Raw genomic sequence first — 72,089 nt, 5'->3', positions numbered from 1 at the left:
GTGAGGGCTGTGATACAGGGTACATAATTCAAACTGTTCCATGGGTTAAGTAATGCACATATATTGAAGTGATGCAATAGATAACCCAGCAATATGCACATACTGCTTTGCTAAGAGCATGGATTGGCCACTAAATAAAATTGCTTGTGAATTATCTGTAGGTAGTATGGTCCAGGGTTAATCTTATCTGACACCAGGAAAGTTCAGTTCTAGGATCCTTATAGAGTTATCACAACATGATAATAAGAGAGGTTAAATGCTGCCTTATGCTGTTCATATTTATTCAAGCATGGAAGTGTACAGTATAGTAACCAAAAATTACTCAAATAAATATGTCATGTCCCTCAGAGACACTTTTTTGTTAAAAGTTGTCCTGATAGCAGCACTTTTCCTTATTTCTGGTTTTTTATTAAATCCTTGCTTACTGATCTCAAAAAAAAGCTCATAAATTCAGTTCCATTTTATTATCTCAGTTGCACAGTAATGAAGCACAGCTGCATGCAACCCTGCTAGTATTTATAACTTCTTGTGCAGCAGTAAATGTGCCATTTTTTTTTATTTCTTTATGAAAGACAAACTTAAGCTTGTAACATACTGTTTGAGGGTCTACTATATTTTTCTTACCATTACTGTTGTGTCCTTGGACTGTTCTACCAAGCCTTACCCATTTTTCCTGTGTGCTGCTCAAGAGCAGACTAGCAGAGGTCAGGTCTCCTAAAGATCTGGGCCTTTTCCAAACTACACAATTGTCTTAGTCTATGTTTATAAAGCAAACTTCAAAATAGCTGGTGTGTACACTGTGTCTTCCCCAAGTCAAGAAGCTAGCCTGTACTATTTCTTTCCTGTGTACAGAAACATAAACATCTTCTGAGAAAACAATTTTAAATGAGAATAAGGTATATGTGTGTCTCTTAAAATGTAATAAATCAAAACATGTCTTGAGGTGATGTCTGAAGAAGTCTGAATGACAGAGAGTATGATATTCTTCCTGTGGTCTTTCCAGAAGAAAGAGTCAGACCAAGATCTTAAATTAATGTCTTTAAATTAGTATGTCTGTGTTTAATAGTGTTTATTTTGTATTTTGTTAGTAATCTTTTAGAAGATAGATTTTATTTTGAAGGAAAAGTGAAAGATGCTTACAAGATTAGAACAAAATTAACATATTTTGTGGTTATCCCTGGAAAGCTGACATCAAACATTGACTTGAATCAAATTAGCATGGGCTTGGTGGCGAAGTAGACAACAATCTTACAACTCCAGATTCAGGCGACAAAATTTAGCACTGTACAAGGTTTCATCTGTACATCCTAATTATTCAGGATACTGATTATTTTCTGTGAAATTTTTACCTCCTTTTGACATTGGAAGTACAATTTAGCTGCCTAATCAAAGTTGTATACATATATATACATATAAATACACACACACACACATATATATATATATATATGTACAACATAACATGTATATAGTATCCTCATCCAGGATTCAATCCTAATTCATCATAGCAATGATAACGTTATGTGTGACTAAGAAGAAGAGGTTAGACCTGGAATACTTTATTTTTGTCCTGCCAAGTCTTTCTTTCTGCAGATGAAATAACAAAGGAAATGATGCAAAGAGCTGGGCTGCTTCATCTACCCTTAGTTCTGTTGGAGGTATGGTCAGAGTTGTTCTCTTTTGTGAATTTTACATCTTCTTTGGAAGATGTAAAAAATGGCTGAATCTCCCAAAGTCGCACTTTTTCCTCCTAACTCTCACTGTTTTGCTTGGCAGATGGACTTTGTTGTTTTTCCTTTTTCCAGAGTGAAGGGCTGCTGCCATTCATCATTCCATTTGTATTGTTTAACTTCTCTCTTCCTTTTTTTTTTTTGATAAACAAATAATCAGCCATTAATGTAGAAAAAAAAGGGTGTTTCAATTTGCTACTATGTGCCTTACTTCTCCTTTTCTAACAATTCAATGAGTTGTCTTGTTTTCTCATTTTCTTGAATATGCATTATAACCAAAATCTTCACATTTGAAAATCTCAATATAGGAGTTGCAGCATCATGATTTTTTAAAAAATCATTCCTATTTATTAATCTTTTAAAAAACATAACATATAATGTACATTCTTCCTCTTTCTATCATTCTGATTTTGAATTTTAGGCAGAAAAATCCCCCCATGTCTCATGTACCTATTATCAAATTAAGGTAGAGGTTGTCTAATTTACTTCTCCTAGTTGCTTTACTAAAAATTTGATGGGGCACGTGATTTACATGATATGTATGATATTCTTTCATACATCTAAGAATTCAGCTTATATGCAGTAAAAGAAAAAAATCTCATTGCCAACTGGGATATACACATGCATGCTTGTATATATATGTACATGAGTGTAGTTATATCTTTTCAGAATTGTTTTGAAGTTTACAGTTCTTATTGTATATTAACTTAAACTTACCCACTTATTCTTACTTTCACATAAGTGACTGTAAGGATGATTGGAAATGCACTGGGATAAAATCAGAGGGACTTGAATGAGAAGGAGTGTCAAGGAGTGTGTAAATTCAGAAACACATCTAGTCTTCACCTGGGGAAAAAAAAATCTGTGATCTCCCTCAACTATTTATTTTCAAACCACTTTTGCTCTAGCCAATAAAATTTTCAGTTATCTATGCATTAAGTTTCTGAACACTTAGATTTTATTAAACATAAACAAACCTGAGATTAATTGAATTCTGACAAACCTTAGGAAATTAGAGCTGTTGCTTATAAAAAGAATAATTCAAATAAACAAATGTTTCTTTTTAGATGGTTTCCAAACTTTAAATCACTTATTTCTCTTTCTGTCTCTCTTTCTTCCTTTCCTCCCACTTTCGTTATTGTCCTCCTCCTTCCTCATTCCCTCTTTCCTTTCTTCATCACTGTTTTTCTTTTTTCTTTTATTTTTATTTCTTTTCTTTCTTTTCTTTCTTTTCTTTATTCTTGGAATGTATTTTATCGTCTGTCAGTTTTGCCCTATGATATGTCCTCTTAAATTGGATCTGTAAGCCCTTCATAAAGTTTAATAAATCTTCAGCATTTCACCCTAAGGAAATTATATTAAAAACCTTCAAATGTGAAGTTGGGCCTGCAAACGCACAGCACTGGGAATTATATCACCATAATCAGCTTGTAATGAAAGCCTCTGTCGCTGTTCTCTCCCAATCATAATCTGCCTGTCTTTATGAAAAAAGGGGGGTTTGTCTGGGTTCATCTGCAAGCTTTAATTGGAAGATGTCTTCATTTCATTCCAGCCTACTGGGATAATAACTCAGCCCCATGTTTAAACACAGGCCCTTGCCGCTGATATTTTTTCATTTAGTAAAGCATGTCTCTTTAAATGATTTAGCAAATCACCATGAATGCCAAGGCGGGATGATTGGCAGCTCATTGCTGGTGCACCATTTGCATGACATTTGTTCTTCAGCCCGGAAAGCTGCAGCAGGTAAACAAGCAGGCCCTGTACCGACTCCCTGTGAGTCCTTCCCTGTTTATTTTCTCATAATCAAATGACATTTATGGAGAGGCAAATGCAGCTGCACATATATGGAGAAAAAATGCAATCAGGCCAAACATGATGACTTCATTCAGGTGATATTTTGATTAGAGAAAGGACAGCTTTATGGCATAGAGTTTCTTGCAAGTGAAGTCAGTCAAATTCCATTTTACAAACTCTATTTTTAATATAAATACTAGGTTCAAATAATTCATGGCATCTGATAACACTGTAAGGGTTACAATGCAATATGTAGATGTGCAAATTTCTTAAAATTCCTGCTTTTAAGAATTCTTTAATTTCCTAAAGTTTTGTTCTGCTCTCTTCTGAGCAGTATTTTTTGTAAGGGTCATATCTGTCTTTCTATATATAAAACTGCTCTGTTGTGTCACTGGAGCTTTTTCCTAAAAAAGATTTCAGAGAGGAAGCTTTTTCTGAAGTTAAATGTTTTAAACCTATTTCCTAGCATATTATGGTGTCAGGAAACTTGGAAGAAAGCAAATTGAAATATATAACATATAATATATATTGCATCATATGGTACCCATACCGCAACTGATAGTATTAGTATTCTTCTAATACATACATTTCACTTCAATTTCAAAGGTCATTTGAGAACAGAAATAAAGAAATGGCAATTACTGAGCAAGGAAGGAGTATGTCCTGTGAGGGGTTTGCAGCTACCTTGAGTGGCTACACTCTGTTTTTCAATTCTTCTTAAGGAAGTACTTTCTCATCTTTTTGCTGAAGGAGACAGCCTTTTTTCATGTTGTTGGAAGATTTTCCATAAGAGAAACCATGAAATTTAAGAGTTTCCAGTAGCTGTGTAAAATGAGAAAGCAGAACTATATATTCCCCACACAGCTTGACCCAGGAAAGTTGAGCAGAAAGGGCAGGATTTTTGCCCACCTGTCATACCAGTCCTTTTTGAAACAACACTCAAATAGTAGAAGGTAGGTAGGTGCACACGGAGGGAAGGGCTACTAGTCTGTATTAATTAGGGTGTTTATTGTTAGAAAAATCTGCTGACAAGGGTCCCACAAAAAGGAGTCTTACAAAGAGGGGGATCAGCATGTTGTGAAAATTCAGCCAAGGAGTAAGAGAAAAAGCTGCTTTGGCAGAGAAGAGAGCAAGTAAATTCTGTGGAGTTGTCATAACCATAACTTTTCCCACTAGAAATTCTATTCTTATATTTTCAAGCTGGGTCTCTCTCCAGTTTTTTGGAAAGATACGCACTTCCGGCTGTGACACAACACAGATGTATTGTTATTTCAAAATGCAGCACTTTGTCTCCCTGAAGAGACCGGTTTTTATTGCATCAGTCTTCAAGCAGGCACTAAGTAATTTGTAGACAGCGTTCAAAATCAGACTTACTAATTGGGCTGATAGGGTTTCTTATTACTGTAAGAGTGTGCTTGGGGTCCTCACACGGAGCAGGGGACAATTGCTTAGATACTTGCTGTATTTTTGAGCATCTCAGCTTTATTTCAGAGCAACTGAGTCTGGTGTGAGAAAACACAATATACAGAGTGCAGCATGAACTCGAAAGGAATCACTAATGTGGCTCAAAAAATTGCTGGACCGGGTAACTGGCAGAAAGGTGAAATAACAATTGTGCAGAGGTAATTGGGCCTGCAATTGGAGCTGAGCTGAGTGAGAGGAACAGGAAATATTGCCTTTCAACTTGGTAGCTCGAAAACTATGAAGGAAAGAGTGAAGGGACATAGAGAGAGGCAGATGTGACAATAAAACGGATGGATCAGGGAGTCATTTGGAGAGTCTGGGTCTGTTGTACCCAGTGCTGAGAAGGTAATTTGGTTTCAGGGTTTTGGAGGAATAAGGGTGATGAGACTCCCTGCTGTGGAGGAGGGAGATGTGGCTTGGGAGACCAAACGTCATGCATCTCCAGTTGTTCCTAAAGGGAGACTACAAAATCAGAGAGCAGGGAAGGTAAGATAAATTAGTTTAGAATTGCTAGTATTTGCTAGCTATAGAAATTTGAAGTCAGTGGAGGCACACTAATGAGTGGGATTCTCAGGAAGCCAGGAAGACAAGGACCTTCTTGCCTGCTTTTATGCATTTATGCACTGAGGTAGGTTGCCATGTTTACAAACGTATTTGAAAAGGTGCACTTTTGAAAATCTCAGTATAGGAGTTGCAGCATCACGATTTTTTAAAAATCATTCCTATTTATTAATAGTTTTAAAAACATAACTAACAATGTATATTCTTCCTCTTTTTATCATTCTGATTTTGAATTTTAGGCAGAAAAATCCCCCCATGTCTCATGTACCTATTATCAAATTAAGGTTGAGGCTGTCTAATTTACTTCTCCTAGTTGCTTTACTAGAAATTTGATGGTGCGCATGATTTTAATTGCTAATACTTTCTTCCTTTTTAATTCATCATTCTAAGCAGAATTATGTGAATAGTTGTGAAAGGAGATTCATCTAAAATAAGGATAAGAGCCTACAAATTACTACTGCTTAAGGATATCTTCAAGCAGTGGAAATCTAAAGGCACTCTGCAACATTGGTAAGTTGAAAGATAAAAATTCCACCCCCACGTCTCTTTATACCACTTCACCCCACACAGGTGTCACAAAAAATAATTTCTGGAAAAATCTCTTTATACAAGAAATCTGTCCAGCAGCTTCTAATGCGACCCTTTATGACTTTGGTACAGGGGTCAAAAGGATACTGCAGAAACTGTTCAAGTTAGTTTTTTTTTTCTATTAGCCTTGACTGTGATGAGCAGAAAAATCTTACAGGCAGCTGAACAAGCATCAACTTGGTATTTGACAAGACTGACAAGATGGTCTCCATGGACCTGTTTTACTCACTATGTGAATTCACTTTGCCTTCTTAGGTTGAACTCAAAGAGCATCAAAAGATTATTATTATCATTGCTTCCTAGGTGAACAAATGCTTTATTCTCACAGATATTTGGAGAATAGCAGCTCCATTCACACATGCACAGGGTTGGCTATTTGCTATTTATTATATATAGCAACTACATCTCTTGGCCAGGAAAGAGAAAAATACTTTTAGCTGTAGGGATATACTTAGTGGTACTAATGTACATACTAAACAGCATGCAAGTACCCCACCGTTTCAGTTCTGTTTGTTCTGACTACACAGCAAAAAGAAATAAAAAAAATTGCTCACTTGCTAAAAGATTGGGGGCTACATGTATGCTGCACAGTGACTGCTGGAAAAGAAATGGCCCTGTCCTATAGGAGGAATGCACACCTTGAGCCACTGCCAAGAAGAAGTGTCTGTAATGTTGATAATGTTGTGTAGGATTGTCCTTGTACAGTTTTGGATTGAATTCATCTTTCCCCAGATATGAGGGATAAATGGATTAGCAAGTGTTTTCAGTTCTGCTTAGATAATCACAGTTACGACCAGACTTGGTCAAAACTTTTCCAGAGCTTGAGGCAGGGGGAAGGGGAGGATGAAAAGAAGGTTAGAGGAAAGGGTTAAAGGTAGAATAAAAAGGAAAGGGGAGAGGGAAAGGGAAAAGGAAAAGGAGGAAGTGGGACAGGAGAAAGAAGGAGAGAAGCAGGAGAGAAAGCAGGAAGAAAGTGGAAATAGGAATGAAAATGGGAAAGGGTAAGAAAAGGGGAAGGAAAAGGGAAAAGCAAAATAATAGATTCATCTTCAAAGACCACTGTTTCCCCCTTGTGTCTAATGAGAACAGGACTGTAGTCTGCCAGTTTTATGGGGAACAGCACAAGCATACACTTCTTTAATCTTTGTGAACTCTTAAGTACAGAAACTTTAAAAAACAACATTGCAAAATTAATTTTAAAGAAGGTTCTTTAAAGACACTGAGCTATGCATAAAGAAGAAACTTCTAAAAATTTTAATATTTTATTTAAAAACCTTATTAATCAAGGTTATTAATTCTTTGCATCTGGACTTATTTTCATTCAAAGGATCCATCTTTCCCCAAAATCTATGTATTTAAATAATTTTCAATGTCTCTATATTTGGTTAAAACAGTGTCATTAGAATTTAGTAGAAGCTGATTTGTATATATTTTCAATGAGTATAGAAAGAAGTGGACAAGTACTAACTGTCTCATAAGCAACTGAGACAATACAAATATATCTCCACTGCTAGACATTATTGCAAAAGTTATTAAAATGGGATTTAACAATCAGAAATCTCTAACTATACAAAATCACAGTAATGCATTTTCTCCTCTCTAGTTTTTTCATAGTAATTTCATTCTCAACATGAAATTTTGCATTCTACAAATCATCTTGGCTTCTAAATATTTTTATATTTAAAAACCAAAGTGATTCAATGTTCACAATTTTTCAAAGCAGTGGATGACCATATGCAAAAAAGAAAGGGATGGTAATAAAAAATTTTAGAAGATTCATGACTTCTTTTGGAGAGATAGTTGAAAATAAAGTGGTTTGACAACATTATCACATAGAAAAATACCCCAGGGTCCAGTTCCAGGTGAAATTCTTTGACTCCTTAAGTTGGGTAAAAATCATATTGAAAGAAAAATATTCATAATCTGCCAACAACTCATATTCTTTTGCTAGAGATACTAGATGTATTTCAGGCGTTTCACAGAGTACAAGGGCATATATTCCTTTTAGAATAATTTGAACACAAGACAGAGCACTGAGGAGATTTGCAGTGACACTGTCTAGTCTGATCTGTTAATAGCAAAGCTGCTCAGCAATGAAATATTTTTTTTAATTGAAAAAAAATTATCAGACAAAAGTTTCATAATTTTTCATGCATTTTTAACCAAACTCTGTCAGAAACATAAAAAATAGACTTTGGCAGGATAATACTTCAAAAGCATATCACAGCATGTCAAGTAATCACATTATCTAAAACATGAAAAATTCTGGTCCCAGTCCCCACATCCGAGACAGATACTTTAAGACATTTCTTCTGAGACATGTTTCTCTCAGTTTCTTATAATCAAACTCTTCTATTTGCCTAACAAACTGAAGATTGAAAGAAGAAGGCATTAGTCCAGTAGCAGATTTTACCTCCTTGCCCCTTCCTGTCCACGCTGATTTTGATTCTGTGATCATTAATTTACACGCATCCAAATGGTTTTAACAGAGAAGACCAAGGCTTCTCTTTTGCCTTCCATGCCTTGTCCGTAGCACCAAGAGATTTGTGTCCACGTCATGCAGCTGTGTTTGGGTAGCTGATACTACAGACTTCTGGTGGTCAGTGGCAAAGCAGAGCCTGGGATCCAAGCCCCAGCAGTGAGCCGTCTGTTGATAGGTGGGCTCACTTGCTCACTCTCTTTCGAACCCTGAAGAGTATGGGTTTCATCAACTAATGAGCAACAAAATGTTTGACACCTCTTCACTGCAGCAGCTTAGTATATGTCAGAATATGTCGGAATCTTTCTCCTCTGTGATATGTGTTTGACCCTCTCTTGTTACATAGAGGGTATGTGAAATGCAGTACATAACCTCTGATCAATCATTTATTTTCTTTTTCACTACGTCTTAAGCCACGGTTGGCCCATACTTTCTATTTTATTAAATCAGTATGAATATTAAGAAAGCACTATATACTTGACTGCAATGTCACTTGCTTTTAATGTTCCTGTTTGAAATCATTATGTAGATGTTATATTCTATATATGTAGAGGGGCAAAATCAAGTAGAGAAGCCTGGGTTTTGTTACCTCCTGACCAAGAAAACTCTGTGAGAATCACATTAAACTCTCCCTGTCTCTCCGTCATTGTAACAAAGTTCAGAAATGGAAGACAAAAGAGAAACAAGGAAACATGGTTTATTGCCAGAAATGTAATAAATAAGAATTAATTCAAAATATGGGCAATAAGGAAACAAAATCGCTCACAAAGCTGTTGTGACCTTTAAACTCTTGGGTAAAAAGTAAGGCGTAAAGACAGAAAGTGCCAAAATAAAAATCTCCAAGAGGCTAGAGGGCAGCTTGTAGAAAACAAGCTGGGCTACCTGCTATATGTAACACTAGACAATTATCTATTAAATATAATAATTGTTCACAACAACTCTCAGGCAAATAGAAGACAAGAGGTTTGTTCCTCACAGAATTAGATCAGCGGCAAAGCATCAAACAACCTTGAAGGAAACAGCACTCTTTTCTATGTGTCTATCTGAAGGATGTTTACCATGTTTCAACACTGTCAAAAGCTCATTTTCTTGTTCAGGTTTGAGGCATTCAGGTCCACCAAAAGAGCTGAGACATGTGAGCACTGCATAGGCAGAATTCACCAACATGACAATTATATGGGCAAATATATTTAAGATTTTGGGAGACAAAACTTACTCCTTTCTTTAAAGTATGGACTGCTAAGAGAGCAATAGCAAATTGAAAAAACAATGATCATGACCATACTAGTAAGTTTTTAATATGATTTTGCATTAATTCTTATTGTAACTCTAAACTGTTTGCTAGTTTGGGGAACAAACTTTTAACTCCTCTGATCATTTCCTAGAAGCATCAGGCCTATATATTGTAGAGTTTTAATTATAAAACAGAACTCATTCACAAAGTGTTCTGTTCACATTGTGAATGAATTGAAGGTTAGGGAGGTTACCAAAATCTGGGCAGGAGTATGTAAGGAGAAAGCATGGGTAAGAGGTAGAGGATGCTGGACTAAGAGGTAGGGAGGGGGATAAAGGATAGGAAGAAAAATTCAGAGAAATATGGAAATGGCAGGTGTACCACCTCATCATGGCTATGTACTGCTATCTGGTAAGTTCACTGCTGTAAATACTGGTGCATTTGCAGTTTCAGTAATAATAAATTGCTCTGTGGTGATTCCTTATTCTTGGGAGTAGCCATAGTATGAAGCAGCTGGTCAGGAGTGGCAGCTTCTGTCCAAAAATAAGCAATTAGTACTGATGAAGATGACCACTGGTCAGAAGTTGTGAACAGCTCCTACATCCCCATAGCTGATGGATAATGACAGCTAGCTCCAAGTAGTAATTAATCACTGCCTTGAGCTAGGCAACACTGATTCCACCCATAGAAATTTGCTCCTAAGAATCAAATACTTCTCCCTGGAGTTTCCTGTAATTCTATGTTTTCCACACACGTGCTCCTTCCTGAGCACCCACCAAATGCCTTGGTAACATGCTGATCCCATTGACTTGCCCAGGCTTTCCGGCTGTCTGGCAGAGCCATTTAAGCTAACCTGTGCTGCTCTGCTGTAAAATGGACTGGAAGCACTCATGCAGATAGTTACTAGGTAACAGCTGTGAGGATGCAAAGGATCAGCTTCCCAAATTGTTTTCATATGCAAGTCTTCTGGGTAAAAGGTTTGGGCCATTCCCAGGAAAGCTGATTTAAGTCTTGAGGTCTGAGTGCTGGGCTGATTTACTTCATCGGTGACCGTAATTACCCTGTTCTCAAGTTCCCAGTTATCATTTTTGTTTCAAGAGCATTTGCTGTGTGGATGCTTAGAGTAGTAAGCCTTAAATTTCAGCTCGCTGACATATTGTCGCCATACAAAAATGACTGTGCATTTGTCCTGAAATTTTCCCTGCTCAGACCAATAATGCCATTTAGTTTCAGCACTTTAATTCAACACTTACAACAGCCCTTCCTAACTGCACTTCAGAGACAAAGTCACTTGCACATACCTTAACTACAAGTCCACACAACAAATCCCTTTCCTTGCAATATTTTTATCCTTATTGTCTTAATGACACAGACCACTGGTTCGTACAGCTTTATGTATTCCAATTCTATGTCATGCTAATTTATTTTAATGGAAAGAAGACATGAATTCTGTTAAATAAAAATTTTATTCTGTAAGCTTACACTTTTCACTCTAACATTCAACTATGCCTAAAGGAAGGAAATGTTTCATTTATTTTATAGGAAAATGACATTAAGCAGCAGAATTTCTCCTGTAGGACAGGAAGAATTTTAAAGTCACATCCCTAGCGTGTTTCTACAATGAAAATATGAGTGGCTGCTTTCAGCCAGAATTTTGATGTTGCTTTCCAATGATAAGAATATAAACCAAAGAGAAACAATTGAAAAACTATGGAATAGACATCTCTCATGCTGTTGATTCCAATCATTATCAGATTATATATAATGGAATACTGATTAATCAATTTGTTTATTAGCGCAGGATGAACTGAAATTATTCAGAATTTGCTAGGTATGCCTTTGTCCTTTTTGAGAGAGAAAAAAAAGAGGTGAGTCAGAGGTGGCCTTATCATTCTCTACAACTTCCTGAAAGGTGGTTGTAATCAGGTGAGGTTTGGTCTCTTTCTCCAGGCAGCAATTGACAGAACCAGAGGATAGTCTTAAATTGTGCCAAGGGAAATTTATGTGGGATATTAGGAAAAAGTTTTTTACTCAAAGAATAATCAAGTATTAGAATGGTCTGCCCAGGGAGGTGGTGGAGTCACCGTCCCTGGATGTCTTTAGAAAAATATTGGATGTGGCACTTGGTGCCGTGGTTTTGTTGAGGTGCTAGGACATGGGTTGGACTTCATGATCTTGAAGGTATATCAAACTATGAGAAATTCTAAGTAATTCAGTCTCCATGCAGTTTTTGTTATTTTCTTTGTTCTTGCCATAGTGCTGACCAGGTGTCTCTTCCAGTATGTTACGCTACATCCTTTTCACATCAGGTTTCTTTCAATGCTGAAAGGAAGTTACTCTGATTTTCAATGTACCAAATATCTATGGAAGAAAAGGGAAATGAAACTTCTGCTTTCCTTTTTGTCTGCCTATGTGACACTTCACCTCTTTTGGTTATGCCCCAGAGAATTGGTGAAGCCTTGCTTGTTCCTGTAGGAGCAATTACAAAGTGGTTGGATTATCCTAGGTATCAAAGGTTCAGGGTAGAAACAGAAACCTACTCCTTATTTCACTGGCATGATATGGTATCATAGAACCATACAGTCTCAGAATGATTTGGGTTGGAAGGGAACTTAAAAGATTCTCTATTTCCAAGCCCCCTGCCATGGGCAGGTACACCTTTCACTAAACCAGGTTGATTAGAGCCCCCTCCAGCCTGGCCTTGAACGAGGGATGAGACATCCACAGATATTCTGGTACCTTCTCACCATCACAGGAAAATATTTCTTTCCAATATGCAATTGAAACCTGCTCTCTTTCAGTCTGAAGCCATGCCTCCTTGTCCTGTCACTACATGCTCTTGTAAAGAGTCTCTCTCCAGAAAGAGACTCCGAGAGTCTCTTTCTTTAGACTACCTTCTGATAGTGGAAGGCTGAGATTAGGTCACGCCAAAGCCTTCTCTTCTTCAGGCTGAACAGTCACAATTCTCTCAGCCTTTCCTCACAGGAGAATTCTTCATTCCTCTAATTAACTTGTGGACCTCCTGTGGATATGCTCCATCAGCTCCATGTCCTTCCTGTGCTGGGACCCCAGAGCTGGATGCAGGGTTCCAGGTGGGGTCCCAGCAGAGCAGAGCAGAGGGGCAGAATCCCCTCCCTGGCCCTGCTGCCCACGCTGCTCTGATGCAGCCCAGGACACGTTTGGCTCTCTGGGCTGGGAGTGCCCATGGCTGGGTCATGTCCAGCCTCTCAATCACCAGTATCCCCCAGCCTTCTTTGGAAGCCTGTATTTGTGCAACATAAGGTGCTGCCATAAGCTTACCTTGACAGAGGTACAGCACTTTGCATTTGGACTTGTTGAACTTCACGACATTCAGGAATGTCAACTCCACCATTCATGTTGACATCATCTGCAAATTTGCTCAGGCTGTGTGCAACCCCTTTGGCTGTGTCACTGATGAAAACGTGGAATAAAACTGATCTAAATATGGACTGCCGAGGCACCCTGATTGTGACTTGATTGATTTCTGTCCAGACATTGATCTCTTGCTCATTACTCTCAGGACATGACCATTCCTTATTTGCTGAACAGTCCACCCACCAAATCCATCTCTTGCCAATTTAGAGAGAGGGAAGTTGTGGTAGATCATGTCCAACTCCTTAAAAAAATCCAGATAAAAAACAACTGTAGCCTTTCACTTGCCCACTGATGGAGTCACTTCATCATAGAGGGCAACTGTGTTGATCAGGTGGGACTTGCCCTTGGTGAAATCAAGCTAAGTGCCCAGAATCATCTCTCTGTCCTCCATGTGCCTTAGCACAGCTTCTAGGCTGACATGTTCCAGGATCTTCTCAGCACAAAGAGAATGCTGACAAGTTTGTAGTTCCCAGTATCCTCCTTTCTATACTTCATAAGGGGGATGCTGTGTTTCCCCCTTTCTAGTCTCTTGGAACTTCACCTGACTGCCATGACTTTTCAAATGTCAGGGAGAATGGCTTGGCAGCTGCCTCAGCCAATTCCCTCAGGACTTTGGGATGCATCTCATTGAATAACTTACACTTTTGTGTATTCAGGTTCCTCAGATGGTCAAGAACCTCATCTTTACTTACAGTTGGAGGGGCTTTGCTTTCCCTGTCCCCATCCTGCTGACCATCTGCTTGAGATGAGTGGGAAGAGAGGTGCTGCAAAAACTGATGCAAAAACATTGTTTCACACTTCAGCCTTCTTGTCTATACTTACTCGTTTTTCACTCATGTTCATCTGTGTGGTTAAGAGTTCTTTGACCTTCTTGTAATAGTTGATAAACCTTTAGAAGCCTTTCTTATTATTCTTTGTTTATCTTGCCAAGTTCCTCTCTATGCTTTGGCCTTCCTCAACACATCCTGACACAAGTGGATTGTGTCCCTACACTCTTCATAGATTATCTACCTGTACATTTGCTTCTTGCCAATAAATTTGACCAGCAGTTCCCTCCTTAGCTATGTTGTCTCTTGTCTTCCTCACCTGATTCCTTATGCCTGGGGATCACAATCTCTTGCACTCTATGGAAAGCATCGTCAAAGATCTTTCCCACTCTCTTGTCCCTGAGGGCTAACAGTAGGGGAATCCTACTGTTTAACTCCTTGAAAAGCTGGAAGATTTCTTTCTTGAAGTTTAGGGTCCAGATTTTATGCTTCTCCTGACTTATATCCCTCAGGACTGTGCACTCCCTCAGTGCATGATCACTGCAGCCTAGGCTGCTTCCAATCTTGACATTCCAGATTGGCTCACCTAGTGATTAGTGACTACTAGATTCAGCAGCACATCCAAATCGGGTCATCTCCAGAGGAGTGTGTTGGCAAATTCCTAAAGCTTCTCCTATTCTGCATCAATTATTTTCTAATCTGCTAGTGCTGGATCAGTGAAAATAGCCTAGTCAAATACTTGATTCAAACAATCGTGCTGAATAACTTTGGCTGTGGTTAGATTAGGATCAAGTGTTTGTGACAATCAACACCGTTCATTAGGCATGGAAGTTTCTCAGTTGCTCTTTAATTTTTAGAGCAATCAAATATATAGACATTTGATTGAGCACTAGGATTTTTTCAGAAAAATAATGCACAGCTTTTGACTTCTTTCTTGCGCAGTATAATGTTCCAATGAGATTTTTTTCCTACTTTTGTTTTCTGCCTTGCTTACTGCCCTTCCTTTCTTATTCTCTCTGCATCTCACTATACTGAAAACAGGACAAAATGCCTTATGATTTAAGAAAAATGCAAACAATTTTGACTGGAGGGAATTTTGGAGGTGTTTGAAGTTAGATGGTAATGCTCACTTTCCAGTGCAACTATCTGCTTTCTGCTTTCAGAGGACCAAGAAAGTTAATGCGCTGTGGTGAACACAATATTTTGCACTGATAAGCCCTACTCTTTGAGAAAAAGGGGTTTGTGGGGGAGAAAGTACCTATGTGGCTCATTAGTACCCCATGAATCAGAAGAATGTCAAGAATTGTGAAGGCATTATGGCACAGAGTTTGGTGTCTCCTTAAGCCAAGCCTGGAGACCTAAGAAGTGTGGTGGATGCCAAGCAAGAAAACTGTTGTTATGTTGACATGAGTATTTATTATACTTAATTCATTATTTATCTGGTCTGAAGAAGTAATCTGTGGCAATGGCTTGGTTAAATATTAGCACATTGTTGAGAGAAATGTACAAAAAGTTCCTAAATTATTAATCTAAATTGGACTGGGTTTGCTATTATGGAGGTAAAGAGCTAGAACGAATTGGGTTGTGAAAACATTCAGGTTGCTTTGTGAGATAGCAGTGGAGGTAGATATGCTACACTACGTCTTAGACAAAATAATCTTAAACTTAGTAAAGCTGCTGATATGTCTAACCTGACTGTAAGACCTCTCAGTGTAAAACAATCCAGCAAAAAATTACTGTTTTATCTACTAATCACAGAAATACTCTCTACACAGACATACTAAAGCATTACAGTTTTCTAGTAGGGCTTCTCTGCACTCATTGGGTGACATCTTACAACGCCAAGTTACCCACATCAGTCTATTTCTCAATGCCTACTAGTATTTGGTATGCTTATGCACTCTTCTGCTCATTCAGCTTTTCTAACTTTTTAGCAGTTAATTCTGAAGACTTTTCAGACTCTATGCTGATTTTGGCTGAGATTGAGCTAATTTTCTTCACAGTGGCTGGTATGAGGCTGAGTTTTGGATTTGTAGTATGCACAGAGTTAATAACACATGATGTCTTTGTTATTCCTGGGCAGGTCTTGCACAGAGAAAAGGCCTTTTCTGCTCTTTGTACTCCATGCCGATGAGGAAGTTGTGGGTGTGTGGGAGGTTGGCAGGAAGTACAGCTGAGATGGGTCACCCCAAAAAACCAAGGGGGCATTCCATATAATACAACACCAGGCGCAGGAGAGAAAGCTGGGGAATGAAGGAGCAAGGGGTAGACTATGCAGTGATGACATTCGTCTTCCCAAGTCACTGTTACATGTGATAGAGCCCTGCTCTCCTGAGCCTGGCTGAATACCTTCCTGCCAGGTAATACCTGCCTTTTTTTTATGTGGGACTTTGGCTTTCCCCAATAAACTGTCTTTATCCCAACCCAGGAGTTTTCAAGTTTTACCTTTCCAGTTCTCTCCCCCGTCATGTTGATGAAGTAGTGAGTGAGAAGCAGCGTGGGGTTTGGTGGCTGGCTGGAGTCAAACCACAACAGTCCTGGTGGGAAATGTCTCCAGGCCTTCCCTTTGGTTTTATAATGTGCCAAATTTTGGTTTTGTTTGTTTGAATTGATTTTAGCTAGGTGACAAGTATTTGCATTCTTGGAGATCACAATAAATGTAGTTTTGAAAGGGAGCTTTTCTTCCAGAAAAAACAGTGGGAAATTTTGAACAATGTTTTTGCCTTTTTCTGGTTAGATATACATGACATTCAATAGGAATGAATGATTAACTGCTGCTAAAAATGGAAAGCTACTCATTGAGACAAGGCTTGATAAACATATAACATTATTATTTTGGCATCTCCTTTGAATCATTAGCTTACCAGAAAAATTTGTAGAGCTCTTTTGAAAATTTTTAAGGTAATTTGGGGGTTTGGATGACTTTAAAATATGAATATTGTATATATGTGAGATTGGATAAAATAACACCTTTCCATAACAGGGGTTTTGAGAACAGAATTTCATATATGACCTAAATGTGACATGACTGCACAAACTACTTGAGTCCCAGAAGCAGGCTAGGGAAACACCATCCCACCAGTGGGGTAGTGTGTTTTTAAAGTAATATTTCTTCAAGTTATTGTTATGTTTTACTCAAAGCCTTTTATGCTTGAAACCTTTCTAGCCTTTATGTTTGCCCCAATGCACCCCACTGTTGTTTTTGCCCAGGGGTGTTTCCTCCCATCTCCCTGTCTGTTACCTCCCACATTCCACCCCTCATTCCAGCTCCTCTTGTGTCTGTCATTGTAACCCTGCCCCTACTGCCTATCAGTCATTGTATTCCCTTACCCTATAAAATTGAGTGAAATACTAAAAAAAACACTAATTAGAATTTGAAAGGTTTTTTACAATATTGCTTATATCACTCTTAGTATGGCTAAGGTAAAAATGCTAGCTAGAACAGGAGTTAATAATTTTCTGAGGTCTCTCTGTGGAATGTTTGTCTTTTGAAATCTGAACTTATACCAAACCTAAATTTTGCTTAAAATATTGTATGCAGTTTTAGCGACATAATTCTTCACAGGAGTGCTGTGAAATTTATCAGTGCTTATGAACTATGAAAAGAAGCCCTGAAAAAATATTTAAGGCTTTATTTTCATTGTTCATACAGGGGGTTTTCTGCCTTTTTAAAGTACTAAGGATGTCACCTGCTGTGCACCTTAAAATAGAAGCTGGCATATTTTCATGTGTTTTGTCTCTTCTTGCATTGTATTCAAACTCATCACATGAATGAGAGCTGTAGTTATGACAGTGGCATGTTCTTTCATGTTTTCCTGCTTCAGATAGAGAAGTTTATATGTGGTAAGAGGTTTCCTGGGCACTCCTGTAAGCGATGAGTACATATTCGGTAGTTCTCCTTCTCCTTCCTGTCTCATTTATGCCAGAATTGTGTACCTATCTGAGAAAATGATCAGCCAAGTGCCAGAAACCTCTCAAGGTCCTCTGAAATAGTGTCTTCTTCCCATATACCAGACCAGCTATTGTGTTGGAGCAGAAAAGGGGGTACTGGAGAAGGGAAACTAAGGGGATACCAGAGAAGGAATGGTGGCTTCAAAAGACAGTTGAGCAGTGGACAAGGAATGTAGATGGCCAAAAGTTACCTTAAACAAATATCTGTGAAATCTGGCTTAAACTAGAGCAAGTGGAATTTGGAGATAGTGTCATTCTAGGAATAAAGTTAACCAATTCTTTTAAATAATGAATTGCTTTAATGTTGCTCAGTGAAAAAAAAATTAAAAAAATATATACACACACACATAGTTAGAGAACAGAACTGTACATACCCTAAGGCAGTTTCAAATGGAAAAGGGAAACAGAAATAGAATGAGATGTCGTTGCCAGTATGAACCTCTACTGATTAAATTTGATCCTATGAGTTCTGCTGGGAAACACACAAACACTGTATAGTAAATTTGCTTCAGACACAACATTGAATAAACTTTACAAAACTATGTATGCTCTTATTAAGAAAAGGCAAAATAGCACTTCCATGGAAGAAAATAGCACACTACTTTTTTATTCCCATTATAAACCCAGCAAAACTTTAGGTTTCAGCTGTTGACAGTCTTCTTTTGTCTTAGTAAATATTAGGGCTCAGGTCATCTGGTAGGATTAAAGTCTACAGGGATTTATTTTTTATGTGTACATGTTAAAGACCTTTTACCTCATAGTTCAAGGAAAGTTGTTTCTGTAGTTCAATACTCAAGATGTCTGTCAGCCTGACATACAAATACTGCAATTTGCCTTCTTTCATGGCTTAGGAATTATATGCCCCAATTTCTTGTTCTCAGTGAAACAGCCCAAATCATAATGTGTTTACTCACTCCCTCATCTACATCCCCTGGCAGCAGGATGGAGAGGAGGATGGGAGGCATAAAGGGTAAGGATCACAGGTTAAGGCAAGAACAAATTACTGGAAAACAAAGAAAGAAAATTACTGGAAAGCAAAGAAATAAGAAAATAAACAGCAGCAGTTACAATATCAGTAGTGGAAGGAACTGGTGTGAGCTGACTGTTCCCTCTGCCATGCTTCCTGGGCTCAAAGGGACTCCTCATTGCATTCCTAGAAAATGACATGAGAGGGTACAGAATAACCTCTGGTCCTAGCCATGATTTCTCCTGGCTATTGCAAAAATTAACCCTGTCCCCATTCCTTGCCTGGCCTAGCCAGAACCAGGACTCCTAGTAAAATATTTCTAATAGGCAGCACTGAAGTACACAGTAAAAATGTATATCAACAAAGATTTAGGGTTTTCTCATTTTATTAATTTCTGTAAGAACAAAAAGGGAAAAAAAGTGCTCTTCTGCTCTGTTATTTAGAGTGAAATATCTGTGATGTTTAATGAATTTGTGATGTGAGAAAACACCTGAAAATACCTTGGCATGAGTGTCATATCAGGCTGGCAGAGCATAACTTAGGTGAGACCTTCTCTACCATCCTGTCCTATACCAAAATTAGAACAATAAAGACATATATTCTGCAGGGGTACTCTGAAGAAAACATTTTGTCTGCAACTGGAAATGTCTTGCACTGACGTCATTCAACTTAATAGAGTATACCACTGGCTGGGATTTTATTTTATTTCACTAATCTAAAGAATCTTGTACATTCAGAGGAGAGAAAGTTGATGGCTTCTTAAAATTGCATACTGTTGATTAAGTGTGGAAAACTTCTCTTCCTTAAAACAATATACTACATCTAACGGTAAGTCACCAGCAAATTCCTTTATGTTTGTGGGCTTGACATGCGATGCTTATTAAATGTAGGAACAAAGCCACTTTATACATCATAATGTCCACATTACAAATTCACTTCTTATAATGGTGCTGCAAGTGTGTATGCAATTTTTCTGAACTTATGAAATATATTTCTGACACCTCAGGTATTGATGTATGCATGCATGATATTGTCCCAGTGCAGTAAGGGAGACTTAACTGATGTCTGCAAGATTTGATTTATTACAAGTAAATATGATTGCCTTCATAATCTGATTTTATTATGTTCGGGGCTCTCGCAGGTAAACTTTTAGTAGAAGGAAGAAGACCAGTTTTATTAAACCAATCTATTTGTGCAAACCAAATCACTTCTTGACAAAAAAAGAAGAAAAGAGAAAAAAGAAGTAAGGTCAAGAAGAACAAGGATTAAGGATGAAATTTTTTTTATACCAAACTTCATTCCCCTACATGAATATTCTGGGATACTGAAAGTTACTTTTTGTCTCTGTTAGACAAGAGTCTAGAGACCCAACATCTCTGCGTCACTGAACCTCTGTAGAATTGAGGCAAATGCTGCCACTAAAACTTCTGTAGTTGCAACATTATTTAAATATTGCCTTGGAAAGTCTTACTATAAAGTATGGCATCAGATCTTAGAGTATTGTTCAGCAGAAGATAATATTCCATACACACTTCTGTGCATCATACTTTTTTGTTTATTTGGTTGGGATTTTTTAGTATATAAGAGATGACAAAGAACAATTATTTCCTGAGAGGAATATGGGATTATTACATATATTGACACATTTATGCAAAAAACCAGAAAAATTCACTGTAGTATTCTCTATATTTCCATGCTGCTGAACCAATTATTATCCAGGCTAAATGCAGTTTTATTCTCCTGTGAAAGTTAAAATGTTCTCCATATTGTCCAAAAATTGTCTGTAGAGAAAAAAATGTTTTGTTCTCTTTTATGTTGATGCAAATGAATACAGAGACAATCCACAGAAGACAACATAGTTGTGGGCACCATTTTGTATGAGTGGAAGATAAATAAAGTGTCTAAACAAAAGAACTGTCTAACCAGTGTTTCAGAGAGCTGGAGAGCATCCTTTCCATAAAAACAGGCAGCAATTTAATAGTTATTTCGACAGGGCAATTATCAGGTTTGAAAATGATGTCATGTTAGTTACCTTGAGATTCCTGGTAAGACTTTAAAAGTCTGGTATGTATCCTACTGCACTAAGCTGTTCAGTTCTGTGAACTTGTAAGACTGTGTATGCTCTTTTTGGCTACAAACACTTAGATTTTTTAATTTAATGTAAGCCTTTAACTTGAAAAAATTTTTGAAGACAGTGTGGAAAGCAATGTTTCAGAGAGCAGGCTTCTTTACTTTTCTGCTCATGTTTCAAAAAAAAAAAAAGAAAAAGTGACTTGATAAAAGCTGCTGTTTGACTTCTTTGAATGGGACTGGAGCTTTTGTCCCACCTGTTTATTTATAATTAAGCTCCTTTTCAAATGTAAAAATTGGAAAAAACTTGTTTGATATACTCACCCAATTCTCTAAAATCTAGTTAGTCAGCTTAATGACACTTTTGGAATGCTTACTAGTGTCTGACAGAGGCTAAGAATTTTTTTTAAAGGAAGAAAATTTAGGTTGTCAGAATAAGATGAGATAGGAAATGGAAACTGAGCTTCTGTTTTTGCTTTGTTGATGATGCGGGTGGTAGGACAGTCAATTTGGATGGAAAATAGATGAGCATTGAAAGTAGAGCATTATGGTGATGAAGTTTAATTTTTTTCTTGTATACGCAACTATTTTCGTATATAAAATTTATTGCATACTGTAGTTCAAAAACATGACCTAGAGCTGATTTTTTAAAGTTGCTTTGATTGCTACTATATTCATGATGATTTCTATCCAGCAGTAGCACAGACCTATTTCCAGATGATGTACGTGTCTCAGGGTTGGCTTAATTGTTGCTGTTACTTATAGCTGTCCTTTAAGTGGTAAAGGTGGTAACTGTGCCTCTACAGCTAAATCAGGGACAAAGGCCTACCTTGCTTTCACTGAAAGCTGATTGTATGGGTTTTTTAGGGAGAAATTCTTATACCACAACTAATCCAGAATCATATTCAGAGACTGAAAAGATGTAAAACCCCAGATGTATAAATCTAAGGAGCAGAAATTCCATCATATTCAGGGGACAGATGAACTTACTGCAGTAGCTCTCAGAAATGGACTAGGAAAACCAACACATTATTAATGGGGGGTGTATGTGTGTGTTTACTTGTACGAAATACATATTTAGATGCTGCCAGTGGGAAACATAGCCCAGTAATATGTCTTTTTGTTTCTTCAATGATGTTAATTTCTTCAGCAAAGGGTAACAAAAAGTTTAGTTACTCTATAAACATAAGTCTCTGATATGGTATAAATATAATAAGTGATGGTGGACAGTGTAATGGAATTTTATTTTTATCCAGTAGGGATGACTGTACAGAATCCATTAGTGGCTTTGATCTGCTCTGCCACCTGTGAGTTATGCAGTCATTCCTAACTCATGAAAATGAAGTATGCTGTCTTTCCTGCCATCAGAAACCCCATATTTATGAACACATACAATGCAGAATATATTAATGTGTATAGTACTAGTTAATCTGTGGACCTTCAGGTATACATGGACTTACAGAATGTTCATGTATAAGTCTTAATGTCTAGCTATATACCCACAATGATATAGGCCTGAAGTCACCCTTTATGGTAAATGAATTAATAATTTTATCTGAAGATAGGCCAAAAGATGTGTTTTTACAAGGAACTCAGCCAGCAGATAGTTGCCAATACAGTAACAAAGGCAACAATTTCTGTTCTAAACACTCAAATTGAAAAATTCGTTATGTCACATAGTGCAAATGACACACAGAGTCATAACAACACACTATTATCATTTATATTGCTTCACTTCATGACACAATCGCTGATAAATTGAAAGTAAAATGACAATAGCAACGTGAATTGCTCTCCCCCCCCCCCCCCCCCCCCCCCAGTCTCTAGGGTTTTTTTGGTAAATATAATCCTGGCTAGCATTTGAAAGAATTCATAATTTTCTCAATTGATAATTTCTTGTGAGTTAAAACTCTGTTTGATGGGGGACTTTCTAGTACCAAAACCACACTCATTGCATAGAAATAAAGCTGTTCATTGCTCTCGTTTCCTGTCAATCCTGTACATTTCATGTGCATTAAAATCACTCTAAGGAGAAGACTCCATGGGAATTACATGGGAATTACAATGGAATTCTTGAGGTGGGTTGCTTATTTTAAATTTCTCTATAAAATATTAAACTCATTCAGGACACATGAGTATAACAGATATTTGATAGGATAGTCTTACAAGTGCTGTAGTACAGTTTTCTGTGAATTTGTCCTAGGCACATTTTAGCAAGCCCTGTGTTTTTTTGGTTAAAATTTTATTCTAAATCTTTTCATGGGCTTCCATAAACCATGAAAACATCCATCAGCTAAGGAAGATTCAGTACCAAGAATTGAGGGAGTGAATATTCTTAGCAAATTCTCTACCACTTTTAGTTGGAAGAAAAAGAGATATTGCAGCCTTCAATACTATCTTACACCAGTGAGGTAAGACTGGGGAATAATATGATGTCTTGTGTTTGGGAAGCTTGTGATAGACTATGTAGGTGGTAATATGCCCAAAGATACATTAATGGGCTCCCTACAATATTTTGATTAGCATTCATTGGTGCCTTGTAAAATAGCAAGCAAAGTGGGAATGTTGTGTTGACTGCTTTGCTTACAATGGGTGGTGGCACTGGGACTTCAGATTTCAGGAAAATGACAAACAAAGACAACCTCTTCAATCAAAAAAATATTACTGTACCTTAGTTTACAAAAGATTTCTCTAAGGAATATAATTCTCTTTGGTCTCAGAGTTTGGAAAATCAAGTAGAGGACTTATATCTTCTTGCCATGGATGTTTCTGTGTACTGCTTAATAATTTCCCTCTCTTCAATGGTTTGATTGAAATGTTTTTGAATTACATGTTTTTGTGTTCTTATTAGCAACTCTTTCAAATCACTGTGGTCACTAGTGATTTGACAGCTAGGTTTTCAAACCAAAATCCACTAAAGTTGACATAACAAGAAGAGAATGTAGTGGATATGATTTCCATTTTCTTTTTATGCAAGGGGTTACCAACACTGAAGATCACTTTCTTCCCTTATTCTCAAAACAGACTCAAAAACTAAAACTCAAATTTTACAGAAAATTCTCAAAATGTCTTGCCTTATATTGCTGTAGGATAATTCATATCTCCTATATATAATAGTTTTTTATTTTCCGAAAGTGTAACATAAAGGACGCTTTAAAATAATAGACAAATTACAGCTCAGTGGGTAGTAAAATCACACATATTTCTTTATATTGCGAGATCATGTATCCTTAACACAAACAAGTCAAAAATTCCACTGAATTTTGCATGTTCTGGTATCTGTCTTTGTTAGTGATTGATTATGGAATGATCATCAATTTCTGCAAAATTTCATCATTTGATCATCAGCATTTCTATATTAACTTTAATAAAACGGAAGAGCATAGCAAGAATATATGGGCATGGACCAGATGTATTTCCTGGCTCCATCTAAAACCCATCTGCCTTTTTTTTGTCCTAAATTATTACTGGGATACATACCTGCGGTGTGTATATACATGTGTGTATATATATATATGTATATATATATATATATATATATATATGTATATATATATATATATGTATATATATGTATATGACTAGCTGACTGTGCTTAAAGCAGCTACAAAACTCACAATTTCTTAGTCTTGATCTAGTTTCTGAAGCTTAAGAGCAGATTACATAAAAGGTATCAGCCAAAGTACGTGAAGTACAGCCAGTTGTGGTTTCTCTTTATTCCAAACTCACACTTTCATGGAATTCCTCTTTCTAAGGACCTGAAAAGTCACATTGACTGTCCAATTGAAATGGATCTGGAAATATATGCCCAGGCATTGACTTAGGTGATTACTTTAAGAACTGCTTTGCTGTGGGATAGAAATGCTGGGGAGTCCTTCATTGTAGAATGATAGTTGACTCATAAAGTTCTGTGGAAGCATTTATTTCTGTGATCATTCTGGGTAGAGATTATATGTTAAATTAAATTATTTTTCCTCAATTAATTTAATTGTCTTTTTTATTTAAGGTAACATTCTAAGGCTGTGTCCTCATGGTCTGTTTCTCAAAGATACAGGTTTCCTCTGAAAAAACTCAGACTAGAAATTTTTTGCATGAGTTAGCTCAAAACTAAACTCAAGCTAATAAATTCTACCTCTGATTAGTGTATAAACTGGGCTTTTTGCAATGCTGAAGTATTATTGGAGCTTTGCATTCATATTGTTAAGGTCAAGGAGAGCATGGACAGACCAGTCTAAATAAACAATTTAAAATTTGTCCCTCTTGCTTACAGCATTTTCCATGTGCTATGCTCTATCTTTGAATACTTTATATATGCAAAACTTGTCTGACCTAAGCATATGACTAATATGGTATTTCCACAGCTTTTTGTAGCTTGGACAAATAAAAGGCTTTATGCTCCCAAAAAAATACAGCAAAACCTGAATGGAAAAACCTCTTGACCTCACCATCTTTTACTGTCCATAAGTGTCCACAGATACACAGAAATTTTCTATTCAGTTAAAGTGGTAAGTGACTGAAAGCAGGGACTTGTAATGGGAAATGTCAGGCAACCTCAAATTGGGACAACTTTATGAGTACTGTCTAGGAAACAGTTGAGGATGTGCTGTTCATTCGTTTTAGTTCAGAGAAGCACGTGGTTCTGGGGCAGAATTACTGGAGGATCAGTTGGCACAGACCATCATGAAACAGTTTTTTCTTTTTTGCTGTCTGTATGGAGATGCCGAAGCAGGGCATTGTGAAAAATTATTTAAAAACTCAAGGTGCATTATAAGACATGGACTCTTCACCTGTATACACGAATGGATACAGACTATATCTGGTGCTATTTAATTCTAAACAGCATTCATTCACTCCACTGCAAAATGCAAACCTAAATTCAGACAAAAATGTAGTATTTATTACATGCAAGTCTCAACAATAATATCCATCCAGTGAAGGAAACAACTTCTTCTGAAGCTGACAGATGTCCAACATGGTGAATCACAACTTAAAACGGCCATAAGTAAGTCAGTGGGACATAACCAAGCAAAATATAGAGTAAACTCAGTCTTCCTGAGTGGAGTTGCCTGTTAAAGTGGGTAACTATAAGGCAGTTTTCAAAGAAGAGCTACTTTGAAGGTGCTATTGATCTCACAAAGGTGAGACTGAGCCACAAAGATGCTTTCTTTTAAGTGGAAGACTTGCATCCTTTAGTTCCCACAAGGGAGGCTTGACATTAAATAAGTCCAAGAAAAATCCTGCATAGTCCTTCAAGTAAAGAAAGAAATTGCCTCATAATACATAGCAGCCTGCTACAATGAGAGTCAAGAACAATAGGGGAGGAAGTCAAAAGATCAATCCTAACCATATTGTGAAGGCCTCTGCCAAGGACAGGCTTTTTATATTGGATGCAAATCCTCAGATACATTTCAATGTCTTTTTTGAGCCTGTTGCTCCACATAGTGTTTTTTGAAACTTTTTGCATTGGTCAACGTGTATAGATCATCAGGCAAACAAATTTAAATATAATTGCCAGGGTGAGGAAAAGGGGTGGGGGTAGGGCAGGAGTTTGTGAAAATGTACATAAAGAAGTTGCAGATTATGCTTCCAGAAGAGGAATCAAGGTTTGTGGTTTTCCTGTCCCTGACAAAAACAGATGTCTGCTTCTTACAAACCAAACAGGAGGTTTTCTGGATCCTGGTTTTAATATCTTATTTGTGTTTGTATGAATGTGGGTGTTTTCAGGACATCCCTGGACAGTTATTAAACCACTGACCGGTGGAGGCTCTGCTACAGATGGATTTAATTCAAGACTGGTGCTATTATATTAATGGGTTTAATTTAAACAGGACTAGCCTTGCCGGCCAAATTACTGCCATTTAAATCAATTGGCTTAGGGGAAAAAACAGCCTGACCATAGCCATTAGCCTTCAATTTATTACTGTATCAGTTTTAAACTGGGTAAGGCATATTGCTCAGTGTCTGTCCTCCTGTCCTTTGGTGCTGCTTCCTCTCCTCACCATACAGTAATAAAAGACCTACAGGGCAAAGAAAAAAAGAAAATCTGAAACATCACATTAATTTAAAGTCAATGTTTCATGAGCAAAGACCAGGTATCTCATGAAAGAGATTCTCCATAGGATCCAATACTTGCCTTTGATGTCACCTCATTAAATTGAGATTCAAATGATCTAACAGATGTATTAGTTTAAACAGACATTTTACTGCATTTTTTTAAGATATAAAAAAGTCGCAATGTCTTTTTTTTTTTTTAACACATTTCAACCTGATTCAAATAGAAAAGCAAAAGGGAAGAAAATGCTTTAGATGTGCTCTTTTGATTTTTTCCAATCTTGCCTGAATAAAATGGAATGGGAGATCAAGAACACTCAATTAATTTCAACACTGGGTGTCAGAGGGAAAAGGAGAGGGAGGAGGGGGGGATATTATAGATGCACAACACTTAACAAATGCATAGATTGAAAGAAGGAAATATGGGGGGGGAGAGAGATAAAAAACCATGTCTATATTTTATTGCACTCAGTAAGCTTTTCACTTGTATTTATAGCTGCAATTATATCTCAATGAGGTTTGTCTACAGTGTTGGCTTCACGCTAATTTTCCCCCTCACTGCATCCTTGGAATAGCCTCGGACTGTTTATGAACCAGACATATTGACCTCATTTACAGCTAGCAGTTTAAATCCATAATTTTTCCACCCACAATCCCTCTTTGACATTCCGGCAATGCGGCCGGCTCACTGAGACTGAACTAAAAGTCTCACACTTCATTGAACACCATTATGCGGCTTTATGCTTATAAGCCTGTTTCCCTCAGCTGCCTTTCAGCTTTGCTGGAGATCCGTTTGGCCACAGGCCGGCAGTGATTAACTGGAAGAATCCAATAAATCAGCCTGTCAGCCAGCAGGCTCTCCTCACTGTGTCTACAAATCGACATTTGGATTTGCACTCTTTTTTTTTCCCTCCCCCTTTGCTCTCCTTCCTTCCCTCGCCTGCCTCCCTGCCTCTCTTTATTCAGCCCCCATCGTCATCTCCCCATCATCCCTCACACACCATCCCTGAGGGTAGCAGGTTGCCCCTTTTCTCCCCACTAAAAGGTGAGATTGAAAGAAGGCTATTGTTAGCATGGCTGGACTTTACAAACAGTCCTTTGGTGAAACAAGTTGGTTTTGAATTGTGTGCTATGCTAGTGGGCGCTCTGTTTCCCCATTTCATTTAAATTCCATCCATCCCACACTCCACATGCAAACACACACACACACACACACACACACCTCATTAACTTTTGCTGTTCCCCTTACATCAGAGAGAGAGAGTAACAGAGGTGATTGAGAAGGAAAAGATTGACTTTCTTGCACTGGCTTTCCCATCCGCTGTTAAAACAATGGGCATAGAGAGAGCCCAGGAAATCAGGGGTGCCTGCCACTGAGCACAAGAGCAATGGCTCTCCAAGCTCTGTGTGACCTGACCCTTTCTGCTGCTTTTATATTAGAAAGCTATAATTAGGTCCTCTGCTTGTTCATTGGGAGGGGCTCTTTTTCCTTTGATTTCAGGTCTTTGGTAAGTGCTGCTCTAGCAGCTGGCCTGCTTCCACAATGGCATGCTTGTGGACACTTCGAGGTGCCTCTGTCTGCCTTCTGCTGTTTCACAGGGATCTTGATTGCCCTTTTGCTCTTCCCTCACTTTGGTTTTGGTTCTGAGAGAAGGACTCCAAGTGCCTCTTTTTTTATGGGCTCTGGATGCCCAGATAGGGCACTCCCCTCGTCCAGCATGCTCCTGGGCTTCATTTTGGGCAGTGCTGGACTCTCCTGCATTGGGGCCACCCTGTTCTTCCATCCAGGATTACATCTGCTCTCCGAGCACAAATATTTTCTTGGCATCTGGTGGTCAAACAAAGCACTGCCTAGCAGCTGGGGGAAAGGAGACCACCACAGACTGAAATTTCCTGGGACAGCCTCACTGGGAGCTCTTCCTTGTACCACAGTACTGTTGCATCCACAGCATGTGTGGCACAGAGGGGAAAGACCTGGGCTGGAGGTGATGAGTTTTCTTCTGTTAGCCAAGCAATTGCTAGCTGTGACAGGTGGCAATGCTGGGTATACCTGCCATCTCTCCAAATGTTCCCAGAAAAGAGAGAGAGAGCTGGACAGACCTGCCTATCTTGTCTTTGGATGAAATTTAAAAATTAAACCCCAATTGTTTGGGGTTCTCAAATTCACACAAAAGAAATTGCAAAACCTTGAAGGCTTATTTTTTGTTTCCCTTTCTTCTGGGTAAGGATGTTCACCCTCTCCTACCAACTTTTGCCACTCACAAGCCGTGTACTGAGGATCCAAGAACAAAACATCGACCCTAATACACACCACTGTAGACCCCAACACAGGGAAGGAAGGGCTGCTGGGGACTCTGCCTGCCCCATTACCCATGGGTGTGTGCATGGGTGTGCTCTCTTAGTCCCAGCATGACCTTTGACTAAAGCTGCCATTTGGCTCTATGAGAAGAGATTAGGCTGTATCTGTAAAATTAATTGAGACTTGGATATTAGAGATGCATGCAGATCAAAAAATATTAAATTTACAGGAGGTAGGCGGGTCTGGAAGCTCGTAATTATGCCCCACTAAGAAGGCAGTATGTTGTGGGATGCAGGCAGACAGAATTATTATGTGGAGTTTAACTGGTGGGTTCCTTTTACCTACTTTCTCATCCAATGGCAGCCAGAGTAACTTTGTCATCAAAATGCACCACCACCCTAATTTTCTCTTCTTCTCAGCGGTTTCACTGGAATGGTGACTATTTCTCTCTCTTTTCATTTACATTTCATTGCTTTATTAAAAATAGATGAAAAAAGCATGTGAAATGTCTTGCTTCAGGTCAGAAGATAATTTTATTTAGATCTCAACAAACCAAATATATAAAAGGAAAGAAAATGGGATTTTCATTCAAGTCCAGCACATTGTTATATCCCTATTTGCAAAAAACCCTGTATATTCTTTGGCAATAACTGATAAAAAGCAAAAAAGATGTAGCTGACATAAATTTTTTCCTTTTAAGAATATGCTTATACTACATACAACTTCTTGCTATGCTTACTAACCACTTAACTAGCCATGCTTCAGACCTTATAAACAAAAAGCCTTTCTGAAATTTGGTTGCTTTCTGTTTTCTGTTTCTCTCATATGAAAGAATAAATATGAGTTGGCAATTTACTTTCTCAAAATTGTTCTATTTACCTCTGACTTCACCCTCCATGAATTAAAAAATCTCATTTTGCCTTTATACATCAGGTCTCTCCCTGATTTTATTTTGCTATTTGGCGTTTTCTATTTTATATTTCTTTCTCTCACAAGAGAATATGTTAGGCCAAATTTGCAGACTCCGAAAATGCTTTCGAATCAGTTTCTGTTATAGCACGAAATTTTGGAATGATTATAATTTATGAGTTTTCCTTCTTTATAAAAATTGTTTACTTAAAAAAATGTTTGTTGTTAAAACTTCTATATTTTTAAATTTCCATTCAATACATAACATGGAATAAAAAAAAAATTAAAAGCAGCAAGTTTTGAGAAATGAAAATCAAAATGGTTCAAAATTTCTCTTTTTTCTGTATTTCAAATTAATTTTCACTTTTCAATAAGCCTTGATTTTTAAGTACTTTTTGTGCTTAATTATTAGATCCTTCAATGGCACTGAATTTTAAATGAGTAATTTTGGGTTGATGTCAATGTGCTTCCTTTAACTCCTAATTTTAGTAGGTCTCACCCTTCTCTCTTCAGTTTATGTTCAGTTTGATATGAAATAAAGTGATATTTCAAGCTTAGATTGAATTAGAAAGAAAGTAAATTATTTTATACTTAACATACAGATTTTCTTGCACTTCTTATGGAATGAAGAATTACAGCTCTTATAGTCAGACTTGTGCACACCCTACAGCTGTCCTTAAACAGTCAGAGTAGAGCGCCAGTAACTTCAGTATCTTTCTACCTTTATTTCATTTATTGATGTGGGGGATACATGTAATACCTATATAGAATATATGGTGAGGGTGGTATATATATACATATTACCACTCTAGTAGCCGAGGACTTTAGAAAAGAAGTTCCAAGAGATTTTGTGGCTAGGCTGAAGGAAATTAGACAGAAGGAAGATTGCTTGTGAGAGAATGAGAAATGAAAGCTGCCTTCCTAGAATGAGAGCATAGAAGAAAAACCAAACCTAAACTCTTACTAGCCATGGTCTGGGATTCCTGCTCCTCATGCCCTTGATACATGAGTTGACCCTTACGAAGATCCTGTTTAGTCAAGATATGCTTGCTGTGTCTGGGCAACGCCCAGAGAGCATAGTACAGCTGGGGCCACCCAGGTGTGTATCCAAGGAAATGAAGCAGCTGTGGCTGTGGCAGAGGTGGACATAAGAAGCTGTAGGTTATTTATTCCCCTCAATAGACGGCAAAATTCTGGTTTTCCTCTCTTGGCAACCAGGGTTGCTCGGGAATGACTATGCCTCCAGTATTTTTACTGTTTGCAGCATTACTTTGCACTGCCGGCCTCAGGGCCTGGCAGAGGTTAGGAAGAGGTCAAGCTGCCAGAAACCTGTCCCTGCTAAGAGTGAGGACTTGAGTCTGTACCTCTTATTGTGCTCCTAATCTCTGCTGCTTAAACAGTGTGCAAGAAGATATTTCCGAGTACTGGGATGTAAGTATTTGGGCAGTTTAAAACCTATCAAATACAATAAAACTGATTAATTAATAGTGGTCTCTTTGCAATACTGATCCTGGAAACATCAGCCTCTTCTAGTGTCTACTACCTTGCAGCCTATGAAGAGGAGCTCCGTAGCCAAATGGACATTTCCATGCTAAAAATGATGGAATTCAGTCTGATGTCCACCTTAAATCATTATTCCAAATGGCAGTATGCTATTTCTTTTTTTACTACTGATTTCTATTATTGATTGCCTTTCGTGACTAGGTCAACAAATACACTTTTATCCTGGGTGTCCTTTCAAGCCAGATCTGGTGGGTCTAAGTTGCATCTAAATATAACCTTAAGGAAGGAAGTGATTGCCTTTAAACTATGCTAGCTTTCTTATTTCTGCATTATTTTAGCATCAAACTGAACTGTTCCAGCAGCTGCTGCTAAATTTGCAAGGCTTCAGAAGCTGCTAAACATCCGACTCTTGCTTAGATGGAAAGGTAAACCATTGCTTGATTTTCATTTTTTTTCTGTACAGCTGAGTGCCTTCAAGTTATCTCATTAAGACTGTATTTCACAGCTATGATGCTGCCACTTCCCTGCAGGCCCCAATATCTTTGATCAGAGATCTAGCCTGAAAAATAGAGGCTGGAGGCTGAGTGCCAGGAGGCACGATAACATGTGTTCTTGGTCTCTTTTCCTGAGGAGAAGCTAACTAGTCTGTTCCTTGTCCTCTGTTGCAGAAAGAAACATCCCCTTTTTTATAAACACACAGTCCCAACACTTCAATTCAGACTTGTTGCTGCTCTGCCTCCTGCACTGGCCACATTCTGGCTGTCTTGGCAGGAGCAGGGAACACGAGGGTAGCAGAAGAGGCAGCATTTCAGGAGTCACTCTGACAGGGTGACAATGACGGAAGTGAAGTGCTGAGGGTTCACAGCAGTGGGAACAATAGCTGAGAACACCAAGTGCAGCCTGTAAATAGGGAAGGGTATGCTCCAAGGCACCCTTGTCTCTTGCTTGACACTTGATGCCTGCTCAGAAAAAAAGAGTAGCATGCTTTCCCTCTGCTGAGGCCTATAAAGGGTATGTGTTATCGCCCATATCATGCCCATATTCATGACAAATTGAACACAAAATCTTGTATCCTATCTAAGCATATAATTTTGGGTATTAGATGGGTTGCTGGGAAGCCACAGTTTATCTTGTAACTCTTATATGTCTCAAATAGCCCGACTGGAGCACACATAAAATCTGAATAGGGTCATGCATGGCACTTTTTCTAATTGCTAAAGTAAAGGACTTTCAATTCCTGGCAAAGAGGCTTCTGCTGCTGGCATTAGAAAACCAGTAATATGTCTATACTGTAACCACTTAATTATACACAGAGGCATAATCACATAATGTGTCACTCTGTAAAAAAATTCTGACTGTGAAACTTGTACAGAGACATCCACAGACATATGAACAGTATTGCATTCTGAATAATATAATTTTCAGAAGTGACTGAAAAAACCAGCTTCCTTCCTGTGGGGACCATCCCAGTATCAAAACTGGCTTTGTCCTAAGCTGAAAAACAGAAGAACAGGACTCTTTCTAGAACAGAATATTAACTAGGCTATATCAAGAATTAATGTAAGAAGATATTTTAATTTCTATCAATGTGAAACCTTGTCTCCTTTATCACTCTTCAATAGAATAGTGTATGTTTTCTAATGGGAACTGATTTGGCACAATTTGTTTCTGCCATTTGAAATGTAACTTGATTTTTTAGTGAGGTGAGATGTTAACAGGTTGCTTTTCTAGATCTCCATTTGCACTCAGGCATTCCATAAATAAACAAAACTCCCTTCTTGTTTTTGCAGAAACCAACCCAATAAATCATACATGATTAGCTGTTTGAATACCATCAAAGTATTATTTTTTTAAGGTACCTATCCCACCTCTAGTGTCACCTAGAATAAAAGCAGATTGTGATGGGGGGGAGTATTGTGAGGAAAAATTACTTTTATTATCTGTACACAAAATTGCACCCTCTTTGACCTTTATGAAGGGTCAGGCGATATCTGAGTGATACCATCCAGCCCAGACAAGGTTGTGGATGAATAAGCAACACAATTTATACTATTAACAGCTTTAAAAAATAATAATACCTGTGCTACCACCTGATTTATTTATGTTTGTTTGTGCACAGCTTCAGAAGCTGATAAGGCTAGACATGTGTGGGTGTAAGGCTCACTGAAATGGGCTGAGAAAACCTGAGAGATACCCCATTATGATTACTAAGTAGTATTAGAGGGAAAGAAACAATAGGAAATGAGATTAACTAATTCTTCTGTTAGGATCACCCCTAGAATTCCTTCTCTCCTCCAGCACAAGGTAATCCCCATAAGTGGACTCTCCTTGAAAGAGTGGTCAAAGGGTCATATGGATCAAAATAAGCTGAATTACCTATGATATATGTATTCACAGCAAGATGTGCATAAATGGAAGGAAAATAATTAGTAATTCCAAGCATCATGGTGATGATGAGACACCTGCAGGATAATCATCCAAATCAAATATTTGTCTCAGCTTCTTCAGATGATCTATCTCTTCCTGCAGCCGCTGAATGTCAGTGGTACAGAGCGTGTGCTGAAAGGCAAGGCTGCCAGCTTGACGAAGGCAGGAATCCTCCTCCCACATGCAGCAGCAAAGCCCTCTTTCCCTCTCACTACCACGCTTTGCCCTCAGTGCAAGTATAAATATTGAAGGGAATCAACAATTTTGCATTGCATGGAAAAAGAGAACCAAATTTACTCAATACTTGGCCACAAAACTTCCACTCATAACAAATTTGTAGAAATTATTTTTCTTCATCTATACAGTACTTTATGGAAAGGGTATTGGCTTTTGAGGCTCTCAGGGCATATCAATATGTGATGTTTTGTCTCAGATGTAAAACTTCTTTTCTGAAGAACTACTCGGTATTTTTAAAAGCTTGTTCAAGGGAAGACTAGCTTGAAGGCAGGCCAAATATAGAACAAAGAGCTTATTTTCCTCAGGTATCTAGGAAAATAATTAAGTTGATTTTTCTCCCCCCTTATTCACTGAAAGGGCATATTCATTTGACTGGGAATTTCAACTGTGTCTAGGATAGATAACTATGTTCCAAAAATTAGGGGAAATGCTAGATGAAATCAGACATTTGAAGGATGTTCCCAGGTTTGGCCTCAGTGCTGCCCTTTGCACAGGAACTATGGAGATTTGCACACTAGATGCCATTTATTCTTTTTCTACAAAAAAAGTCATCTTGGTACCTTTTGTGTTGACAAACGTTGCCACACTGGAGGAAACATTTACAATCAATTGTGGATGCTTCCAAAATCTATCTGGGGTTCAAAGAAATGTCTGTCAGATATTGTCAATTAAAGTTGCTGAATCAGTATCTAAATCTGTTTCCTTTCTGTTTCTAATATGGCCAACTTCCATGGTTGTGATGGCCACTCTTCACTTTGTCAGCAAAGGTTTTGTGTGGCTCTCTAGGGTCACAGAAATAATGATCTGGAGTATGTGTAGGTTTAAGAGATATTTATACATCCTACAGGGTGTGTCTGCTTTTTTTACCTTCCTGACAAGAAACATACCCTGAAATCACATCATACATGTAGGCTAGAGCCTTCAAAATCTGTTAGATTCCTGCATAATCACATAGGATCAGGTGACCATGAAAGTGAGTAGTAGTTGAACTTTTATCAATATGTTTCACATAGAATTTCCAAGTCCAACATTTTTCTGAAGATTTGAAACTTCGTGCATGTATGTAACTCCACTGTAGACAGCAATTAACAAAGCATTCTAGGTTTACTCTTTTTTATGAGGTTAGAAATTCATATGGATAAAATTTAAGTACTCTGAAATATAGACAATGAGTACATTTGTCATCTTGTCAGTCTACCTCCCTGTTTTTAATTGCTTTTCATGTAATTTAGCTGAGGACCATAGGAAAAAAAATTAAACTAATAGACATGACCTCTCTCCCTTCCTCCCTCCATTCTGTATTTGGAATCCTGGATATCACATAAATATATATATACATGCATATAGTTGTGTATACTTTGGTGATAATTAAAGATAGCGGTGGATAATCCAAGTAACTTCTTGGAAACTACTGCTGTTTTCACTGACCCTTGTCTCCAAAACTTCTAAGATCTCAAGCGTTCAAATTATGGCTTACCCATTGTTTTGATAACTCCAGTTAACATGTTTTCAGACATAGCAAATATTATATGACCAGACTACACAAATTGTTTGTGACTTTCCTGTGAGAAAATACGTGTTTAAACAGCATAACTCAGCCAAGTTGCTCCAATGTCATGAACTTCTTCCAAAGTGAAGTAAAAATAAAAGAACTTGACAGAAGGAAGCCATGCTCATGCTCATTTTAACTTACTTAGAAGTCTGTTTGCCCATTGATAACACATTGCTGCCCTAGAGAATGGGACAGGGATGGTTTGCCAAAGATGTTCAAGCTCCTCTTAAGGTCAGCACCTCACTTGTATAACCTATATATTATATGGATTACACGTGGCCTCTTTCGCCCCCGTGCACCCCCCCACCCCAAACTGATGAAGCAGTGGCATAAATTCCTAAGATCCTGTTTCTTCTTCTTTAGCTATAAAGCTGGCAGAAAAGTAAAATCCGTGTCTTGGGGTTTTTCGCTATGCATATCATGAGCCTAGAGATAGATCAGAAGACATTATGAATATGACTTAAAGTGAATGTGACAACAGCCTGTAGCCACACTTCCTTGGACTGTAATCTTGTTAAATCTTGGTAGCTAAGCAGTCAGACATTTCCTGATACTAAGTGGAGGGACTCAGGTGTATTTAGTAGGAGTGACTCTGCTGAATTTGCTTGCTGATGTGGAGCTAATGGGTCACTGCTGATGGCATTATCATTGTCTGTGGCTTCTAAATATGCTATTAGGAGAACGTGTCAAACTGAATTCTGAACTTTGAATGGAAAATCTCATTGCATAAGAAGCACTTTAAAGTTACATCTCAACATAACTACATAACTTTAGCAGTAATTCCACTCAAATTGATTATTCAATGGAACAGTTAATACTTTGTCCCCTTTTTTGTGACATGCTAACATTTTTAGAGGGAACTGTTCTTCAGTTTGTGGGACCAATGGCTTGAGATTTGAGAGTGCATTTTTCTTTGAGTCATAGTAAAATGCCTACCTCTCATCTTTTCTTCCCAGACACTGAACAAGAGAATTCAAATATGGGAATAAAGTAGATAATGAGAAAAAAAAATCTGTGTATGTAGACAGGAACTAAGAGAATTATGAAAATTAATTTTACATGAGATCTGCAAATGAAATCTCATTGCTAATACTGATCAGTGTCTTCTTTGGAATTCTAATGTGCCACATCCCCAAGTTTGAAAGTGTTTCCCTCATTTTGTTCATGTTCTTTCCATAAGAATGTGAAATGCTTCTTTCTTAGAAACAATCCAGAACAATTTCAGCTATGACTTTTGACTCAATTCTTAAGCTTAGTTATTATTTAATCAGTGATTTCTCTAGAAAAGATAATATAGTTATCTGAATATATCCACCTTTATTTGCTGTTGGCTTGGGAGATTTTACTTCATGCTTTCTGTTCATGTCAAGAACTTTTCACTGGGCACCTGACTGCTGGAATGCCTGGAAATGGTTTACACTGCAAATATTGCAGAACATATTTTATTAGTCCATAAAATGCTGATGTGGAAGAACTTTGCTGCAGGTGATACGATGATACACACACAAACCGATAGATTTAAACTGCTTTAAAGATGTAAAAAACCCCAATCTAAAGATCCAGCAAGGTAGTATATTTATTGTTTTGTGCAAAACAACAGCAACGACAAACCTTTGTATTAATTGATTTTAATCCTGAGGCCAGGGTGAATTATTTATTCATGTTTTATATATCTAGACATTTCTTATATGCATATAGACATGCCCTTTGAACCCTATGTGTGTACATTATATTATAATAATCTTTACAATTAATTCTTTATCTTCATGATTTTTAATTTTTAGTATTCCTACTACATCTGGTATCATTTTAATACTTCCATCTTGCATTAAAAGAAAACTAGTCCATAAATCACAAGTCTTTAATATTTCTTTGACTATGTAACTTTAATTCATATACAAAATTATGTTTGTACATCAGACAGGTGACAAAAAGATATTTTTGTTAATTTCCTGTTTTGTTAATTTTTTGGCTGGCAGATTTGGTCTTCTTAAGTTTAGATGAAAACGGATTAGAAAAGAGAGTTTGGAAGCTAGATTAGATGAGCTTTACACCAGATCCTGGTGTTTTAGCTCTGCTGTGAAAATCTATGGCAATCTAATTGAGAAGGTAGCTAACTGCTTTAATTTCATGTTTTGGGTTTCACTTCAAGTCAAGTATGTGAGTAATCTTTATTTTAACTTCTGTCTGGTTCAAGTTGTCCATATCTTGGGAATCTATAGGGGGGGAAAAAAAACCTATCTTAGGAATACTCATATTTACACTTCATTTATTACCTTGTTTTTACCAAGTGATTTACATTAAATAAGCCCAAATTTTATATTCACCTATTCCTCAAAAAGCTAAATAATTGCATTTTTGAACTTATATTATATCATATATATAGAGAGAGGGAAAAAGATCATTTAATTCAGGAAGCAAACTTTTCCTGATTCACAATTAAATGAATAAATTAAATGAATAAATTAATTTATAAGAGGTAAAGCAAGGTGAAATTTCAATGATTTAACACCATTATTTCAAATCTCCAAAGGTGGAAATAGTCTAAATTAGTGCAGTACAAAGAACTGGACATATTTTTATGTTGAATTCAGCCGCTGGCACAACAAATGTTTCCTTCCTGATTGTTTGTACCAGACTCCTGCATAATAGCCAGGGCATCCCAGTGATCCATTCATCCGTTTGACTGAACTTTCCAAAACTAACTAGGAGCCTTTACGCCCATTCTTCTCTCTGAGTAATCTTCAAAATTTGAAAAACCTGTAAAAGAGGAACATATTTTTACTGGCAGTCCTTTGTTGACAGCTTTATACCATAAAGCAGTTGTGTTCACCCTTCTTCCCTCTCCAGTGTCATATTGAAATCTTTCCTGATCATTCTTATTTGGCAGTGCTCAGCCTGGCTTTTTAAGGGTCAGATAAAATGGCACTGCTCTGACAGTTACTGGTAAAAAAAACAAATATCAAAAATATTCACAAATGTTCAAAATTTCTTTGAACAAAAGAGATTTGCTTCTTTGGTGCACTTAGGCAAAAAAAAAAAAAAACCACCACAGAGAGATCTTTAATCAGTGAGGTTCAAAACTTTTGAACCCCAAATCTTCAGGAAAAACACTTGAAACAAGATGGGTGGCCTGTAGCTGTAGCTCTGCAAAGGCTATCTGAGAATGATATTAAGCTTTGTGTAGAACAAATACTCTGTGAGTTCTTCAGAGAGTACTCAGTGTGGCAGGAAGGGAGAAACAGTGTATGGAGAGCCTGCAATGACACTCTGCTAAAGTGTCTGCCATGGATCTCAGAATCATGTTTTTGCAGACCTATGTGAATCTGAGAAAACTGAATTGATCAACTCAGCATCTCCCTAATCACCTACTATCTCTTATACTTCTTGAGCATAGTTCAAGAACTATGGGAGATAAACAGAGATAAACCAAGATAAACCAAGAACCAGTTTCCTCCAAGACTGAACAAATACAGCTAGAGACATTTTGTGAAAAAAGTACTTGAAAATACTTGGGAATAAGAAAACCCTAAAGATGACGACATTTAGCATTTTTCCTCTGCAGATTTGGATTCTTTCCTTAGGCCATAATATGAATGGAAATTAATACAGTGATCTTTCCCAAGGGTTTTATTCACAGTTGAGTAGGACTGTCTATATTGACCTCAGCAACAACCTGCCTCAGATTCCAAGTCTCATTTGACTATTTCATGTTTCAAAACCTGTGATATAATTTGCTATATTTGAAAATTACTGCATTATAGCCATCCAGGAATAGAATTATAGGGAGAAAGGGAGTTCAGCTTCTGAAAACATGAGAAGCATTACAGTAATGTTTATTCAGCACTAGAGAAATTAAACATTTCTTTTACAATAATTCCTGTCTAACTTGTTCCTCTGAGTATCATATAAAGACTGTTTTTCTGTTATAAGTCTTTTAATGAACATGAATTATAAAATTACTTGAAATTTACTCTCTTGGAACATTTTCATCATTGATTTAAAGAATCAAAGGCATCAAGGAGATGGAGTTATAAAGTACAAAGACTATAAAATATATAGAAACAAATCTATAGCCACGAACACAGAAGTGACTGTCCTAATGTTATGTTTCTCTTCCAACTCACATGAAGAAAGTGCTGAACTCTCTCAGTTTTTCACAAAAGGAAACTTTCTCATATTGCAGGTCAATCCCAAGGACTCCCAAATATGTGAAATGACCTGTAGCAGATTTCACTCCTGCAGTCTTGTTTTCACTCTTATGCTAATGGTGCTGCATTTGCTCTGTATAACACAGATATCTGGGGTTTTTCTTTCTCAAATTTCAAGGTCTCCTTTTCTTCCAGTTTCCATATTGATCTTTCTAAGGTTCTTGTGCCATTTTGCTCTTGTGTTCTGGGTCAAATATTAGCTGTTTTCTGTGTAACAGATCTTCAACAATACAAAGTTTACCTTCAACTAAAATAAGTAGCACTAAATCATAAGTAGCACATAAGTCTCACAAGAACTCAGAATTTCATTTGGGGCAAAATAAAAGAAAAACTTCTGGGGGTTCAGTGAAGCATTTATATATTCTTCTGATGCTTTTCTTTTTCTTGCATCCTTGTGATCAAAATGCAAATTTTCTCTCATTGACTGATCACAGCAAAATATGTAGGTAGAAGTGAGAAGGGGAAGAAGAAGAGAAAAGAGTTTGCTTTAGAAAAAGCCTTTCCTCTGAATTTGAAGTATCCCAGAATTAGAATGAGAAGCATAAAGTCCAGGCAGAGAGAGCAACAACAAGCTAAGTATGATGCCTATCCCTGCTTATCCTTTCCTGACATATTTTTACACCCAAGAAAGGTTAAGCTGCATATGAAACAGAAAGAGGTCTTGAAGAGTCTAGCTAATAAATCCTTTCCCTTTTGCAGCACTGTGAGTGGAGGAAGCCAGGTACAATTGGCCTGAACCAGCTTTAAATCACTAACTGGTTTTTGGTTGTTTTGTTGTTTTTGGTTTTGGGGTTTTTTTTCTTTTCACTATGATTAGCATTAGTAAGAACAACTATAAAAATGCTTCTGCTCTAAAGTGGCTTTGGTGGTTGATTTGTACTCACTCATCTCTTAGTTTCATAGATACTTAAGGCACCTAAAGCCCTTCAAAAGCAGTATTTAAGGACTTGATCCATTCACTTTCTTTACACAATTCCCCTCTTTCTGGTCTTCAAAAGATGTTTTAAAAACAAAACTCTCCAGATAGTCTTGTCCTCTGTCTTTGTGGCACCCTCTCTACATTTTCATCATTGTGATTCTGACACATTCATCTCTTCAGCTGCCTCCCAGATGATTGCAGCTCTGTGATTTCAAAACTTAGATGTGGTCTGAATTTCCCAGTAGAAATCCAGAGTGCTGAACTATTTTAATTCCATTTCCAGAACTTCTCTTCCTGATTGTTGCCAGACTTACAGCTTCTTGCAGGCCTCTGTTGAAGAGACCGCAGGGACAGGGTCCTGGGGTAACCAGGAGATGTACTGGTTACCCCAGGTGGGCAGAATGCAACAACAGCAAATGCTGTAGATGTTGAACTTTGACTTTCAGCAATAGGCTCCTTGACTATCTCTTCCGTCGTTAGAACTTCTATCTAAATGCCAGTCAATCCCTTAGCTCTATGTTTGCTTATCATCTTCTCACAACTACATCAGACCAGGCAGCACAGCCAGGTGATTATTTTCCAATGAACAATTTTTATCTGGGTATTGGAGAGGTAGTAGAATAAACCAAGGGAAAAGAACGGCATGTTCAAAGACAGTTTGAGAAACTGCTCTTCTGAGTGACATGTTTGTTGTTGCCACCTTGGCAACATGAATGTTATGATTCCATCTTCCTTTCACACTGCTCACCCAGTTGTAGTGGCTTATATCCTTACAGTGTATGTTTATTCTTCCTTCTGTACACAAACAGTAACGCTAATTTTTTTTGCTGTACTAGTGCAAACATCCTAATAATGTCAGGCTATAGATTGATTATATCTATGAATAGCTGTCTCAGATCATGCAGAAGATACTGAGGAAATGAATTTGAGAACACTGGAAAAATTAAAAAAACCAAAAGATAGGAGCATTGTCATAGGAAAAATGATAGGCAAACAAACTTTCTATACTGTGTATACATTCTCCAGCTTTGTGGGGTTTTTAAAGTTAATTTTGTTCAATGAAACAACACTAAAATTGAGATATGTAAATGCACCTTTCTCAACTTAGATGCTCGATTGCATTGATTCAGAGCATGGACTGGTCGTCAGTAACTCACAGTGGTTAATGCACATGCTGCTAACGTCTTTTTCTTCCATGTCTTTTGTCATTTGGTTGCTCCAGTTGGTTTTCAGCATTTGTAGATGAAGTATCTGAGGAGGTCAGCTGTGGGTAAAAGATGCTTGGCTGACTCTATATAAGCCAGGCTGATATGAAGGAGAATATACCCAAGTTCACCCAATCTGTCCTGTCTAGTCATCTGTTTGTTTGGTCACTAACTCAGGAATCTGTATTCCACAACCAGCTGTCACTAATTTTCTTACATCCTTTACATCCTCCTTGTCATTGCCTCTGATTTATACATATGTTCTATGTCATATTTCGGTTTATTCAGACACTTTTTCTCAACTTTGGTGTATGACTGTTTATTCAGGATAACAGAAAATTGACAATATAGATGTCTAAAACATCTTGTGTTTTAAAGAGCATTGCATCTCCACATGCACCTACATAGGGCTCCTTTGTCCCTGGATGATTAAGAACTTGTCCACAGAATGGTTTTCACATTCATATGTCACACAGACCCAGCAGTTGATTAAATATGAGTCTGTGTTTTATTTTGAACTGTCCCTTTGGGATATAACCATCACAGACACTACAGTTACCATTCAATTGTCCTCTCCCTTCCTCCTCCTTCTTTCACAAGGATCTATTTTTACAGTATTTTTAAGGGAGACAAAAATAAAAATAAAAAATTGAAAAATAAAATTTAAATTAAAAAAAAGAAAAAGCACAATGCCCTAGCATCTCTTTATACTGTCCCCTGTAACTTTCTGTAGTCAGTATTGGATGTTAAAAAGTTATTAAAAGCACCTAGGTAGAAAGGGGGCAAATAGGCTTCTAGAAAAGAAAGTAAGCTTGAGGCAAAAAAACTGAAGAGACGTCCTGAACTCTAAATTCTAGTGTTACTTTTGGAAAAAAAGTCACTGTAAACCATAGTATCTACTGCTTATTTTTAAAATGAATAAGCAATTTCACCATTCTTTGCTGAGAACAAAGTATAATGCAAACGGTGATAATCTTTTGTAAATTTCACAAGTATTATCCATGTTTGTGGTGCTTAATTTGGGACAGAATTAGGAAGTTTGTAGGATTTTTGTCACATCTTACTTTATGACAAAAGGAGCCTTGAACTTATTGTATCAAACACTTGCTGAATTACTTCTACAGAAATGTACTTGCCTCTCAATCCAACAAAATGGATAAAAATGCAGTCGGCAAGGAAACGGATCCATAAAAAGAGAAGAATGGCAATTTTTCAGCTCAAAGTTCCTCGAGCACAAACAGAATCACAGCAGTACTGAACCTAGAAAGAAGCTGTCCTGCTTGTTGCTGAGAGCACAAGCTTCTCTACACTTTATTTCTGAACATCCTTTAAAACATGGTAGAACAAATGAAAGCAATAACTAACAAGACCTTTTGTAGGTCTAATTTCAGGTGGCAGTTTGTACTTTTATTATTTCTAAGCAGCTTGTAAAACACTTTGCATCTGATTTACAATGCTTTATTTATCTCGTGGTTAAGCTTTGATGGAATTCTTTATTTTCAGCTGTTCTGTTCTAAAATTGTCCACAAAAAATCTTGTCAGACTCCTGTCTCAGTGATGTCAGAGTTAAATCTGCAATGGCTTCCATGATTTATTCTTAATCTACTCCAGCTAGAAATCACCCTCAGAACATCAGCCCCATTGAAACTCATTATACCAATTACACAATGGCAGCATTTGACAGAGTTATTTATTCACTATTTCAATGGAGAATTACTGGGTACATGAAGATGCAGTTATCTTATATATTAGCAGCAAGAAATAAGTCAGTACTGACATATTTAATATATTCTTCAGTTCATAAGCAATGCTTTTTGTGAGCATTTACACCTCTAAAAAGCTTCATTCGGGTTTAGGTGGCATGTGTGTCTCATTGTGCATTGTCAACAACTGAATGTGGCTATATGCTTTTTCACACGTTGAAACAATGCAGCCACTTTCCTCATTGTGCTTGGGACCTAGTGGTAACTCTGTGTTCACAAGCATTAATCATCCATTATGCTGGAGTCCAAGGGCCTATCTTCCTTGTCATTTATCATGGTATAGGCTTCCTTTGTGTCCTGGTGGGGTGCACTCACCCTTATTCTTGAGAACACACCCCTTCTACAGGGTGAAAGGTGAATGAAACTTTGCACTGCTTTTAGGTTTTTCTCTAATGATGATCCATTTGCTGTGTATATAAAGTGTCAAATATGGAAGTTAGGCAGCTGCCTATTTAAATAACGTTTTACTATAACACTGTTGAAATGGTGCATGTGTGTTAAATATTTAGAACATGGTATAGGTCATCTAGCTGGCAGACTGTTTGTCCAGCTAACACTTCCTGCCTGAGTGAATTCACCTTATTTTTTCTATTTATTGGGTCAGGAGAGAGAGGGGGTGGGGGTCTTTTTTTGGCCCTAATTACTAGTACAAATAAATGAAAGCAAATATATTTGTATAGCATAATTCATTACCATTGACCTAGATGAAAGCCTACCCTGAAATCTATGGGTGAATGAAATTACTTTAGCTTACGGGGCTAGACACTGTTGAACTGAATATCTTGTTTGTATGTTTGGAATTTTGGAAAAGAACAACTCTCTTCCAAGCATGGCACTGATGCTTATAGCCTCTGCAACATTAGCAGACTGAGGCAGCAAGTGTTTCAGACAAAGTCAAGACAAGCTCTTCCTTAAAGGTGACACAAGAAATTGCATAGATGACTACAGGTTACTTAGAGATGACTACCATATCATGTTAATGTGATTACTGTATGGAATAATTGCACTTTATGTCAGCAGTTCTGGTGACATGGTCGTCATTCGTGAGATTATTTCCCACTACCAAAACGCCGAAAGCATGTCAGCCCAAACTTCTGTGCTAAATTCTAAAATCAGTGACACTGTGTTAACCAACTTTTTATTCTTCTTTTCTTTCTCTCTGATCATGGAATGGGAAAGTTACGCAGGCTGGGTTGCAGAGTGTGAGGCACTCTAAGTACGTCTGTGCGGAACCCCGCGGTGTGTGTGCAGGCAGGGCAGGGCAGGGCAGGCAGGGCTGTGCAGGGCAGGGCAGGGCTGTGCAGGCAGAGCAGGGCAGGGCAAGGCAGGGCTGTGCAGGGCAGGGCAGGCAGGACAGGGCAGGACAGGCAGGGCTGTGCAGGCAGGGCTGTGCAGGCAGGGCAGGGCAGGGCAGGGCAGGGCAGTGCAGGCAAGGCAGGGCAGGGCAGGGCAGGGCAGGGCAGGGCAGGGCAGGGCTGTGCAGGCAGGGCAGGGCAGGGCAGGGCAGGGCTGTGCAGGCAAGGCAGGGCAGGGCAGGGCAGGGCAGGGCAGGGCTGTGCAGGCAGGGCTGTGCAGGCAGGGCAGGGCAGGCAGGGCAGGGCAGGCAGGGCAGGCAGGGCAGGGCAGGGCAGGGCAGGGCTGTGCAGGCAGGGCAGGGCAAGGCAGGGCAGGGCAGGGCAGGGCTGTGCAGGCAGGGCTGTGCAGGCAGGGCAGGGCAGGGCAGGGCAGGCAGGGCAGGGCAGGGCAGGGCAGGCAAGGCAGGGCAGGGCTGTGCAGGCAGGGCTGTGCAGGCAGGGCAGGGCTATGCAGGGCAGGGCAGGGCAGGCAGGGCAGGGCAGGCAAGGCAGGGCAGGCAGGGCAGGGCAGGGCAGGCAGGGCAGGGCAGGCTGCCCTCACAGCCCAGCCCGGGGCTCTGTCCCGGCCTCGCGGTGCCGCCAGGCCCGGGCCCGCCGCAGGCCGTGCCCACACCCAGCCTGGAGCCCCGGGCTGGCCTTGCAGTGGCCGAGTGACCGCAGGTCCCGCCTGGGGGAAGGGCCCGGGACAGCCAAAGGGTATTTAAACCAAAGGGTATTTAAACCAAAGGGTGTTTAAACCAAAGGGTATTTAAACCAAAGGGTATTTAAATCAAAGCCTGCAGCAAGCGCACGGCCTGACCCTACCTCCTCTTGGAGATTCTATCAGTCGAACACCACTGGTAGTTATATTTGTTCTTTTCTACATCTTTTCTGTCTTTCTCTCTTTCCCTTTCTGCTGCTTCTTCTAATTCACTCTTCCCGGAGTTTTGAGTAACTTAAAATCAGATGGGCTTAGAGTTTGCAAACTCCAGTTAAATGTGCTAAGTTAATCCTTTGTGAGATGTTTTATGCTGATTGGATGCTGCTCTACACTTTTGCCGGCATTCTCTGATTTTCTGAAGGTTGTCAGTAAAGGTTTTTGTTGTTTGACCTCTTGGGAATATTTTGTCAATATTTTTCCTTTGCATCTAATTCAGGGTACAAGTTCTTTTAAGTCTCATCAAGCAAGATTTTGGAGCCTTAAAAAGAGAATTAGCCATTTGCAATCTTCGTGCTATAGTGTTGGTATAATTGTCACAGCAGTAAACCAAATGCAATGTAGAGGCAAACTGCAGGCAATCCAGGAGACTCCTGGAATGCACGGAGGACAACTTCTTGAGTCAGGTAATAGATATATCTGTCACTGGGGATGATGTGATACTGGACCTGATTATCAACAACAAGTAAGTATCACCAATAAGTTTGCTGGTTAGCAGACCAGCTGGGGACATCAAGAGACAGCCTGAGCTGCAGTGATCATATATAGGTAGATTTTGCAAATCTGAGGAATATGGAACAAGACCCTGAATTTTAGGAGGAGGAGTTAATCTATAGCACCTTCTGGGAAGCTGCCCTCTGGAACAAGAAAGCAGAACAGAACTGGCAGATCTTTAAGGACATTTTTCATAGAGCCCAACAGCTCTCAAATCTCATGCGTAGGGTGACAGCAAAGGATGCCAAGAGACTGATATGGATGAATCAAGAGCTGCTGGTCAGACTGAAGCATAAGAACCAAATGCACAATCTGTGTTAGTAGAAGCAGGTAACTGGGAAAGAACATTGGGACACAATCAAACTGGGTAGGGATGGGGTGAGGAGGGTCCAAGCATGCCTGAAGATTATTTTGACAAGTTTAATAATAAAGACTTCTGCAGGTGTACCAGCCATAACATGAAGACCAGCCCCACTGATGAACACAAGTGGTAAATGGTAACTCTGGATAGGGAGAAGGCAGTGGCACAGCCCCATCTCTGGAATTGTTCAAGGCCAGGTTGTATGGGGTCCTGAGCAATCTGATCTAGTAAGTGGTAACCCTGTCCACAGCAGGGACTATGTGACCTATAACGTCCTTTTTTACCCTAAAAATTTTATGATTTTATAGTTAATTCTATTCTATAAAAATATGTATAAGTTTCCAAAGTAATTAGACATAGAAATTTGTGCCTATAGTTATAAATTAATTTTATTTGCACAATTCAAATTTCAGATGACAAGAGAAAGATAAGAAATAAACTTTTCAGACTGAATTTACTGGACTACATTTACAGGACACTTTTTGCAGTGTTAGGAACAGCTTGTTTTTATTTTTACTTAACTCTTCTAAAAATAAATACATAATGTTGGTTTTAATAAGTTAGATGAGGGCTCATTGAAAGAATTAGTTGGACTTTTCTTTTGGTAATAGACACCAGAGAATTCCTCATTTGAGAATGTGCAAGGAGAATTAGGATGAAAGAAATATAATTACTTTTAAATATCTGTCCCTAAAACCTGGGTATCAGACTAGTGATAGTCCTTATTTAGAGCTGGGTCAGCAAATGTTATTCATGCCAGATGATGTCCTCTATTTAATTTCAAAAAAGAACCTGAGGGTTTATTAATTGCCATTGGTGTATCTGACTTCAAAATGTAGATCAGTGTAGATCCTCTGTGTTTAGGCAGATGTTCTACAACCATGGAAACTATTAATTTCCCCTAGCAATTTTCTGCAAAGCTTCTTATATGTTTCTCTTGTGGTTGTTCAGGATTCTCAAAGCTTGGTGACATTAGGCACCTGCATATTTCACTGCAGTGTCTTATCTGTCCCACATGAAAGGTCTTATCCAGTAGACATTCTTAGTATATTTTTGTCAGGTCAGACCTGGACCAACTTAAAGACAACTAGAGCTCTGACCCAGTGCTCAGGAAGAGTATTCTACCAGATCTGTTGGAGAACATGTTCTCTAATATCTGGATCATAAAAGGGTTTTTGAGCACTGTTCTTGGGAGATGATCCAGCCATCACACTCAAGGATACTTTTATACTGTCTTGTCCTGAGCCAGCTTCTTTGAAGCATAAATATTTAGCAGCAGAAAGAGGGTGTTCTCATCTCATAGAATTTATGTGGGAGAGGAAGAAGATAGAGATTCTAGTTTCTTCTCCAAAAAACACATAAAATATAACCTGACTTAAAACAGTCAAGCCCAAAGCCCTGGTTTGGTTTTTTTTTGGGGGGTTTTTTTTCCTATTTCATTGTTTCTGTGAATTCATATTCAAATTTACTTCTTTTGCTTTATAGCCTTCATTAATTCCAAGTGATGAGTGAAGTTAATGGGAAGTTTTCTTCCCACTGAGGTGCAGATTTAATGCATGCTTAAGAGCACAGAGGAAGCCTGTCTCAAACTGAAAGCAAAGAGAATGCATAGGCTCTTTGAAAGGTAAGAGTTATAAAAATAAATTGCCAACATCTTCACTGTTTGTTTCTCAGGGGCTGAGCTGCCACTAGTATATTATGCATGTTGTTTTTCTAAAGACACTAATTATTTTACATGATGTTTATTAAGCCCTTTATATAATCGATATTCACCAGCTACCCAAATTCTTCAAGTGCAAGCAAAAGAAATAAAGGTCATCCATGGCTTTGACATGCTTGTGATAAATATGGTCTGTATAACATTTACCACAACTCAGAACAGAAGCCATTATTTAAGTAAAGCCGGTTATTGTTCATTAGTACAAAGAGTGTGCAGTAAATACAATGAAAGATTGCTCGGTTTACTATTTCTTTGTCATCCAAAGCAGCTCTATGAATAACTACAGGGATTTGTCTTTGAATGACTTATTTGCTTGCTGCCTAATAAATAACATGTAATTAGGTTAATATATTGTTTCCTAGTTATGCTAGCAATGTAGTGGAGGAAAATAAAAGGGTGACTTCACATACAAAAGAATGGTAGATAATTTTACCACAATCCCTTAAAATACTTGGACTCATTAGGTATGGCTTAAACTGCTGGGAGGTCTACGTGTAAAGGAAAATCAGGAAATAGGTTTAATGAGTTCCTTATTGCTCAGGTCATGAGTTATTACACAGGTAGCATAAAACTGCAGCAACTATTCTGCATTGAATAAAAGACCCATGGTGACCTGACGCTGGAGAATGAAAATATGCTGTGCTAGATTACAATCCTGGACATTTTACTCAATCTACCAACATTTTTTTTCTGGAACATTAATTTCAGGATCAACAGTGAATAAGTGTCCATTTGCATCAGCTGGCTCCACTGGAAATAAATGTTTGATGAAATGTCTTGAGAAGACCTCATGGCACTCAGAAGAGTTGCTTGTTTACTGTGTGAATGCTGAACAGGCTAAATGCCACGATGTGTAAAGGCAGTGACAAAAAACAGCAGTAGGCAAAAAAAATATTAGCTCTTTACTCAGAAAACAATGAATACCAATCACCAGTGATCCTTTAAAAATTAAAAGCTTGTTCAGTAATATGTTAGCATTCCAACATCTTGTTTTAAAAGAAATTTAGGGATGCTCCTTTGGATGTTAAGACAGTGCAGGTGTCCCTTAGGCCAATTTTAGAATTCACTTAAAATGCCAATCCCAAATCATTCACCGTTTGTAGAACTTAGTATTAGGAAAAATGAGGAACAGTGATCTTTAGACATCTGAGTAGAGGCATGAGTGATTGTTATTCACATTCAATTTTTCTGTTCTAATGCAACTATGTTATTTATTCCATAATGTCACAGGTTTTATAAATTTTCAAACTGGGTTTGTAGAGAAAAAAATCAAATTCAATCATGATTTGCAGTCAAAAACATACTCAAATGGTTTCTCCAAGTCTCTTTGGTCTGACAGAGAAATTACAGGTGAGGTTTAAGTCTCAGTGACATGGATCTTCTACTACTTTTCCTTTAGCAGGCTCTTCATTTATGTTTGCTAAGCCTGTTTATAAAAGATGTAGAATTCTTGGTCAATATATATAAAATATTCAATCATTGGTCTTAACCAGACTACAAGTACTTAACCAGACTACAAGTACTACAAGTCACCACTTCACATAACAAGCACTTTTCCTGACCCATACTTCTGTGGCATCATGGCCTCTGTTGTTGGCAGAGGCCAGAAGGGAGGATGTTGCCATGATCAGTGCAAGTTGCCAAGGAGATTGATTTGCCTCAATAAAAATGAATAGGAATCAGATATGTCAGGTGACTGTGATGAACTGGATTTGTCCACACAAATGATGGTTCCTATCATCTAATGAAAGGATGTGTCCCAGGGACAAGGGCTGACTTTCTTGGAAATGATACAACTTCTAAAACTTTTTATGTAACTTTAGTCAGGGGTTTGTTCTCCTTTGCTCAGGGACAGAGGAATTGTACTTTCTCTTTAAAAGAAAGAGAACTTTCTCTGTTCATCTGGTGCTGCCTGATGAGCTACAAATTTGGAGTAGACAGAAGATACACAGGCGGTAAACATTAATGAACATAACTCCAAATGTCACCCCTTGGAGAGGTAAGAGACACTTGGTCCAGGAAAAGATTGGTAAGAGAACCAAACAAGGAGGACCAAAGCAGCATTGAAGGAGAAGGGAGTGATAGCCAATAGGAAACTGAATACTAAGAACTTTGTAATTTAAGACTAATGTATGAGAATTTCTTTGGGTTTTGTCTATATACATATGTGAAAAGTCTGGTAAAGAACCATGTGTGGTGGAAAGATTTTCACTGCACAACCCAGATGTGTAGATGAAATTATTTCTATTACACATCCTAGCCAGAATAAAGTGATCCTTGATCCTGTAACACTGAAAAGATGTTGGTGGAGCATTTCTGTCTTTCCCACGTTTTGGTGACAATTTGATTGAAAGAAGCTTCATTGGTGGGTGTCAGCTATCTTGCTGTCTGTGCTGGGTCTGGCTGAGATAGTTCTAATATTCTATGTGGTAACTCATAATGTGCTGCTTTATGTCCGTATTTGGTAAAACTGTTGATACACCAGTATATTGTCTGTTGCTGGAAAATACCTGAACACCTTCAAGGCATTCTGGTTTTTGCCCTCTGTTCCCAAATTGAGCAGCCTTAGGAAGGTCAAGAAATTGAGAGAAGACACAGCCACAACAGCTGATCAGATCTGACCAAATTGATATCTTATACCATAATTTGTCATGTTCAGCAACAAAAGTTCAAGGGAGGAGGAAGACAAGGAAGACATCTGTTCTGGTGTTTGTCTTCCCAATTGTTATGTGTGCTCAGGTTCTACTTTCCAGGAAGTAGGTGGACACCTGACTACCCATGGCAAGTAGTAAACAAGTTCCTTTGTTTTGCTTTCGTGTACAGCTTTTGCTTCACCTATTAAACTGTCTTTAACTGGATCCATGAGCTCACTCACTTTCTTTCTATTGTCCTGATCCTACAGATGTGTGGGTGCTTAGTTGTTTGCTAGACTCAACCCTTTCCTTGTAAACTTGGGACAGGTAACAGGCATTTTTAGAAAAGTAAATTTTAACTCCAACCACAGTTCTAGGATTCTTCCATGCATGAAACTTGCATGGTATATGTTTTTACACCACAATCTATTCTCAGCAATTTGAAAATCAACTTGTATTCCCTAAGAGTGCTACAGGCAACTGACTCTTCACACGCTGCTTTGAACATCTCGCCTGAAGGCTCTGGCAAATCCATTAAGGCAAGGAATTTTAGAGAAGAGATTGTTCCTTTTGTCCTTACCTCACCCAATTGGATATACTAGCAACTACTATTCACTGTTTGGCCTGTATCACACACTGTTCTCCCAGTCCTGTGCATTGCCAGAGGCACAAAGGGACAGATAGAGAAAAGTGATCAGTCCTCAGTTTGAAGTGAAATGGCAGGTCAGTTCTTCTGTGGGTTAAGAATAGGCAGGAATATAAAACATGACTTTAGTGTGCAACACTTGATATGTTTTGAAATCTGCAGTGTTTGAGAACAACCCAGTTTGGTTTGAGAACAAGCTGATACTTACCCCTCAATTGCATGCTTCCCAAATACTTTCAGTCACTTTTTGTGGACTATTTAGTAAATGACTGATTGCTTAATAGCATTATTTAATGTGTTATTTTGAGTAAAACTGTTATAGATTTTTAATAGGAAACTGCATCAAACTTAGGACATACACTGATCTTCAACAGGTATGATTTAATTAATTAATTAATAATTTACAGGAAATGATCCTTTATTTATTGTCCCACTACAAATAGATCCTCTGCATCTTTATCTCATGTCAATAATGCTGTAAGTCTTGTTGGCTTGTTTATTTAAAAGCTGTAGACAACCATCTATTATAAATTTTACATTATAGATCAGCTGCCTGCATGAACAAATTTGAAATATATAGGTGTGCACACAAACACATACATGCCTGTCTGTTTAGGGCCAAGTTTCTTGTGAAAGAGGAATCTGAAAATCTGACTTGAAAGGGCCTTTCATCTTCCCTTTATATTTTTGCACACAGTGAAAAGGACCAACATGGCCCCTTTTCAGTGTTTAAGTATGCCCAGTTCAGGGAAGTGACTGCTAAAGAACTGCTGAACCAGAATGAACCAGAATAGGAGTGAAGCATTTGCTTAAATTTTTTGCTAATGCACTTTATTGCAGTGCTTACATTAGTGCCTGTGTTAATTCAGTACCTATTAGCTGCAATTCAACAAGGTGATCAAGTAAAGGCATAATGTAACACTGCACAGTCCCCTCACTTCATCACCAGTAGCTCCTAAACTTGAAGTTAAGCATATATTTAACAACTTTACTAAGTTGCCTTTTTGGTGAATATGTTTTATTTAACATTTTCTAAAGTTAATAATTTTCCAAGCTAAGTATTCTGCCTTTCCTTCAGTTCTGTTCATAGTCTCTGTGTGCCACTGCCCATGAAATAACTAATTAGGGGGAAAAAAATGTATCTTCTAATTAACACAGACAACATAAACAGAATAGTGGCATTCCTTAGTGCAGTTAGACAGCTAATTGTTTCCTCTCCCTCAGTGTGGGAGAGACAACTGCACATGCAGGGAGGAAAGCTTTCTCCGTTGCACTGAAGGGGTTTGCACCATTTATCAAGCTGACTGCTCTGTCATATCAGTGGAAGGACCCTGGAGAGCCCTGACCATGAGATTGAAGGTTGGTACCAATTTACTGCAACACAAATGCATTGAACAGGAAAGAGAGAGCTTCTAATCTCTTCAATTTTCTTACATTACCCGGAAGGCTAGGGAATTAAATGAAACAGTAGTTGGTGACAACTTCAGAGGATCCTGAATGCATGGCAGGAAAAGTACTAAAATAACTCAATAGTTTTATTTTACACATAATACACTTTATACATTTATACATTTTATACGTTAATCTTAGCCCTGCATAAAGATATGGGTTATGCCTCTTGGATATATATCTTCTCGAGAAAAGGAGAAAAGCTTACTGAATTCAGTATCTGTCTGTTTCGAATTTGTTAGCAACATTTATTAAAAACACATTAAAAATATATAAAACCAAACAGAACATATCCCAGGGTCTTGTAATTTTCTTTTAGTTCATTGACTTTGGCAAAATTTCATTGCATTTTTGATCTTTAGCAGTGCCAGTCTCTGGAAAATCATTAGAACAAGAGAATTTGTAATGCCAGTCAGCTCTCATGCCCACTTCATATATAGAGTCCTCATGGAGTCCTTACACCAGACTCTCCAGAAAAGTGCAAGAGATCCATCCCCACACTGTGCCAATGGGAGGAAATCAAGATCTTGTCGAAACACTTTGGCTAGAGAATGCTTTAAATGCCAAACATCCAGACTTATTTTCTGATTAGTCATTTCTCATCTTGCATTAATTGTTGCAATGCTGAGTATTTATATCTATATAAATGTCCATTTCCATCATTAAATCTTGCTTGTTTTTGATACTGTTGAATGCTGCATGGAATCCTCCTCTCTCTGAGACTGCAGTGTTAATTCACAAAAATATGAAAAGAGGGCATTTATGTGGCATCATCATCCTCTGCACAGATTTAATTCTTGCTCAAAACCCAGAGCACCTTCCTTTACAAAACTACCCACAGAAACAGCTGTGTTCCAAGTGCTGCTAGCAAGATATAAATAATAATAGTGTTACATGGTTATATATAAATGGGAATAATCTTAAGGCATCCCTATACCTTCAATTTAAAGGATTGCTAAAGGCCATCATTTCCCATTTCCTAGTAGGCTGGGGGAGTTGGGAGTCACACAATAAAAGGACGTACAACAATTATTATAGCATTACCATTTGCAATCCTAGAGCTAAAGGTCAGTGTGGTTTGCTACTGTAATATTTCCAGGGATTTATAACATGCCTGCATAAAATTTTTTTTCAGTTAATATTTTCTACATTGAGTGTTAAAATCTGGATATGATTTTTCTTTTTTTCAGGATAAAACAACAAGAAAATGTTTCACTATATGAATGCTGTTCCAGTCCTAGGTTGTTTTAAATTTATGCTCTTGTAACCATACACATTTTAGACTTCAGAACTCTGCTTTAGAAAGTGAGATCTCATCTCAAATAAGTCAAAGTGGTTTCAGGGTTTGAAAATAAAATTAAAAGTATAATATTGAAATTATCATTTTCAAGTTTTATAATGCCCTAAACATTTTTGTGTCCATGTATGTCATGTGTAGATTTTATTAGTCACAAAATGGCACATTGCATAAACACGTAGTTACTCTTTCAACACTTGAAAAATAATTTTATCTGGACTGTAAGAAAGAGAGATCTATTATCACAGGGAGAACATAACAGTTCTGCAAGGTAAGTACCAGTTTCCTCCCAAGAGAGCTGCTAAGCATCTGGGCCTCAGAGCAATAAAGTATTTGAGCATATGTTTTCCTAGAGAGCCCCTGGCGACTGGGGCAGGGGCTGATGGTCGCTATGAGTCATTGCCCTGCTTTGCTTCTGCTCCTGCTGTCACTTGGAAAGATCAGTATGAAAACTGCTGCCTCTCCAGGTCTGCAGTCTCCCCTCACCTTTAGTTCCACTGTTTGAGATGACTTCCAAAAAGTCTCCTTGCTCCCACCCCGTGGCCCACCCAAGTGACCAGCTTTCTCCTTTCCACACAGACACATGGTAATTCCAGGTGAAATTGCAGCCCTTTCAGCTGTCTTAGCACCTTCTCAGCATTCTCACTGCAAATCAGTTTGAATGCTGCAGGTTTAAAATAGTCTTCTTTGAAACCAGCTTCTCATGATACTGTTCCTTGCTAAGCCATGTTCCTGCACTAAAAATTAATCAGGTAGATTAAGTAGCTTTTATCCTCCCACTTCCCACAGTTTTAAGCTTATCTTTTTTGTCATGTACCCCATCTAAAAGAGATTCATCCACACCAGAGTGCTGGTCCCTAGGACCAAGGAACACGGGACATCTTTCTTTAGCCTTTTCCCAACTTTTGTCCCTCACTCTTTTTCAAGAGAAATTCATTCTTCAAATGATAAACCCAGTCTTTACCAGGTCATGTGGCTGTGAAGAAAGAGCTAGTGTGAGGGGCTTCATGCTTTGAATCTCTGGGAGGAAGATACCTCTGTTTTCCACACTGAATCCTTATGTTCCTTCTACAGGAGAGGTCATTTATAGAACCTTTGAGACTTGGATCTGAGAACCTTGGAGACTTGGATCTCTAAAAGTCTCATTTTTCTTGTTTCTCTTTTCCTTCATTATTGTAATTCTTTTTTCTTTTTTTTTTTTTTTTTTTTTTTTTTGCATCTTGATCTTTGCTGGCTTTGTTTATTTACCCACCACGTGTTAACTTACCCAGCACCATTTTCCAGCATCTGTTATACACGATTTAGCCAACCTCATGCACCTCTGCATAGCTGGGGACAGAACTTCAGAAAGCACTTAAACCTTATCCTGTCATTTGAAATCATGGTCTATTTTATGTTTGTTCTTGTTTTCTCCCACCTCTGTGAATTACTCCTTTTATGTGTCTTTAGGAATTTCTTTTATTTCGTCAAATTATGTCATAAAGTATTTCCAAAGGGAAAAATATATCATTTCCATCCACAGTCTCATGAAAACACTAGTTTATCAAATGTTTACACTTTGCTTAGCAACTCAGAGTCTTTCCTTATACTAAAATATGCCTGAGATTTAAAAAGTTTAAATACTACTGCTTCTGGTTTTAAAACAAAAAGGGATGCCAGCAATCCACTAAATTGATTTGCAGTAAGATTGTGTCCTACTCTCATAGAATTTTTCATCTCTCTCTAACTGTGTAAAAGCATTTCCTCTTTTAAAATGTCATTCAACGTGAGCCCGAAAGAAACAGTACTTCCCTTTGTGCCACTTTAAATTGTAAAACTCTGCAGTGCAGAATTATGACGATGAATCTAAAAAATGCTTTTCTTACATTGACTAAATTATTTCCTCTTTGTGAGGAGACTTCTTTCTTTGCAAAAGCATGTTAAATCCCTTGTCTAGGCATTTCTTCTCTCCTTAAAAGGTAAATGGCCTTGTGGTGTTTTTCATTCCCCCATTGGAAGGATTTTCTTTTTGAGTGTTTTCTATTAATCATTACCCACATTGTAAGATCTAATCCTAAGAAGCTTCCAAAAATGACAGAATCTTTTAAAATGCTATCTTTTTGAACACAAATGCTAAAAGAATCTATTGTAATGTAAGTGCAGTTCCTGATATCTGCAGCTGTAATGCCATTTCAGGTAAGAAATATCATGACATTTGATCTACTGTCATGGTGGCATCTGTGCAGTCTAACTCAGCACGGGTGAGAGAGATGATAAAATGCTTCTTTTATTAGGAAGGATAAGAATTAAATTGCTTTCTACAGAAAATGAAATCATGATGAATGAAGTAATTAGCCAATCAGTTTTTATGTTTTAGGGTGTTGGATGTTTGGGTACTGCTGTTAAGAAGTGATGAGACTAAGTTCTCTGAAGGTCTAATCCTGCAGATGCTGGATTCCACTGATTTTTGGTTTGATTTTGGTTTTGGCTTTTTTTTTCCTCTGGGGCATCTTTAATTACAATGTTACAAGGGTATGCTTCTTACTATTTCAGGAGGATATGCTTTTTAGTATTTCTGAGTAGTAACTGAAGGAAGGGTATGTCAAAAACATTTTAGAAAACCTAGAACTGTCTCTTTGCTAAAGAACACTGTCTTGTTATATGTATCTTCAAAAGAGAAAAGGATTTAGATTTTGGTTTCATTCTTGGTGTGTACTTCCACATGAACGGGTTTGGTGTGGGCTACTGTATACTGAATGAGGTGACAGCAAGTGGAACTGCATCACACATCCATGAAAATTGCTTGACTCATTTAGTAGACCCTTTCTGTGCAGCCTGACATTTTCAGATTTAACACACCATCGATCTGACTAATTAGGCTGGACAGAGGGCCGAGCTGAGGGCCACAAGGGGTTTCCCATGCCTCAGTCTCTGTGCCTCACTGCACTGTACCAGGGGAGCAGAGCAATGGGTCATGCACCCAGCTAGAGGTCACACAAATGCACCTGTTCCCCTTGTCATGGAGCAGCACAGAGCTGTGGCACCAAACTGCTGCAACCCTTCTGTGTCATCAGCCTAGTCCCACATCCACCACTGATGTGGAGCTCTCAGCTGGCATAGGGATAGTACTCCACCATGGGAAGAGGGTAGGCTCTTAGCATGGGGCAGGATGTGTCATCACTGTGTCTTAATTGTTTACTGATACTGCTGGTGGCTGTCTCCTCACCTTGTTCTGATCAAGCTCAAACTTCCGAGGATCTGGTGGACACTTGTCATTCAATCAGGAGTCTGAGCTTTCTAGCAACTTTTTGTAGCCCCTCATAACACTGTCAAAAGCAGTCTTCAGAGACTGAGGCTTGGAGGCAAAATGCAGGTTGATGCATCAAGGAAAACACCTGAATGAGAAATGGCAACTGCACATAACATAGGCTTGGGCAGCAAGCTGCTGGAGGGAATGTGAGAGACTGCATGCCATCCAAATGTGTCTAGCTAATGGACCTTAATATGTGTGATGAGTAAGGTGGCTTAAAAACACATACAGCTTTTACCTTCAGAAATAAGTTGAAATATTTCTGCTGTGATTTATGTCTTTCATAACATATTGGCAACAAGAAGTGCACTGGAAAGTGGGGCACTAAACAGCCACTAAATTAGTAGCCACATATGTTGTGGTTTATAGAAGAAAGTATTTTGTTTATTCAAATTAACCTATAAATACACAATTTCACAAAATAAAAGCCAGCAGCTTCGGTAGGATCAGAAGGAGAGAAGGGGACTTTTATGCACTAAGAAACCAGCCCTATTTCTTATTCTGAGGCTTGATAATTTAAAAAAATGTGACAGCTAAAACCCACTGGCACATGCTGCAAAGAAGGATGTGATAAAATAATGCTACTCATCTTCAAGGCTGTCAGTTCAGCAATCAGTACTTCTATTCATCTCCGCGGCCTGCTAACTCAGTGCTACCATGCGATAGATAAACCCTAATCCAAGTGACAGCGTTCAAATCAGAACTGATTTGATTGTTCACATATGATACCACAAGACACCAGAAGCCTAAAGAGTTTATAAAAATGCCTGGATGTCTCTTGTAGGCACACTTCCCTTCAGAATATCTTGCAGTGTAGGATACACCAGCTCTTAAACCAGGGGTAATTTGTAGGTCATGAAAATGCTTTGGTGGCACAGTCAGTTCTTATCACAGTCTAACTCTAGCAAGAGAAAGGAAAGCTCAAAAATAAAATGTGGTTCAGACCTTGTGAAACCCACCTATTCTGCTTTCAAGTCTCCCTTGCAGGAAGTTAAATTCTTTTCTTTCTTTGCAGAGACCAGACTCGCTCTTGAAGAGATCAAACATGAATACATTTGTTTCCATGCATAAAGCAGAGTCCATTGGAGAGTGGTTTTGTGGCACACACGATAGTATCCTGAAAGTCATCCTTGCCTCTCAGGATGCTCCTTTCAACAAAAGCTGCAACAGACCTACTATTCAAACCTGAGGCAGTAATTGGGATTTTGCAGGTGTTCGGTGGGAGCATTACATTTCATTTCTGAAACATAATTCTGAACAAAGAACTTATGATACTGATACTATGTGGAGATTTCAAAGTGTAGTGTGCCTTTATTTTCATACTTTTCACTAGTGTATCCTGAAGTTTTATACTAACACTCAGGAGAATAATTGTTCAAGTAGTTTGAGAAGACAATGAAGTAATTGAAAGCAGAATGTGACCTGTAGCTGTTCAAGATCAAGAACAAAAAACTGAACAACTTTTCAAGGAAATTGTCAAAGTGTCTGAATACAGAGTGAAATTATGGGACTTCAGGAGACAATGGGTTTTCCTCGTGTCCGGGTCATTTCACAAAACAAAGGGTAAAGTTCTCTTTGTAAAGTCTTATGTTGAGGAGAACAGATGTCTCTATTTAACAAGGTACTTAAGCCTGTGTTTAGTTTCAATCTTAGGAAAAAATCTTCACTCCTGTGCTTTAAATACTCAGCTGAACTAAGATCATGAAGCTAAATTGCTCTGCAACCAGACTTTGCATCAATTGTATGATGACACATACATACACATTGTACACATACACTCTATCTATCATCTATCTATCTATCTATCTATCTATCATTAATTATTTATTTATTTGTTTGGTTTTTTATTTGCAAGACTGTGGCGTTCTTATCTTTTTCAAAGGATATGAGTGCGAGACAGGTTTTTCTGACATGTTTTATGTAAAGTGGATTGTTGGTCTCATAGTACTACCATTTAGTTTCTATATCTTCTTTTTATGTTGCTTAAAACATGTAAATGCCTTCTTTTTTCCCTAAGCTTTTTCCTCTAAGATTTACAGGTGCATTGAATAATATTTTTCTAATGTTATCTTCAAGAAAAATGCAATTTGAACTTTTCTGGATCATACTATGCTTCTTTTCTTGGTGTTCACTTTATTCTGTCTTTGCTTTTGCTTTTGCTTTTCCTTTTGCTTTTGTGGGATAAATGTTTAAAGAGAAATAGAGAGAAGTCCTGAACTGAAATATTTTCAAGTTGTCATGAGAAAGGAAAAAAATTGCCATGCGCAGTATACAAAAACATATAGTCAGGCCACGTATGTGCTTTGTGATGTCAGAGGAATTTCAGCATTTGTTAAACTTCCCAATACACTTACAGCTCAGTTCTGTGAGCTTTAGGTATTGAAAAGTCTTTTAAACCTGATTTTTTGGTTTTATTATAGGTGGTGTTTTTGCAGTACTTTAGGCTGTTATAACTATCACTATCTTTATACTACATGTAGGTTCAAATTGGGAATTTACATTGCACTCAAAAATACAAATCTCTTTTGGCAACTTTACTTGTGGAGGTGTCACCCTCCTCATCACATCTGAGCTGCTTTGGATAGCTGTGGCCTCTATCGAGACAGAGTAGGTTGTCTCAAGCAGGTCACATTTCTCTTGCTCTCTCTGTATGAGAAGTTTTCTGACTATTTACAACATGTATCACCCTGCCCCAGGTTTTGATGTGCTTGCTCCTGAGTCACTAATACATCTGTATTTGACTGTCAAGACTCTCCACACTTAGCAAGTGCGCAATGTACTCAGTCCTGGGGACTGAAATGCAGGCAGAGTCTCCAAATCTGTGCAAAAACTGACCCTGCCTATACTGAATGATTCCTCCTCAGTACCCACTGACAGGTTGCTCCCACTGTACAGGTACACCTGACAAGCCAGAGATATTTGATCTTGGCCTGGCATCCCTGAGTATATAACACCTGCTATGATTAGTGTTTGCTTTATTGCTAGTGAAGGGATCAACAACTGCTCCCAGGGGCATGATTTTACGGTTTTAAAGTCTGTTAGAATGAATAAACAAAAATGAACTGCACCTCTTTGTTAATGGTTATTTTGATTAAAACCCTATGCTTTTGCATTTCTAGTTGAGGTTAGAAATTAGCATTAGAGTTTGTATAGTTTTTCTTTTTGTTTGATTTGATGGTAAGAAAGCTGTAACCTTGCTGAGAGGGTGACAAATTCAGATACAGACAACCAGTACTTGACAGGTTCTATCAGAAAACCAAACAAGGGAAGAGTATGTACGCCTGCTACCAGCTGTCACAGTATTGAACAATGAATGTTTGATGAAGCTGACCTGCAAATACACACATCCCTCTGAAAGTGAGCTTTAAGTTCTCTCTATCTGACAAAATTAAAAAGAAGAGGCCTTGTTGATAATATGTATAAATATATATGAAATAATATTTATTTAGATCTCCCTCTGTAGAAGTACATCAGTAAAATTTGAACCATAATTCCTTTTTTGCTGAATGAGATCTCATGGAGAATTCAAATCATGGTGAAATGGCAGCTGAGGCTGATGGAGCTCTGTCCTTTCACAGCTGAGATTAACTTGGACCATGCTGTTTGTACCTTGAAAAGCTCTATTATCCTCAAAGAGAATCACAATGAATCTTGCAAATAGAATCATTAAAAGATGTTCTGAAGATGATTTTTTTTTGTTTACTGTATTAGCTGTGTATTTTTATTTTTTTTTTTGGTAAAAAACCAAAACAAGATTGAACAAAAAATCAAAACCAAAGCAGCAAAAACCCAAGCAAAAAACAAATTTAAAAAACCCACAACCCCCCCCAAACCAACCAAACTATGAAAACCTCCAACAAACAAACAAACAAACAAACAAACACATGACAAAGAGCTAGAAAGTGTTGTTAGTATTGTCCAGCTTCAGTAAATACTTTGTGCATCCAAAAGATAGCAACCCTCAGACAAAGATAACTTTTATTAATTTTTTTCAAATTAATAAGATAACTTTTTCATTTTATTAAAATGAAAATTTCCTTGTGAAGACAGTGCAGCAGATCCTGGATATATTATCCTATCTCATTGCAGTCAAGTGAGGTTCTTTGCCCTCTGTTACTGTTGCTTTTACCTTCTGGGAGCAAATCCTTTTATGTCTTTGTCCTTATTGTTGGAATGCAGGTGCTAAGGATATTTTTTAATCTGGAGGAGATTCTAACATGGGACAGAGTATTTGGTACAAATGACTTCTTATGCTAGTCACACTCCTGGTCAACAATACTTAGCACTCATTGTTTTGTTTTACCTAGCTGCAGCCGTGATATAAAATGTACCAATCCTTAAAGAATTAAGAGTAGCACATAAATTAAAAAACAAAAACAAAAACAAAGAAACAAAAAAACCCCCCCACAAAACTAAAAAGGGCACTGATGTTGGGCTGCTTCTGGGCTTCTCTGTTTCTTTTTTTCACTAGGAGCTCAGAGTTTGGTCCAGCTGTTCTAAGTATTCTCTACTGCTTTGTCCCTCATGCTAGTATTGAGAAAAGTTTTGGTTTTTTGTGGAAAAAACAGCCAAGGACTGGATCCCAAGTAGCCCCAAAAATAGGAGAAAAAGAAAAAATGCTTATGCCCCAATTTAGGGAAACCACTATTTACAGATCTAGTTATTTTTGCCTTTATATCCTCCTCTCTGACTCTATCTTCTCTTTGCCAAAAGAACGAAATTTAGACTCACAGAGTTTAAATTACAAGTGACAGTAAGCAAAGTTTGGAGGAGAACTTCTGTCTTTCGATAGAGTGGCTGATGTAGTGAGAATAACAGATGAGCCCTTTTGGAAGACAGATCTGCAGCTGGTCTGTTGTTTTTGGTAGTTTTTTTTTCTCAAACATGTCAGTTAGTCTACATAACAGACACAATTTTTCCTTACAGAACTTGTTGTGCTAATAATATTCTCAGACTCTTACAGTTATAACAGTAAATCAGTGCTAGAGATGATAACAGCCCATCTGATTAAAAAATAAATAATCCCATAAAATATGGGATGTCTGATCCCTCAGCTTTAATGCAAAAAAACTGTATTTCAAATAAGAATAAACAAACCACACAGTCACATGCTTTGTTGCGCTTAGTACTGTAGTTTGAAAATCTTCAAGATACAATTTTTCAGAAGATCATTCGACTATTAGAAATGAAATAGTGCCATAGGATGGGATTCAAAAAATGGCATTCTGGCTTGGCAAAGGCAGTAGTTGAGGGCTACTAGCTTGAGTTCTGTTTTAAAATTTGAAGGATATTAATGTGAATGACTTGCTTTGATACTATTTTCTACATGTCATTGTCTTGTGAGACCTTTCCTTGTCTGCTGAGGCCAGTGAAAGTAAGCTGTTTGGTGCAATTCCACTGAAATCAATGATGGTACCTTCCCCTCCTAGGATGCACTTAATATTTACCTGATAAGATGCCTCTTTCTTTTGCTTTGCCTGTTTCTCATGGAAAAGGCAATTTTTCCCCCAGTGGTAACAATGAGAATTTAGGTATATGCATGAGCATCTGCTTAGAGATAAAATCTGTAGCATGTGAGAGAGAAAAAAATTTCTCCTACATCCTGTTCCTATGCAAATATTAACAGATTTCACTGACAAGTGTCAGAGAAAAACTTGTCAAAATTTTTTTACATCAATACCTTTTTTTCTATATCATAATGAAGGGATAATGTATTGCAATAATAAACTTCAGGGGCCTTGATAATACAGACTGCAGGTGGCTAGTAAGGATAAGTGAACTGGCACACTGCCTGGCCTGGCATTTGCTTCAATAGTTCATTTTTGGCAGCTTTTCTCAATCTGAGATTACTGTCTTCCCTTCCCACCTCTGATGTAACCTTTAAATAAACATATGCCAGTGACAGACCAGATATTTGAGTGGAGAACTGAGCTAATATTTTTTTTCTTTCTATAATAGAACCATTCCCAGGTTGCCTGTTATAACCTGCCCCAGAAGATGAGAGTCACCCAGGTTTTTGTTATTATATCCCTTAGATAGACTGAGTGAAATGATAGATAGATAGATAGATAGATAGATAGATAGATAGATAGACAGACAGACAGATAGATCCCTCAAATGGATTAGTGTGAAATGACACTCAATGATTGGCATTTATAAATTTATATATGTAGAGTTTATTTTAAAATTACTTGGTTGCAATTGAAAGTAGGTATGTAGCTGTTTTGTTTATTATTATCTATAATAATATAGCAATATAAAAGCATGAAAATATTACTTAAGAAATAATATAAAGAAAAGAAAGAAAGGGAAAGAAAAGGTAAGAGTAGACAGAGACCGCTGCTTGTGCATTCAGTGACAAGAGCTTATTGTTGCAGTTTAGATGTCCCTTGGCTGAAGTGATGGTGGCTGTCTTGATCCCTTGGTTGTGGGGGAAGCCCACAGGACCCAGGGTTCAATGGGTTATATACATTCAGGTTCAGGTGGGAGTGCCTGACCATATTTCCTGGTGTTGGGGAGCTTTTACACTGTCTGATGCAGCACTGTGGAACATGGCAGCCCTCCTATAGAAGGCCCCAGAAGTGAGTCTGGGCAAACATCAGGGACCTTTAATGGTATATGACAACTTCCAAGACATGACAGCTGCCTCTCACATCAGTGTAGTTGAGCCAGTTATGCCCCATCAGAGGGAATGCCCCCATACCTCCTCTGACATTGTAGGACTGAGTCAGTTGTGTAAAGAAGGACTTTGTCAGGATAAAAAACATTATCCCACCTCGAGGGTGCAAACTCCGCCCCAGCAAAGCACACTGCTGGCCCTGCTAATGGTCTGTGGTTTTGAGTAGTTAACCATTAACATTCCAATCTCTCACACCCTTGCAGTATGATCCCATGGGCATGGTAGTACCAGACTATGCTATTTTCTAAGCATATTTTGGGAACACTATTGAGTTGCATAGTCATTTCAGTAATTATATCAGGAATAATATCCTTTGGCTATGTTATTTAAAATTCCATCTCACTGGTACTTTGGAGTACAGCAGACTAGTGTAAGTAGCTGCCTTCTTTGAGGGATATCTACCTGACTGCTGAGATTGTATTACAAGGAGACAAACTGGAAGCACTGTGTCCCTGTACAGTGCATAGTCTTGGATGGGTCATGCAGCCTCACATTGGCTTGCTTTGTAGTTCTTCCGGCTGAGACCACACACGCCATGCTTGTCTCCTCTGTGGAAAAGAAGAGGTACTCTAGAGACAATACAGTTAACTTCTGATAGATGAGTCCTGATGCTGGTGTCTCACTGGTTAAATGGTGTCAGGTCAGGTCAACTTACCCATATTTCACCACTGTGCAAGTGAATTATGGATCTGACAAACAGATATCCTTAATGATGAAAATAGCAATAGTTAATAAATATATATTAGATTAGTAAGTTTTTGTATATTATGAAGTATAGTTATAATAGTTGCAACTTTTATTAGTAATAATGCTCCAAAGATATCTGGCTAGGAAGTGTAACATTTAGATGGATGCAGAATTTTGGAAGAAAATAATTCTGACCTTGTTTCAATACTTTTCCTTCTTTTTTCTTATCTTGGCTTCAACAATCATGTATTTTCGTTATCCATTGAGTAAGATGCTGTGATTTCACAGCACATTAAAAAAAAAGTTTACATTATTCTTCAAAACCTGTCACCTGTCATTTAAATCTCTTTCTTTTCTGACTCTGACACTGCCTTATTACTGACATTTCTACCTTGCTCATACTTTTCATTATTTTCCTCATTTGCTCAACATCTTTGCTATTCTGAGCCACTTTCACCTACTTTTCTGTCCTTCTGTCCCTCTTTCTTTCAATCCTCATAACTAAATGCTTTTCTGTCCTCCATCTCCCTGCCCTCTCTCACACTCCCAGTGCTTGGTGCAGGTCCTGTGACTTTGTGAGATATTTGAAGCTTATATATTTTTGTCCAGCTTGGTGATTTACATTTTGGATAAATTCAGCAGTGCTTTAGAGCTGGACCAGCAGCCGGGTAAATGTCATCAGCTGAGCATGCTGACTCAGAAAATGCTGCCAAGCCTCCAGCTTCAGAGGCTTTGCCCTGCTCCCTCAAAGAGGCTAAAAAACTGGTTTGATATTCACTGCTCTCACCTCAGTGCCTCATGGTGAGCAGAGCAAGCTATTTCCCATTGAAAGCCCTTTAGAGCAATAACTGGAGCTCCCCGAGGACCCCATGATGCCTCTGCATTACTTTCATTCAAGTTAAGAGATGTCTGAGTTTCACCACACCTTGAGCCTGACACAGAATTTCTGTCCTCTCCCAGTTAGGCAGATACTTCTCTTACATCATTCATGATTCCTCTCTTCCCTCCATGGTCTGACACGGTGAAAGATTTGCCGACAAGAATGGTCCTGCCTGCTCCTGGACAGCCATGTTGTTCATGGCATGACTGAACTGGGCTTGGCTCCTTATGGGTCTGGCTCTTGCTTTATGAGTTTCAATGCAGCTCAGCACCATGAAGAGTGGGTATCTGCAGGAAATGCAGATGCTGTGGAAATCACAGCAAACTGGAAATGTTAAATAAGGGTTACTGACATCTGCACCAAAAAGGTGACAGTGCCTATTGAGAAATGGTTTAAGACAGACTGGGAAGGCTGTAGCACCTGATGAGATCCAACCACAGTTGGTCTGTATGTAAGTTACAGCCTTACTTCTGGCTTTGAATGGGTTCTGTTGCACAAAAAACTTAGCAAACATGGAACAAAGCTTGGACCCTTCCTGGAAAAGATAAACATTCAAATACAGTCCTTGCACAACAGAAAAACAATATAATTTACCTCCAGGTTAAATACTCCTTTCAGGTCAGAATATTTTATTGATACCTACATTGTTTACTTCTACTTTTACAGACTCCTGGAATGCTTTTATTTTGCAATTTTTTTTTTTTTTTTTTATGGACACTGGCTCTTGAAATACTGACACCAGTACTTTGAGAAGTGGAAATAGGAGGCAAGATCTTTTTCTCTGCCAAAAATTTTCCTCCTGAGTCAGGCTCTGTCACAGACAATAATGTTGGCAGCTCTCACTCTGGAATGCCCAAGGTATAATGTGATTTCAGGCCTTCATACTTTTCAGATTGAAAGGTTTTGGGGGTTTTCCCCTTTTTTTAAAGAAGAAAATCTGTACTCATGAAATTCTTATTTCCTTGACTGGGTTACTATCGACTGTCTTGTCATGAAAATCTCACAGCAAATAGAGAAGACACAAGCTCTTATGCTGTGGCTTGGCTTAGGTTCATCATGTCCCCATGGTTAGAACTTCAGATCAGTGTATTCATTTATAGATGACATTTTACTGTCTACATCTGTTTTCTCGTCCTGTACATGTTGCTAACATTCTATACTGCTCACAGCTAGGAGTTAGTGTGTTCATATCTTGTAGGCTGTGGGTTTAATACAATTTTCTTTCTCATCCTGAGTTCTCCATGGTGTTTTCCCTTACAAAATAGTGCTCTGAAAGTCTTCCTTGTTGGCATGAGTGGTACTAATCTTCTGCTAAAGGAAGAATGGGGTAGCAAATGATGTACAAAAATCACAATGAATAGGTGCAAATTTATAGGATACAGTAACAAATGTGCATCACTCTACCTCAGGAATGGTCTCTATCAAAAAGAAGGACTGCAGAGACAGCTAAGGAGAACTGAAAGATCAGCCTGAAAAAAACTGCTCATATGAAAAGGTGCTGGAAACAGACCTGTATATGTTAAAAATGGCAGGTATAGGAAAGGTAGATAAGAAGATATACAAAAGAGTGGAAAAAAGAGTGGACGGATTATGCTAGAACTCTAGATTTTAAAAATTATTCTTCTGAAGCATCTTTGAAGCACTGTTCACTTAGTATTGGACTTAAACAGGCCACAGCAATTATCATATTGGCTCAGACAAAAGTCTCAGTGGCAAAGTACATTCTTTGACTACATGTTTTAAACCAAAATCAGTACATTTTTATTCCAAACAGAATTGGCTTCAAGTAACAGAACAAATTGAGTAGACTGTGTTGTATCTTTTCAAACGATTTCAAACACTTGTCTACAGCATTTTAATTAGGAAAGGAGAAACATAAGCTTCTACAGGCTTGTTCTGATTTTGGGTGGCATTACCTATATAACATGCTAGTTTTTCTCTTCTTGAAGCAACAGGGGGAGAGTTGAACTTTCATTTATCTTAATGACCATCATATGGCAGCTCTTTGAAAAAATGTTTTTTATAAAAGATGTCTTCCCATTTGTCTGGGAAGATATGTATTGACTGAGGATTAAGGGTGGATTGCCTTTTCTGAAATATAAACTGCAACTTTTTTGACTGCAACTTGTCAACACAATTAGAAGAACTAAACACCTAGTTTTGCTTTTGAGAAATAGTGGTAAATGAAAACAAGAATGTGGTAAATCTGTTTCTTGGTAGGAGAGAAATTAGGAAACTGGAGAAGGAGTTTTATTGTAATGAACTTAGAAATGTAAATCTGAAGACAAAAAACTACCACACATAATATAGATAATAACAGATATTAACATTGGTAGTATAAACATAAAATTCATTTTTTCTTTTAGAATTTGGGGAGAAAAATATCTAGCATGTTTGGCTGAATGTTTTTTCCTTTTGAGGAGCTGCTTTTAGAAAAAGCTGATTTTTCTTAAAAAAATTTGCAACATGAAATTATTTGAATTGTATCTGTTCCTTGGTGAATGGGTAAACACCCAAATAGTAACTTTTATTTCAATGGTGCTATTCACACAAATAATTGTGTTTAAGTGAGAGTGAGAAAATGACAAATGTCTTCCTTTGCCATTTCTGTGAATAGCTTCTCTTTTTTTAAATTGACTTAAGTGAAATCATCTCTCTCCCATGCTACAGTTCTCTTTTAACTGTTCCAAGGATTGGATAGAAAGCATTGGCACACTCAAGATAATGCCATTAGCAGCAGTCTAACTTGGTCTTCTGGCAGAGACTGTCAGGCCTTGGGTGGATGTTATCACTAAAACACTACCTGCACATACTGTACTCTTTCACCTGTACATGGAGAAAAAAATCTCGCAGTGTGACAGGGCAGACCTAGAAGCAATGTTGTCCTGCCCTTCTACTAAATCTTACAGATAATACACTGAAGGTCCTACATACTTTACGCATAGAAGGCAAGTTCCAACACTCTTGATACTTGTGGTATCTATCTGGTACCAGCAGTGGTTTCGTTTAATTCATTATGGGGGAAAATGTAGCATTTTTAAATCAGATCTCTGGAAATCATAAGCAAATTCTCTTCATCTCAGATCCATGGATCATGTTATAAGGATTACTGCTACAGCCTGATCTCAATGAGATTGCGCTAAAGGGAATTCCAAATTCCAGCAATGGTTAGTTATGAAATTAGCTTAGCTGATTAAAGCATCGTCCTAATAACACCAGGGTTGTGGGTTCAATCCCTGTTATGAGCTATTCACTTAAGAGGTCTCTAAGGAACCTCTTGAGTCCCTTTCAACTCAGAATATTCTATGATTTAGATGTAAAAATAGTTATGATGAATTCCAGTGATACATATTTTTGTTGGTAGAATGAGAACAACTTTGCAGTAACTACTTGATATTACTTTAAAACAGCATTATTACCAAACTGCCATCCCATCTCTTCTACCAAGTCCTTGTTCATGTGCCCTACTTCTGTATTATGCCACCACAACTAGCTGACAGCCTTGTAGAAAACCATACTGATAAGCCAATCAGCTATAAATTCCTCTTGTTCCCCCGTTTACTGTCATTTTCAATTCAATCAGGCTCCCAACCTTGTTACTTTACAAATCCTTTACTAGCACAATATAGGGATTGGTGTAAGAATAGCTTCAAATGAGCAGTCCAGCAAACCTGGAACAAGACCAGGTTTGGGGGGAAAGATGTGGACTTTTCTTGGAGGGTAAATTGAATTATATATTTAAAGTTAGGCTTCTATTTTAAAGAAATTCTGAATTCTTTCTTCATGGACATTGTTCATTTTTTATTTAATTTAGTGTTTTCCCCCAACATAGCTATCAGTAAACACTTCTACATTTGATCTGAACAAAAAGCGCCAAAAGGAAACAACAAAGATAAAGGGTCTTTTTATTATCTTAACTTCAGTAGATTTTTTAAATTAGTCTTGCCTAGATTTTTTCAGCTCTAATTAGTTCTGTAGAATGATTACTAAGTGATTTACCTGAGTGCAAGATTTTGTTGAATAGGCAAATAGTACTTGTGATTAGAATTTGGGGAAAAAATGGAGTTCCTTTGTTAGTTTTTTCACAGTTCCACTGGGATAAATAATAATCCTTCACCAGTGAAAAAATATTCATTCTTGTTTCAAGGGGAAGAAAATAGACTAGCCATTAGCAATAAATTGAAATTATCAGTTTTATCAAAGTGAATATCCTGCTCTTGTAAAACACTGGTAATCTAGCTGTGTTTAAAAGCCATGTAAAAACCAGTAGTTTTGTGTCTTCTTTTGGCACTTAGTCAACAGGGCATGATACATGATGAAGTTACTGATTCCTGGAAAACTTACTAGACAACATGAGCACTTTTAAGCACAGAATACTAATGTTTAAACCATTATATCACCTACATTTCCATACAATTTTTCACCAAGTATTTAATGCGCTACAGTAGTATAAATACTTTCCTATATTAAGAGATCCACTGAAAAACTAGAAATAATAAAATGCTCTATAAATTCTACTGCAAAGTTCATGTTATTCCAAACTTGGATTTCAGCCAACAGACCTAAAATAATTTTAGAATGTAGAATGCTTCTCACTTCATAATGTAAGTGTGTATAGAGGCACATACATGGGACCAAATCACCTTCAATGTGAAGCAATGCAATTCCATCGAACTTAGTAATTTATAGCAGATGAGGTTGTGGCCATATGCACATATGCACATGTATGTACTTGTAACACGCTCATGTACTTACGTGGGACGGACATAAAACCATGCGTGCATGTGACAGTGTAATCATACAGAATTTCTTTCCTCTGCCAGCAAATTTTTCATTAGACTGGAAAAATGGAAAGCCTTCATATACTTTAGATATTAATTATTTCTGGTTATGAGAGGCATATGGTTTTTAATATCATTTCTGATTTTTAGGGTGTCCCTTGCTGAAACAGTGCCAAGGTTATTTGTCTGAAAGTCATTAATGATAGAAATAAAAGACTTGAGGAGAGGAGGAAAGATGGAAGTTTAATTTCATTGAATTTGTCCATAGAGAATACGCTCAGTTAATATTAGGACTTTTAAAATGTGGTATGCTATTGAAAAACTATTTATAAAGCCTTGGTATACACATGGTACCTGCTATGTAAAATCTGCAGAACTGTGGTTGAATAACCACAGTTGAAAACTGGTTGAATTGCAACAACTACAAGGCGTCAGGGCAGGAGCTGGCTCCTTTTCCTACACAGGCTGCCACTTCAAGGGAGAGAAGATACTGATGGGGAGAAAACTTTTGAGCAACTTTAAAAGGAAAGTAGATGGTACAAATTGCAGAACCTTTTGAAGGGAAAAAAGTTAGCCATAAAATTTCAGGTACAATGGATTAAAAGATGGAAGAGGTTGATAGACAAATAATTAAAGGAAGCATCTCAGGAGGCAGAAGCTCCCTCTCTCCTCTTGTATGTACACAAACTACTGATTTCTGATAGCTGTTTCCATACTTGAAAGCCTTGTTTCTTTATTTTTTATTTTTTCTTTCCTTTTTTTCCCTTTTTTTTCAGCTTGTTTGTTGTTATGCTTTATAAACATACCATGAATTATTCCCAAGT

The sequence above is a fragment of the Melozone crissalis genome, unplaced genomic scaffold (assembly GCF_028551555.1).
Source record: "Melozone crissalis strain CALT ecotype California unplaced genomic scaffold, PUWL_Pcris_2 ptg000005l_1, whole genome shotgun sequence".
In the NCBI taxonomy this organism is placed as follows: domain Eukaryota; kingdom Metazoa; phylum Chordata; class Aves; order Passeriformes; family Passerellidae; genus Melozone; species Melozone crissalis.
This window is presented reverse-complemented; position numbering follows the sequence as displayed.